Here is a 71,621-nt window from a genome sequence, read left to right as displayed (position 1 = left end):
TTCTGGGACAGCAGGATACCCTTAAGCAGAACATTTGTTATAATCACAGAGTCTTGAAGAGATAAGAGTGAAATGAGGCCCCATAGAGTGAAAAGTACAGATGAAATCTGAAAAGCTCAGTGAAGGGAAAACAGCATTCATTTGTTCATTCTATGACTTTCTGGATACCTTTTTAATCTCTGACCACTATCACACCCAAGTAAATAATGCTAACTCAGGCAATTTCAGTGCTAATGATGGTAAGAGTTCATATATGAACAGATAGACAAACATCTTTAATACACATAGCTTGCACATTAGTAAAGTGGTTGGAGATGAGGGTTAGGATGAGGGCAAGGATGCTGTGCTCAGATTTTCTTAGGTGGTTATGGAGCACTTCAGCGGACCAGAGTGCCAACACAAGTGTGGACAATAAAGACTGTTCTTGAGGTTTCAGATGGGACAAGGACTCTGTTAGGAAAGGAACTGGAGACCGTTCATGTCACAGTCGGTAGACTCTCTGGCATTTTAACAATGCTGGAACTGGTAAAACTCCTGCCACTGTTGAAGTTGAACTAAACGAATTTTGAAATTACCAGATGCCCATGAATCTTTGGTGGTCAGTGGAGGGATGTAATGGTTTGAACTGGAATGTCTTCAACAGGCTTATCTTTTACATGCTCAGAACCAGCTGTAGTGCTATGTTGAGGCCACGGAGCCTACATGGGGGGCACAGGAACTGGAAAGATGGCACAATGGTTAAGAGCACTGATCTTACAAGGGAAATGGATTTGGTTCCCAGCACCTTCATCAAGCAGCTCACTGTTACCTATAGCTGCAGTTCTAGGGGATGGCATGTATCATACTCCAGAGGGTGCTACACCCTTTTCTGGCTCCCATGGGCACATGTAAGCACTTGATGCACATAAACTTGTGTAGGTGCACACACACACAAACACACACATCACAAAATAAAGATAAACCAATCAAATAAAAAGAAGGAGGTGAGAGCCGGGTGGTGGTGGTGCACGCCTTTAATCCCAGCACTTGGGAGGCAGAGTTTGAGGCTAGCCTGATCTCCAGAGCGAGTGCCAAGATAGGCTCCAAAAGCTACACAGAGAAACCCTGTCTCAAAAAACAAAAACAAAAACAAAAACAAAAAACAAAATAAAACAAAACAAAAAAACAAACAAAAAAACAAAAAAGGAGGAGGTGAGGCCTCACTGGCAAAGGTAGGCCACTAGAGAGAGCCCTTGAGGGTTGTGTATTACTGACTGGTTCTGGCTTTCTTCCTTGGGAGACACAGTGGAGAAACCCCACACATGCCACCACTGCCCCTGGACTGCTCCAGCAGGTCTTCCCTGCCATGATGGGCTGAAATCATAGGGCAAAATGAATCTTTGCACTTTTATGTTGCTTTTGTTAAGCATTTGGTCATAGTAACAGGAAGTGCGTGCATGTGTGTGTGTGTGTGTGTGTGTGTGTGTGTGTGTGTGTGTGTGTGTGTGTGTGTGCTGGAGTGGAAGAGGCAATGAAGACAGAAAGAAGGCATTGCATTGCATTTGGGTCCCTACCCCTTAGTGACCCACAGACAACTGTGCCTGCATGGAAGAATAGGATGCAGATTGTGTCCCCAAGGGCAAAACCAAGAGCAGAGGGTTGGAGAGATAGTTCAGTGATTAAAAGCACTTACTGCTTTATGCGAGGACTGGAGTTCAGATCCCAGCACCCATGGCAGGTGTTTCAAACATGCCTGTGACTCCAGCTCCAAAAGATACAATGTTCCCTCATGGTCTCTGTGAACACCTGTGTGTATGCGGTACAAGCTCCAAAAGATACAATGTTCCCTCATGGTCTCTGAACACCTGTGTGTATACCCTCGTACAAGCTCCAAAAGATACAATGTTACCTCATGGTCTCTGAACACCTGAGTGTATGTACTCATACAAGCTCCAAAAGATACAATGTTCCCTCATGGTCTCTGTGAACACCTGTGTGTATGGGCTTGTGTACACACACACACACACACACACACACACACACACACACACACACACAGAAATAAAATAACAAAATTTTTGAAAATGAAGAAGACAACTAGATGGCTCCACGGTTAAAAGCACTCTCTCCTCTTGTAGAGAACCCAGGTGCAATTCCCAGCACTCATGTGATAGCTCACAACTGTTGTAATTTAAGAAAAGCAGCATGCCAGAGAAAGATGCCATGAGACAGGGTTCAAGAAGATTTTTTTTGGGGGGAGCGATCATAAAAAGGGGAAAGGGGATGGGGAGACAGGCCTCCAGGGGCAGGAAAAGCAGGAGAGCGAGAAAAGAGAGAGAGAGAAAGAGAGAGAGAGAGAGAGAGAGAGAGAGAGAGAGAGAGAGGAATAGACAGAGGGAGAGAAAGGAAGAGAGAGAGAGAGGAGCGGTGGGCAGGGCCCTTTTAAAAGGGAATATAGTGACTATACACAGGGGGTGCAGCTGCAGGCGTATCCTGTCAGTACCCCAGGGGCAGGCCAGTGCAGATGCCTGAATACTAACAACCACCATCTGTAACTCCAGTCCCAGGCCATCTGACGCCCTCTTCTGAGTCTGCAAGCACTACATGCATACATTCAGGTGCACAGACATACATTCAGGTAATACATATAAAATCAAAATAAGTAAAATCTAAAAAAAAAAAAAAAAAAAAACCAACAAAACACGGGGAAAAGCCACTTGCCAAGGGAGAACCAGTACAGAGTGAGGCTTAGAGAGATCATGAGCTTTAGAGGAGGATCCATGACTTGGAGAGAATACACATAGAAGGAGAAGTCTGGGCAGATGACCAATCCCAGAGGCTTAAGATATGTCAGAAAGAAGTAAGGACAGTAGTACTGCAGTGTGTTCCCCTGACACAGAAGAAAAGCATACAAGAACCAAGCAAAAATCCCAAGGAGGTCCAGGCTGCCATCAGAAAAAGGAACCAGAGAGGACACCATCACAGGGAGGTGGGGGCACACACCTCGGGGTAGCCGTGAATCTTCTCCTTGGGGTCTTCTGTTCAGACTTTCCTTGAAGCACAGCTGCAAACCCACATGGCAGGTCAAAGGATGTTCCCAGAACTCTCATTTGTTCAACCTACTCATTGAGAGACAATATATCGAGGAACGGGAAAATAAGACAGATTGTATCCTAAAAGTCCCCACAGGCCCACAGCTGCCAGGGTGGGCGTATCCATGGCTTGGAAGACTCAGAAGCTGAATGTAGTCATCAAATCTTTGTATTCATTGATTCTCATGAACTTTTCTGAGGTCCATCAAAGTCTAGGAATGCATGTTTCTCTGAGACTTGAGCCAGCATGGGTCTAGTCCATCTGAGATACTTGAGAGTCTCTTGGTATTGGTGACTTCAGGGCTGGGCCTACACTGGGGAGTAGCAGCCCAATGTTCTCTGAAACATTTTCATGGATCCATCAGATAAAAACCGTTTGAACACTCAGAGCCCAACCTTTATCCATGGCACATGGCTTCATGGTACTTTCCCTATGACTGATCCCTTTCACAGCCTTAGACAAGATCTGTGAAACCCTCAAAGCTAAGACGCCAGTGAACTGGTTAACTCATTTTTTTAAGCTTTGAGGATATGTCCATTTTATTTACTTATTTGTAGATTTATTGATTAATGCTTATTAAAATTTAGGAAATGAAATTTGAAAAGTCAGACATTCACTTGGGGGAAAAAACAATTTGGGGCTCATAAAACAGATAGTGTTCATCACTTTCCAAGTTCCAGTCACTGGGCCCTATGCTTGGAATGGTTCATCAGACAGACTTACTCTTTTAGACAAATTGATAAACCAGTATCATCTAGATTTTAAAAATATAGACATGGAGCCTCTGAAATAGTCAGACACCAGAGCTTGAAAGTGACACTGGGCTCAGTTTCAATCCATGCCATTAGATTCATGTCATTATGGAGATGGAAGTGTCTAATGTTACTTTGTTTTGTTTGACCACACTGCCCGGCTTTCTGTTGCTGTGACAAGCACCCATGAAAATGAACTCAAAATAAAGAAGGACTTTTTTCTTTTTTTTGCTCACAGGTTCTGGGGAGTTTGGTTCCTGATGGGTTCTCTGTTGCTTTTGACCTGTGATGGCACACCATGGAAGAACATGTAACAGAGTAAAACCTCACTTCACGGCTGGGGAGCCAAAGTAGGCTAGGGCTCCACAGCCTCCCTCAGGAACCAGCCCCCTGAGATCTAATCCCTCCTCCTGGGCCCCATCACCTCTCCATAGTTCTACTGCTGTGGTTGAATATGAAGTGACCTCTACACACTTGTATATTCGAACACTTGGTCCTCAGAGGCTGGTGCATTAATATATTACTGCTCCCCAAGTTTCCTGGTAGTTATATTTAGTATAATATAGGTGCCTTAGGGTTTCTATTGCTGTGAAGAGACACCTTGACCATGGCAAGTCTTATAAAGGAAAACATTTACTTGAGGTGGCAACCTACAGCTTCAGAAGTTCAGTTCATTATCATCATGGTGGGCCATGGTGTTGTGAAGGCAGACCTGGTGCTGGAGAGGTACAGCTGGAGAGTTCGACATCTTGCAGGCAACAGGAAGTAGACTAAGACACTGGGTGGTATCTTGAGCATATATGAGACCTCAAAGCCTGACTCCATGGTGATGCACTTCCTCCAACAAGACCATACCTACTTCATAGAAGGGCAGGAGGGTCAGAAGAACAAGGTCATCCTTGGCTCCTTGATGAGTTCAAGGGCAGCCTGGGATACATGTGAGACCGTGTCTCAACTAACTAGCCGATCAATTAAAATATCCCTTACCAAATAAAAATATATGTTTGGCTTTATAATCCACAGATTTCAGCTACTTTTGTGTTAGTTGTGTAGCACAATGATAGGACACTTGTTTATTGTGTACAAGGCTTGAGTTTGATGCCCAGCCCTGACAAGAAGGGGGTGGGTGGGAAGAATATAGGTTAGGCTTCTGTGGCCCTATATAAAGGCTTAAGCTAGGCTAACTACCAGAGAGTCTGACTCAATTTTGAATCTATTAGTATTTCTGCATATTTTGGAACTTTTCTCAGATCTCTCTTATAGGGAGGGCATGACCTAGTTTGAGATTTGCTTTCGCTTGTATACTAAAATCATCTTCAAGTCTTCCAATTCAATATATATATATATATATATATATGTATATATGAGTTAAATATATATTATACATAGTATTAACTCATCTTACAATGGTTCTTCTTTCTAAGAACCCAAAGATGAAAAGTACAAATATTGCTGTGTGGGTTTTGCTTGTTTGTTTTTATTTTTCAAGACAGCGTTTCTCTGTGTGTAGCCCTGGATGTCCTGGAACTCACTCTATAGACCAGGCTGGCTTTGAACTCAGAGATCTGCCTGCCTCTGCCTCCCAGTTTCTGTGTACTAATTACTCAAGTACTCTGATTAAGAGGAACATTACTGACAGTGCCTTCAAATTCATGTCATGATCCTCCAAGAGTGTTCACCTCTGAGTAGAGGCAGGGCAGCACAGGAGTCCACATGGGTAAAACTCAATAAAGCATCACAGCCAAATGCCACCAAGTGTTAGGATGAATTACCAGAGATGAGCAAGGAACACGTTAGAAATGTGGGAAAGGGGGCTCTTGCAACTCAGGATGTCTACAATACACCCCACGGGAGAATCAGAACTCAATGTGGCCTGAAGGCAGGGCTGTGACCTGGCTGAGAGAGAGGGTTGGGGAGATAGTTCACCCTAGGCAGGTGATCTTAGCAAAAGGCTCTAGAGGACCATGCACAGGACACACACACCATAGGAGTGACACAGGGTGCAGAGGTTTGTCCTCCAGAGGAATAGAAGGTAACTGTAATAAAACATGCTGTCTAAATTGTGTGGCCCCTAAGTGCCACAGTAAGGTATCTGGATTCTAAACTAAATGATGTTCAGGGTTGGTGAGGTGGATCAGCATGGAAGGATTTTGCCACCACCCTGTCTATCTGAGTTCCACCCTGACTATCTGAGTTCCATCCCTGGATCCACATGGTAGAAGGAAAGAATCAACATCCTTAAGTTGTCATCTGACCTCCACACCCTCACTGGGTGGCATGTGTACACACACACACACACACACACACACACACACACACACACACACACACACAAATAACTGTAAAATAATGGATTCTCAAAATAAAAGAGGGTAGAAAAAATTATTGAGAGGATATTGAGAAGCAAGAGACGTGAGAAACGTTAGTAAGGAAATGCTTGCTGACTTCGGACATAGAAGCCATCAGACCTCAATGTGACCTTCAGCCTCATCTGGTCCAAAAGCCTTATTTCACAGATGAGGCCAAATTTGGGCTAAAACAAAATCAAAAGCTGCCTGTGCTCCCTGGGCTAGCGAATGGCAAAGCCAGGGCTGGAAACCAGTGTGGCGCTCTTTTCACCCCCCTTAATAAATTCAAATCTCCAGACTTAGACAAATCACGTCCCAGGTTGTTCAAAGAACTCTCAGAACCATTGTCAATAACCTTTGAAAAAGCATGGAGAATGGGAGGCCTGTTAACAGACAAGAGAAGGACAAAGTTGTCCCCATTTTCAAAAGGGGGGAAGGGGCATATTATAAAAACTATAAGCCAGTCAGCCTGACAATTACCCCTGGCAGAATTCTAGAGCAGAATTTTAAAAAGCTATTTACTCCACAAACATTATTATAATAATAGAAACGAAGGGGAAATAACCCACAATTTCACCACTTTTAACCCATCAACTGAACAGATTATTAAGTAGACTCTTTGTACGTCTTTAGAAAAGCAGAGATCACTCCGAGCCAACCTCAAATCTCTGAAACAAAACATGCCTTCATTTATTCCTTTTTTGATAGGGATATTAGATTGGTGGAGAGAAGAGACATCAAAACTATCCTTGCTTTCAGCCTGGCCTTTGACAAGATCCGTCATAATTGCAGCGTGATAAGACAGGAACTGGCTGGCCGCCATGAGGACAGGCGAGGCTGGGCTGGGAATTCCACCTGCAGAGTGCTGATTAGTGTGTGGAGCAGCCTGAGGGAAACTGGTGGGGGCCGTGAGCTCCCTTCTCTGCTTTCAGGAGAATATTTTTTGTGTGTTAGAAAGGACAGTCATCAGGTGTTCTTATGTCACAATGGAGGGCTGAGCAGATAACTAGTAACAGTAGCAAATGCTTTGGTCACTCACCAGGGGCTATGAATTGTGGGAAATAGAGTTTTTCTAAGTAATTATCACATATAACTTGTAACCAACCAATGAAGAAGGTAGCAATATAGTCTCTCTCTCTCTCTCTCTCTCTCTCTCTCTCTCTCTCTCTCTCTCTCTCTCTCATTTAGAGATAAAGAAATTGGTGCTTGAAGAAATTAAGTCTTTTGTCCCAGATCACAAACAGACAGGCTTGTGAATGCAGGAGCATGCCGTTTGGATCCCAGCACGGTAGCAAACCTGGTACTAAACAGTTCTCAGTAATTCCCACAACTTAGAACCGGATGACAACACAGCACGTGGGCTGTGAAATAGCTTAGTGGGAAAAGGCTTGCTGTGCAAGCATGGGGCTGAATGTGTATCCCCAGCACATCAAAGTCGGTGGTGGTGGCACAGGTCCCGACCCCAGCACTCAGAGGGCGAAGAGGCAAATCTCTGGAACTCACTGGTCAGCATGCTAGCTGAATCTGTGAGCTCTGGGTTTAATAAGAAACCCTGTCTCAAAGAACAAACTAGAGAGTGAGAGAGGAATACACCCAGTGCTGACCTCCAGCCTCCTCACACATGCACACTCATGAGTTCCTACATGCAACGCACACACACACACACACACACACACACACTGGATTTCATACCCAGTAATGGGAACGGTTCTTGCTAGGACATAACCATACGAATGACATAGTTGACCAATAGTTCCAAAGAAAACTCAGTGTGGCATACATGAAAGTTAACCACATTTTGGCCCCAATCATAAAAACGTAGCATTTGACATGGCATTGTTAGTAATATGTCCACAACATTTTTTTTTTTTTATGGCAAATCAGCCATACTTTGGCTCTAAGGAAGAACATGCTAGCTGTTGGAACCATCTAGACACTCAATGGGCTGCTTGCTTCTCTGAGTGGACAGTTTTGGTATTACTGCAAGAATTTAAACGGATGGGGTGGGTGGGGGTGGGGCTGTAAGGTGGAGGGAGACTTAGGCCAGGCAAACTTCTTTCTGATCCCAGCTTTGTCCTCAGATGTTAATGCATAAGAACTTGGTGGTTACAGTTCAAATAGGGAACTGATATCAAACAGCTCATCTAAGAACCATTGTTCATTAAGACAATCTCAGTAACCTGAATGCACCCTGGCACTAAGTGGCTAAAACACTTTCCGTATCAGAGTGCAAGACTCATCACCTTTGATCACAGTTACTCAAGAAATCCTCCTGACCACCTACCTGCCTCTGATTTTGACAGATTGTTTCGGACCCTCTACCTCTGTTTTTAAGGGATTTCCAGTTTTAGTTAAATATCTTTACTCTTAGGTACACATTAGGATTAACATCTCTGCCATCAAGGAAAAGTCGTTGCCTGTGTGCCAGCGCCATCTTGTGTTGGAAATAAACAAAATTTCCAGCCACAGAGCAAAAGAGGCTATTCCTTTCTGTACCGAGAACATGCAGATTGGGGGAAACCCCAGGTCAAATACTAAATGGCCCCAAGTTGTCTAGGATAGACTTATACAAGGTCCTTTCCAAGCCTGGATAGTTTTAGTCCTCAGTCTGAGTGTAAGACCTGGGAACACCCTTAGGATCACACACAACCAACTTTCCTTCCTCATTCCTTTTAGTTTCGATTTCTTAGAACCCCTGGCATGTTCAGACAGGCAAACACATGTGACTAGAGGCCTTCGGGAAAGCTTAGCCATGGCCCTGGAGGGCAAGACAGGAGTTGATGCAACTGCAAGACCATAATGCTCCACAATAGAAGATAAGGGTCTTTTCTTTCTTTCTTTCCTTCTTCTTCTTCTTCTTCTTCTTCTTCTTCTTCTTCTTCTTCTTCTTCTTCTTCTTCTTCTTCTTCTTTTCCTTCTTCTTCTCTCAGTACAATGCCTTTTGAGGAATGGTTGCCAGGTAGATCTTGTTCGATGTCATGCCAAACCATTCCAAATCATATTTGCTTCATTGAGCTTTGAGGAGTAGACTGTTATATGCATTCTTATTGTGGCTTCAGATTTATTCAGGATCTGGAACCATGTCAAGAACTGTCTATCAGGCAGAAATAATACATTAGAAAAGGGGCTATGCCAAATCTTACATGTAGGTGGGAAGTGGAGCAACTGCTAAGACCCTTTCTTTGTGACTTGGGGCCATCCATGAAGTATGTTATGGTGACCTGGTCCAAAGAGCCCAGCAGTTGGTAGGGTAAGGGTCTCCATGCCACATTATTTGCACCAGTGTAAGTTGATCCGGACCAGAGATCTGGCCATTTATTCCTGCAGCTTCTTGTCTTCTGTCTTGTTTGGGTGGCTTGTCCTTTTGTAAACTATGTGTGTGGTAAAGTTTGAGTCTCCTTCAGTCTGAGGAAGTTGCTCAAGACAGGGATAGAATCTTTTGCATACCCGTTGGAGCCTTGGTAAGGATGCACTTGAGTCTTGCATCTGATTGTATATTACAGTAGCAGACTGTAGACTTCCAGAGACATCAGCAACTGCGATGACCTCCAAGACCAAATCATTCATTTTAGACAAAGGTGCAGGCTCCCAAGTAGAATTTGATTGGTTCAATATCATGCAGTAGGGCAGGCTGGAAGTGCTGGGGGCTCTTGCTCCTTGTTGTTCACCAACAGAGCATCCCAATTTCTCTCCTCCCTTCCACTGAAGCAGCTAGTCTCGTGCAAGAAAGGGCTTCAAAGTAGGAGATGAATGTGGCCTTCTGGGTCACAATAGACAGGTTTATTTAAACATGAAAGGGTTTTGGGTTTTTTTTTTTTCTAACAAAGAAAGTGGGAACTGAAAGTCTAATGAAATACCCCCACCCCAGCATAATGCTACAAACTCTGGAGTTCATACAGAGCTCTAACTGTGGGCAGAACACCTGAGATCCGGGAATAGTAGGCAACTTCCAGAGTGGGGCTCTGTGTACCTGGAAGCTCTGGGAAGAAAGATGGGGATCAGAGGGAGGACAAATGAGAGGAGAAAAAACAAGATACTAGCTTTTAAAAAGTAATTATATAGATTTATTGATGTATAATTCACTCACTATACAACATACCTGTTCACAATGTTCGGTCACCGGCTTCTAGCATGAAGGTACCCAGCCTTGAGAGAAAAGGTTAAAGGGCACTGAAGACTGGAGCTGGGTTGGGGGTGGGACTACAAACACCTCATTCTCCCCAACACCCCCCCAACTTCGCCCCCCCCCCAGCACACACACCTGTGGTATCTTTTATAGTGGAGGGAACAGGAAAATACATTTTTAAATTCAGGTCATGTTTTCTTGCCTCTGACCTGTTGGCACTATTAACTGAAGAGGCACCCCACCACCCCCACAGACTGGGCCAAAGCTCCTCCCATAGACGTGTGCTTGACTTGGCAAGCAGAAGCCTTGGCCACCAAGGACTAGCTAGCAGAAAATAGTGTCTCTAGAGCTGAGAGTTAGGAAGAGGAACAAAGGGTAGCCAAGGGTCATAGGCAATGCAACAGCGAGCAACACAGCTTTCTTTTAAGAAAAGCATATTTTTATCTTGGGAGGATACCTGGATCCATTTGGAGTTGAGGAGTTAGTAGTGGGTGACTTAAAACCACACTGAGAAATTGGGGGTTGGGGCTCTGGAGTCAAGTGCCAAGGTTAAGCTCCTTGCCCTTAGCGAGCTAACTTCTCTGTGCCTCAGTTTCCTTGCAAGAACAGATGTAAGAAAGTCGCTCTTTCATGAGATTGTTGGGCAAGTATGTTTGCTTACATGCATATATACCTATAAATGCATGGATACATATATGGTCACAGATATGCACACACATGTCAGGTGAATGCTTAGTTCCATGTAAGCACTGGCTGACTATTACAACAGGCTCTGTTCAAGTTGCAACTCTCATACAACACTCTATTCTCAAAGTGCCCCCCAGCCCCCATGCAACCATGCATTGTTGCTGTTTAGGAGTTTTGCTCTGACTGTCTCCTCTGCTTGGAACACTGTGTTAGGATGTCTGTTAACCGTACACTCCTATCTCCTCTGAGTTGCTCCCAAATGTTACCTTTCCCCAGACCTATCCTGGGTACTCACAATGCCCTGACCCCTTTAATACACTTATCAACTGCATTGTTGTTGGCTTCCACTCAGCTGCATCTCAAGGTCTTCTGACCTTGAGTAGCACAAAGGCTGGGTTTTGTTGTTGTTTTGTTTTTTAACAGTTTACTGATCTATTCAAGAGAGGGAGAGAGAGAGAGAGGAGAGAGAGAGAGAGAGAGAGAGAGAGAGAGAGAGAGAGAGAGAGAGAGCCGGGAAAACTGAAGGCACCTCATAAATATTTGGAGGATGAAGAATTGAGGAGTAATTCAAATTAGACAATTGGCAGCAATTTTTCAATGTCCCTGGGTTTGTTCTTAAGGATCAAGCTGGACCCACAGATCTGGAGTGACCTAAGTGTGGGCAGTCCACCCTCCACCTGCTCTTTTCGCTACTCCAAAGCTTTCTTTCCCTCACCTCCTTCTCATATGCTCTCCTAGATCACTTCTCAGGCCAGCGTTTGTGACAGGGAGCTTTCTGTTTTCCATATCAAAGCTCTTAGCACCCTTCCCTAAGTCCTGTGTGCTGTCTCTGCTCCGGTCATTCCTTTAAAGTCCTTTAAAACACAAAAACAAAAAACAACGTGGTGATGACCGAAACCTGAATGTGGCATTCCTGGAAGGAAAGCCCCAGCCAGGAATGTGGCGGCTCCAGGGTCTTTTCAGAATGCTGCATCCTCTAATTAGGATGGCCGCACATCTCAGCTGCTGCTTTTGCCTGCTGCTGTGAGCTGAATGCTGATGTCCATCTTTGTGCTTGGATAATTTCCCCCAGCAGCTAAAGCTAATAATCACTGGTATTTTCAATAGAGTCCTTCCAGTGAGTGTGGGCGAGTTACTTAGCACTTCATTTTTTTTAAAGGTCGAATTTAATTCCTTGTCATGTTTCCTAATTAAAATTTGTGGGGATTTCATTTTGATGTTTTTCAAAGAGAATTCCTTCCCAGGAATGCTTCTCTCAGCTTCTGCAAATGTTTCACCTGCTTCTTTCACCTCTTAATTCCTGTTGGGGTTGTTAACTGTCAGACTTCAACAGCAGGGCAGACTCTGGGGCCCGGCCCCATTGTTGGCTCTTTCTCAGACAGAGCTGGGTCCTTACATTCAATGGGTGTAAATGCGCTTTCCCCAGCACCCGCTCTCTCGCTCTCTTTTGGCCCCTCCTCTCTCCCTTTGAGCCTTCTTCCAGGCCCCTCTCCTCCTTTCTGTCTCCTTTCTGATACAGAACCCTGTCCTTCATATTCTTTCCCTGTGCTCCTCAAATTCTGGCTGTGAATATGGTCTTTAGAAAAGCCACCAGGAGGAGGGGGTGAGACGAGGGGAATAGACAGGAATGTGATCAAAGTATGTTACAGTCATGTGGGAAATCATTACAATAGAAGCCAGCTAATGTGTGGTATTGAAACTATAGTGTTAATACCGGAGAAACTAAACAGTTACATGGAAGTCCTGTGTAGCAGTCTCAGTAATTTTTTCTCTTTAATTCTATGAAATTTAAAGTATCTTGAAATTCAACAGTAGGAATGCTCACTCAGGTGGAAGACAAAAGTCTGCAGTCTGTGACTCCAAATACCTAGATTTCAAAAAATAGAAAACGAAGGAATGAAGGAAGATAATGAAAGGACTGGAATTACGGCAATGATATTTAAATAATAGGTAACACTGCATCCTATATCTTACCACTTGCCTGGTTCCCTCTCTCTCTCAGATCTATTTATTTATTATGTACACAGCACATAGTGTTCTGCCTGCATACGTGTCTATCTGCCAGAAGAGGGCACCAGATCTCATTATGGATGGTTGTCAGCCACCACCATGTGGTTGCTGAGAATTAAACTCAGGTCCTCTGGAAGAGCAGCCAGTGTTCTTAACCTCTGAGCCATCTCTCCGGCCCTTGCTTGGTTCTCTTTTCTCCTTGTTGGCTTAAGAGAAACTCGTAAATCTCCCGCCCTCATGAATTCAGTTTGACCCTGTCTTCATTCGTTAGTGCATCCGACTATCTTCAGGTTCCCTAGTGGGAACTATCTTCAGGTTCCCTAGTGGGCCTCCTCTCTGAACGCCTTGCCTCTTATCTCTCCTTTCCCATTCTGTACTTCTTCCTACCACCCCCCCACTCCCACCCCAGCATTCAAAGACCTAAAAATCTTCCAGTCACCTAGGAACCCCCTGGCTGGGTTTAGCTTAGCTTATGACATCTCTACCAAGAACAAACACAAGAATATGAGAGATAAAAACAAACACATGTCTTACTTAGCACACAGGTGCCTGTGCTCAGCACACATGGTTGCCAGGTCTGTGGCTCAGGACCCTTGGCACAATGAAACAGAGGTGTTCCCCTGCGGGGTGCAGTGCAACTCAGAAGAAGGGAACTGCAGACATTACACATGGAAGGTGGTTCCTGGGAAGGCTGAGAGCTTGAGCCTCAGTGATTAGCACCCCCCACACACACCCACACCTGAAGAAACTGTGGGAGGCAATAATGAAGTTGCTCTCCACTGGAATATTTTATAAAGTCTAAGATTCATTTCATTTCAGCAAAGTAGGAGTTAAATCTGTCGGCAGATGTTTCTGTCCCGCCTTCCAGTTCCCAAATAACAAGACACTGAGACCTAACATTACTTATAAATGCTCGGCCAATAGCTCAGGCTTGTTACTAGCTAACTCTTACATTTAAAATAATCTATTTTTCTTATCTATGTTTTGCCATGTGGCTTGGTACCTTTTCTCAGTATAGCATGCCCATCTTGCTTCTTCCTTTATCTGGCTAGTGGCTCCTGACTCTGCCCTTCTTCCTCCCAGCATTCTCCTAGTCTGGCTCTCCTGGCTAACCTTATTCTGTTCAGCGATTAGTCAGCTTGTTTATTAAACCAATTCCAGAGACAAATCTTCACAGTTTACAAAGGGATTATTCCACAACATAAATCATCACATCTTACCACCCCAAATACCCCAAAGGGGGTAGAGAGTCCCATTCCAAGTCTAAAGGAGTCAGTATGGCTGAAGCCAGTGGTAGGCAAGTGGGAATCTTTGGCAAAGGGAAACTAGAAGTATGCACAGTTTCCTGTAAAATTTTCCATTTCTAAAATCATATTTTATTATATAATTAATATTACCTATTCTGTTGAAACCTACCAGATGCTAACTTGTGATTCAAGGATAAGACACTCATTTGTTCACAATTCTTTGCATACTTACTCCTTATATTTTTGGTTGTGAGCCTAGCCTTTAATGGCTCAGCTATCTCTCCAGCCTGCATACTTACTCCCTAACTTCTTAAATCAACAATAAGAAAAAGTATCTTTGAAATTTATATAGCTATTTTTGGTTTTCTTCGTTTTACTTGGGGATGTGACAGAATGTTTTAGAGTGTATTTATCTAACATTCAGCAACAGGAGTCAAGCTCCCTCCCATTCCCACTCCTCTATCAGTAGCTCTGGTAACACTAAGGCTTCAAGGAAGTAAAGTATAACTCCCAAACCACAAAAGACTGAGTTAGGACCCTGTCCTAACTTCCCTGCTTAAGTTGCTTTGTAAAGACTCACTACGGCTTTTTTGAAGGAGGGGGAGTGGGAGTTTCCAGACAGAGGTTCCCTGTGTAGCCTTAGCTGCCCTGGAACTCCATCTGTAGTCTAGGCTGGCCTCGAACTCAGAGATCCACCTGTTTCTGCCTCCTGAGAGCTGGGATTATATGTATGTATGTATGTATGTATGTATATATATATATATATATATTATAATGTCATGATATAACATAGGAATAAGTAGATGGCTAGCAGACAGATAAGAATACTCAGAAATATATGTATATTTGCATATGCATGCAAATTTACTTTCCAAGCAGTGAGTAAAGAATATATGCAATCAATATTTGGACAACTGGTTAACCACTTGGCAACATTTAATTTCTTATTGAACAGCTTCATTTCTAAGAATCAATTCAAAGGGATTTAATGGATAAATGCCTGAACAAAAATAATGATCATAGTAACTTTGGGAAACATGAAAACCTTGTGTCTGTCACAGTAGATTATTTCAGATATGTTTGTAACATCTAAACTATGGAACACCATGAGTCTAATTTAATGAAACAGATTCATGCATATGGGGATGGAAGGATACCATATTTAAATGTAAAGAATCAAGTTCCAAATCTGTGGATATGCTTTGACCTATTTTTGAAAATGTGTGAAGAGAAATTTTTTTCTCCTACTACTTCTTTGCCTTTAGGAGTATTTTCAGCTGTCCTTGAACACATTGGGATAGAATACAACTTCTTGAATAGAACACCAGTAGAACTCCAATTGGGATTGACAATTAATGAATGGGACCTACTGAAAATAAAAAGTTTCTGTAAGGCAAAGGGCACAGTCAATAAGACAAAATGGCAGCCCACAGAATGAGAAAAGATCTTCACCAACCCCACATCTGACAGAGGGCTAATCTCCAAAATATATAAAGAACTTAAGAAAATAGACACCCAAACCCCAAACAATTCAGTTAAAAAATGGGGTACAGATCTCAACAGAGAATTCTCAACAGAAGAATCTCACATGGCCAAGAAACACTTAAAGAATTGTTCATCATCCTTAGCCATTAGGGAAATGCAAATCAAAATGACTCTGAGATTCCATCTTACACCAGTCAGAATGGCTAAGATCAAAAACACTAATGACAGCTTGTGCTAGAGAGGGTATGGAGTAAGAACACTTCTCCACTGCTAGCAAACTTGTAGGCCATTTTTGAAACCAGTATGGTGGTTTCTCAGAAAATTGGGAATCAATCTACCTCAAGACCCAGCAATACCAATTTTTGCCATATACCCAAAGGAAGCTCAATCACACCACAAGGACACTTGCTCAACTATATTCATAGCAGCGTTAATGGCCAGAACTTGGAAACAACCTAGATGCCCTTCAACCAAAGAATGGATAAAGAAAATGTGGAATATTTATACAATGGAGTATTACTCAGCTATTAAAAACAATAACACCAGGAAATCTGAAGGCAAATGGATGGAACTAGAAAAAAAAAATCATCCTGAGTGAGGTGACCCAGACCCAGAAAGACAAACGTGGTATGTACTCACTCATAAGTGAATATTAGGTGTAAAGTAAAGGTTAACCAGGCTACAATTCACAGCCCCAAAGAGATTAGGTAACAAGGAGGGCCCAAAGAAGGGATACATGGATCTCCCTGGAAAGGGGAAATAGAAGAGATCTTCTGGGTAGACCAGGGGCAGGTGGGGATGGGAACATGAGGGATTGGGTTGAGGGGTGCATGGAGGGGGAATTAAAGACATGACTCGATGTGCAGCATTTCAGGGTCAGGTAGAAACCTGATGTAAGGGAAACTCCCATGAATCTACTAAGACTCCTATCCAAGCAATAGTGGATATGTAGACTGAACTGGCCATCTCCTGTAATCAGATTGGTAACTACCCCAATTGTCATCGTCCAGTAACTGATGGAAACAGATGCAGAGATGTTCAGCTAAGCACTGGGCCAACCCCGGGGGACTCCTGTTGAGGAGAAAGGAGGAAGGATTGTAGAAGCCAGGGAGTCAGGGTCATCACAAGGGAACCCACAGAAGCAACTGGCCTGCTCATGGGAACTTAGACACTATGGCCCAGCGGCTAGGAGACCTGCATGGGACAGGCCTAGGCCCTCTGCCTATGTGTGGCTTGGTCTACATGTGGAACTCCTGGCTGTTGGAGCAGGGTCTGTCCCTAATGCTTTGGGGAACTTGTTCCTAATGCTGGGTTGCCTTGCCCAGCCTTAATACAAGGAGAGGAGCTTAGTCCTACCTCAACTTGACAGGCCATGTTTTTTTGGCACTCATGGGAGGCCTGCGGCTTTCTGAACAGAGGTGGAGGAGGGATGGATTGGGGAGGGGCAGCAGAGGGGGTATGGGGGAGGGCATTGGAGGAGGGGGAAAGGGGGAGCTGCAGTAGGGATGTAAAATAAATGAAAAAAAAAACTAGTAAGCTATTAACTCCCCCCCCCACCCAGTTCCTCTGTCTTAGCTCTTTTTACCCAGGTGACTTCAGTGCAAGTTCCTACTTGTGGCCTAAGCTTTCAAGACACTCTGGGTCAATAAATGTGCTCAGAGACCCGGGTACTTGCCATGCTGTCTATAATTTCGTGTCATATCGGCTTGCATTTCCGAATTACTTTGTTTCCTTTTCTCATTTCTAAAATCCATGAGGGCAGGGGCAACATACAGGTCAGTGTTCACTTCCAAGCCCGGCGACACCCGGCCAAGTGACTCACGCTTTCTTCCTATATGGCAAACAAGCACGCTTGTACATGGTGTCTATAAGCTCTCATGGTGTCTGCACCCTCGGGGAACACCACCGTCACGTCCACTCGGAGGGAGAGGGAGACAAAGAGCTTTGAAGCTTGACCCAAAAGCCATTGGTGGAGCTGAGCTGCTCGGGCCTGGCCCTGGGCCACTAGACTCAGTGTGAGGTGATGTTAACACACATCGGCTCCCCGGGGAGGAAACAGGGCCTGCCACGCTTGAGGCTCGCACGGGGGGACAGCACGGCTGGACTTGAGCTCGTCCGCAGCCCAGGTGAAAGCCCCGCCCGCGACCACAAGCGGGGAATTTCCCAAGGGCGCCTCGGGGGCGGGGCGATCTTTTTGCGGTGGGCGGGACCATTACTGATTGGCTAGATCCAGGCGGAAGTCGGGAGGTTCGATGTTCCGAAGACGCCAGCTTGTGACGGGGAGGGGGAGGAGGAAGGCTTCCGTAAAAAGGTGCCTTTCGGTCCCTCCGCTCCCGGGGACCCTCGGAAAAAGCCCACCGTACCGACCCCGCGGCTAACCCCTCCCTCAGGCTCTCTCCGCTCGATTTCGCACCGTTATGTGGGAAGCGAATCCGGTGAGTAGCCGGCGGGACGGGGCGGGCCCAGTGGGCGGGGTCGCCTGCGAAGGGCGGGAGGCGTTCCCGGCAACTCGCCCCCGCCGTGCCTCCGGCTCCGGGTTTGCGTTCCGGGGTCGTGGATGTCCTGGGTCTCGGGCCTCCTGCAGGCCGCGGTCCCCGTGCCTTTGAGCCCTGGCAAGGTTCGGAGGCCGCTTCCAAGCGTTTGCTTTACCTCTCTCGATTGTTGATTTTACTTCCGGGGGCTTCTCCGTCTACGCTATTGCCTTAGTATAATTTTGTATGTTGCTTTCATAGAATTACTGGCTTTCGAATCTGCTAATTTCTTTCGGCCCCGCACCCTCATTGCTCCTCCACCCCCCCCTTTTTTTTTTCCTTTGGAGCTACAGAGGTTTTAAGATGAGTTTCAGAGGATGACGTTCTAGGATGTTTTCTTTCCGTGGTTAGAACAATGATCTGGAATCCTCCTTTGTTTGCCTTCGGTAGTTCCTATGTCTGCAGGCATTTTTTGTTACTTTGCCTCCATCCATCCATCCATCCATCCATCCATCCATCCATCCATCCATCCATCCATCCGCCAAGAATATTCAGTTCTTGTTACGGGAATATGGTAGAAAAAAAATGCACACCGAAGTTAGAACTTCGTTGACCGGCAGAATCGCATTTCAAGAAATTTGTGGACTACCCCGGAGGCTGACTAGCCATTAAGTTTACTTAACTCCCACTGTCTATAATTGAAATAAGTCCTTTGCTGCTCTTCCTGCTTCTGGAATGTATTTCGGGTTAAGTCTGTCAGAAAACTCCGCGATGCTTTAAAGTTCGAACCCGGTAGAAATGAGCCCGTTGATTGGAATTCGGGTGCACATGTGGTTCCATTTCATTCCATCATGACAGTTATCAGATGGTTTTGATTCATACATTATAATATTGTAATCAGTTCGGGTCAGAGGAAGGTACTTGTTTGGATATGATTTTAGCAAAACATTTAGCATTGAGATAAAACTTGCTTATAGATGATCATACATTCATTCACTATTATCTTCATTTTATATCTGTATTCATCTCGATACCTGTATATATGGATATGGAGTCGGTTTTTATTAGTAGCCCCTTTCTTTTGATTTTCCACAAACACCCATTAGCAGGGTATATGTTGTGTTCAAGGTCACATACTATAAATCCTCTGAATTGTCTCTGTGAATGTGATATGTTTATTGTTGTATATTCACTAGAGGACAGATCCTGTTGCATAACAAATACTTGTCGCTTTTTTATTTGTTTATTTTTTTCGTTTTTTCAAGACAGGGTTTCTCTGTGTAGCTTTGGAGCCTGTACTGGAACTTGATCTGTAGACCAGGCTGCCCTTGAACTCACAGAAATTCTGCCTCTGCTGGGATTAAAGGGCATGCCCCACTATCGCCCAGCTACTTGTTGAATTCTTGACAGTGACTGGCTAGTAATGCACAAAGAGGTCTCTACTCAGCCTGTTCATTTTCCCTTCAGGATCATGCTTATATTTGTACTGTTGGGCCAGTTACACTTTGGTTAGAATTAGAAAGGATCTAGTGAATAACTCATGTATTTGGTTTGTTATGTCACTGTTTCTTTGTAAAAAAGGGCCCAGTTTTCTGTGAAATCATATGTAAGACTTTTCTTAAGTTTTGCTAAGCAAGCTGACTTTTGCTAATTATAATGGACATACAGCCTTGGGCTCTTTTTTGGGCCCGTGTGCCATCCTCACATGGCTGAGTGCTATTGTGAGCACCTGAATGTTGTCAACAAGACAGCTTATTTTTAAAAATATTTTATTATATGTGTATGGGTGTTTTCACCTCATGTATATTTGTGCACCACATTTATGCAGTGCTTCCAGGGGAGGGTATTGGATCCCCTGGAACTGGAGTTAACTGCCATGGGGGTGCTGGGAATCAAACCAGCCTCTGGAAGAACAGCCAGTGTCTTAACCGGGGAGCCATCTCTCCAGCCCCCATAGCTTAGTTTTTATTTTATTTCATTTTTATTTTAAGTAAGCTTTGCATTTAAGTGTTTCACTAGTAACCTATGAGTGTCTTTTGACAGAAGGGGTATCTGCAAAGCATGTCTAGCTTTGCCGGGGAATAAAATTGTCACCCTAAGCCATACACATGTGGGAAGATTTGAAATTGAAGTATAAAAGTAAAGCAAGTCCCCAGCCACAGTGTACTTTTAATATCAGTTCAGATAACATTTGCATTCCTGACCAAATGCTTTTTGTAATGAGGGAAGGTTTTTGTTAAATGATGGTGAACTGATTTTGCCTAACTTTCCCTTGTAGTTTTGATAGTCTCCATGGCTTTAAGGCCTTAACCTGAAAATAATACCTCCTCTTACTCCTATGATAAAATAGCTACTTTGTGAAAACTGTTTCATGAATGTTTTGAGGGCATCGTACACTGACCCTGGTGTGGATCCACTCAGAAGCAGTCTCCAGGAAGTGGTTAGAACATGGAAAATTACTGCTGCAGATTTTGTAATATTTCCTAAAACCCAGGGGTGACAACCCAAAAGGAGGGATAAAGAATTATCCCATTTTACTATTTTACTTTTGAATACAAGCATAATGTCTGTATTGTTTTGTTTAGTCTTCTGCCCAGTCCAGTCAGGTTGACAGGGGCAGCAGGCAGTTCTGTGGGTTCTTGGCATCTCTCCATCTATTGGGGAGAGACCCTGGGACATTTCTCACTTATGAAAATGGCAGCCTGTAGGAAAAGTTAGAGGGTTACTTATTGTTCCTGCCTTGACTCTGAATCCTGATTTTATCTTTCCTTTCTTGGCTGTTTGACTGTGTCTCCTCTCTTTGCTGGGAATGGAGTGTTTCCCTGGAATTGTAAGGCAGGAACAGGCTTTGGGTTTTCTCTGTCACATAAATGAAGAGGACTGAAAGGTAACAGACATTTGTTTAAAAGTTGTCTTAGATAGGGTTCTATTGCTGTGAAGAGACACCATGACCATTGCAACCCTGTAAAGGAAAGCATATAATTGGGTCTGGCTTAACAGGTTTACTCCATTCAGTCCATGGTGGGAAACGTGGTAGTGCAGTCAGACATGGTACTGGAGAAGGAGAGTTCTACATCTGGATCAGCAGGCAGCAGGAAAAGACACACACTGGGTCTGGCTTGAGCATCTGAAACCTCAAAGCCTAACCCCAGTGACACACTTCCTCCAACAAGGTCACACCTCCTAATAGTGCTACTCTCTATGAGCATATGGGGGCCATTTTCATTCAAGCCATCACAAGAGTACACACTGTTTATTACACTGACAATGTCTTTATAGAAATTGTTAGTCTCCCAAAAGTCATTTCTATGTATTGATTCAAGTTGTTAGAATAATCTGAGTTGGCTAAGGGAGAGAAAAATGGTTTTCCCAAGATGACACACCACACTTGTCTTCATGGCCTAGCTCTCTTTGTGTTCCATTTTGATCCTCGGTGCAATGATGACTTCCAGGTGTTAGTCCCTGCTTTGTCCTCAGAACCACCTTTTTTCACTGTTATATTCACAACTGCTTCTCACTTCCTTGGAGCTTTGATTTTTGTCTCTCTCATTCGGTCAGACTGCTTGAAATTCATAGCCACAGTCCACTCCTGCAGGCTGGCTTCTGCCAACACTACTTTCCAGGAAGTCCTCAAGAATCTTGAATCACCACATACAGTGGTTGACTTAGGTACCTTTGGCTGGTTCTGTTTTGGATGCCAATTACAGATTGCCCCTCAAACCTTCCCTTTCATTGTTCCTGGAACTGTGTACTCACTGAGTTTCCTCTAATTTCCCTTTTTATTTCATTTTATTTGTTTATTTATTGTGTGTGCATGTACACACATACCATGTTACAATAAAATGTCAGAGGACAACTTGTGGTAATCATTTCTCTCCCTCCACCATGTATTTGACTTCTGGGGATGAACACTGATTGTCAGGTTGTTAGCTAGCGCCTTTCCTGGCTGAGCCATCCTGCCTTTTTCTGAGATTTGTTTTCAGGTATAGTTCTGGGCTAAGCTCGTGGCCTCCTGAAACATCCCACCTTTGATTCCCCCCCCCCCTTTCAGCACATCCTTTCTAGGTCAGCTCCACGCTAACCTGTGGACATGCCTGCTAAGGGTTAGCTTTAGTCTTGACTCCTCTCACTGCTTGTCCCTTTGATGAAACTAAACTATTGGTCATTAGTTCATTTCACCCAGCAAGTCATCAGGAAATGTTTCCTACATACTAAATAAGCATGATTCTGATACTTGAAGAGAGGAGTGCAAACATGGACTGAATCAGAGCCTGGCGGCCCCATGAGGTCACTCACTGTATGCAGTGTGTGTTGTGGGAAGAAAGTGGTATCTGATGGTGTCTGGGATGCCGGGAAGACTGTTGAAATAAGTTACATTTGAGTAAATCCTTATAGATGGAATCATATGGGAAGACCAAAGCAAGTAAAATGACTCAAACCCATGAAATGGAAAGTGGATGCCAAGTACAGAGAAATGGAGAAAGTGCTTCCTCGACTAAAGATGGAGGGTTGTCCTAGTCACTATTCTATTGGTGTGAAGAGGCAAAGTTAACAAGGCAACTCTTACAAAAGAAAGCAATTAATTGGGAGCTTGCTTACAGTTTCAGAGGTTAAGGCCATTAGTTCCACACCCTGTCTGCAGTTCTCCTTGGTAGGTATCTCACAACTTAGGCATCTCTGACAGCTTGGTGTCTCGGAGAAATCCAAGTTTCATCTTCACAGCTTCACTCAGTGGCCTCTCTGGGCCTCCATGCAGGGACACCACTGACACACACCAGGCCTCAGCAGCTTTCCTTAGCTGAGGAGGGAGATTCCACAACCCATTTGTATTATTGACTCTAAAGCCAGAACCACATGGCTGAAGTTGCCAGGTTCTGTGGCTTAATGGGGTTGGAACTTGACCTCCTCCTTCAGGAACATCTGTGCCAGTTTTCTGTGAGTGATGGTGTTTTTCATTGCTTAACCCTCTTTAGTTCCTTTTCACAAGCTGCAATCTTAGCTGGGTGGGGTCTTACCCTGAGGTCACAACTCCCTTTTTTTCTATTCTATTTTTTTAAATCTACTTGAACACTGGACTTGGCTCCAACAAAACTTGCTCCTTTTCTCAAACTGTACATTTTGTATTTTACTCTGCCTATCTTGCTCTTTTTAAAAATAGACCTGCATAAGAGTGATTACTAATAGTCACACAACATAGTCATTACTAGGCTGTCTTGAAATCTCTGCTGCCAAAACCATTAATCCAAAACTCCTCAGTTTAGCCTCAGACAGATTTTTAAGATGAGGGCAGAAAGCAGCCACCTTCTTTTGTCAAAATGTCACAAGAATGGCCTCTAGGCCACTTATTGATATTCTTCCCTTTGAAACCTTTTGAGCTGGGCCACATTGCTTTCAGCACTACTGTCCTCAATGCATCTACTAGGAAGGCTCATTAAGCCTCTATTAAAGTATTCCACTGCTTTCCTAATCCAAACCCCCAAATCCACATTCCACTAATAGACAGCATGTCCAGGCCTTTCACAATTGTGCCCCAGCTCCAGTACCAGCTTCTGTCTTAGGCACTGTTCTGTTGCTGTGAAGAGACATCATGACCAAGGAAAATTATAAAAGGAGGCATTTAATTGGGGGCTTGTTGACAGTTTCAAAAGTTTATTTCATTATCATGGCAGGGAACATGGCTGCATTCAGGCAGGCACTGGAGCAGTAGCTGAAAGTTTTACATCCTCATCAGTAGGCAGAGAGAGAAAGGGAGAGGGAGAGGGAGAAAGGGAGGGGGAGGTAAAGGAAGGGAGGGAGGGAGGGAGGGAAGGAAAGAGGAGAGAAGAGACAGACACCTGGCATGGGATTTAGAAACCTCAAAGTTCCTCTAACAAGGCCACACCTACTCCAGCAAGGCCACACCTCCTAGTCTGTCTGATCCTTTGAAACAGTTCCACTTGCCGGTGATTTAGCAGTCAAATATATGGGCCTCTATGGAGGCCATTCTTATTCAAACCACCAGAGGGATGTGTAGGCGTTGGCAACCGACGTGGGCTATTTCCTCTGAGTCAGAAAGTACATTTTACACATATACTCACAGGTTGGGATGAAGATGGATGTCCTGAAGGTGTAACTTGGTCTCCTAGGATTCTAGGAATAACTCAGCTGTCTCTGTATTCTTGGTGTTCTTTATTAAGTGTTCTCATGGTGTTTAGTTAAGCTTAGAGGTTAACCTGAATTCATTTGAGACTCAGAACAAACTAGTTGTTCCAGAAACAGAGGCCCTGGATCAGGAACATCAGAACAACAGCAGAAGAGCCATACACAGGGCATTGAGTGACTGGTGCCTTGCTAACTAGGGTTGTGCTTGGATTATCTAATACTTTGGTTTTGTGAGAATTACTAAGTAATTACCCTGATCTGTGTGTGTCATTATACTACGGTTCAAAACTCAGTAAATGTTCTGAATAAGTACATACCCATGCTTGAAATCTAGAATGATCTTGTTCCAGAACACTGACTGGTTCTAGAATGTAGGATACTCAATGAGTGGAAAAGTCCCTGGGAGTCAGAGGTCAAGGAAGAATTCCCTAATTGCAAACATCCCTGGACTTACATGTGGGTGGCACTAACACCATGTTTCTAGAACGTGTTTCTAGTGACCTGTCACATGATCATGACTCGGGGAGTAGTGTCTGTCCTTAGGATTGGTGGTGTGGCAGATTCAGCCCAGCGCTGAAGAGATGAGTCTAACAGTTCTCACTGTAGGAAGGGTGGCAGATTTGGGTTGCAGGCAGAAGACTCAGATTTATGATAGAGATTTGCAGTGATAAGTGGCCCACTCGTTGAGTCTGACCCACTGGGCCTAAAATGCTAATGCTGAAATCTTTGGTCTATGCAGTCACACTCCACAAACAAAATCTGCTGTTAAAATAACCTATGTTGGCACTTATCTTTTGATCCAGCAACCAGTTGGTGAGTGTGACGGTTTTGGGTTTGTTCCTTATAAGTTTTTGGTGTGATGAAAAAAGACAGACCTAGCGTAGCTAACTGCAATTATGGAAAAACTTTGAAGGAGAAAGAATGACAATGTGGAAAGAACTTGGGGGTAGGCTGAGAAGTCAGGGAGGTACCTGTATGATGTGGTAACTTTTAGAGATACTGAGGACTGATCAAGAGCTAGCCTGAAGGTTGTCTAGGAGGTAGAGCAATGGGGATAGCACCAGCAAAGCCCTCAAGGCTGATTGGAACAGGACCGTTAAGAACCAGGCAAGTCCGTGAGCCTGGAACACAGAAGCAAGAAGCAGGCCCAGAAAGAGGAAGCCAGGCCATGCATGGCTCTATGGAACATGATTGGAATTTTAACTTACTGTTGAAAGAAAATTAAGTCAGTTTTCCTCAAGATAGTATCATAACTAATCTTGGTCGTCAGTTCGACATACCTGGGAAGAGGGAACCTCTGTTGAAGCACTTCCTCCACCAGATTGGTCTGTGGGACATTTTCTCGATTGCTAACTGATGAGGAGGACCCAGCCCACTGTGGATGGTGCTGTCCCTAGGCAGGTGGGCCTGGGCTGTATAAAAAAGGTAATTGAATGTAAGCCTGGGAACACACCAGTAAAACAGTGTTCTTCCATAATTTCTGCATTGCCTTGCAAATTCTTGTTTTGCCTTTTCTCAATGATGGACTGTCAGCTGTAAGGTAAAATAAACCCTTTCTTCCCCAAATTGCTTTTGATCAGGGTGTTTATTGAAGCAACAGAAACCAAAGTAGAATAGGGAGATTTAGCTCGTATGTTCCAGGTGTAGCCTGATGTAATCACAAGGGGCCTTCCAAGTTACAGATGGGAACAGAGAAGCACTGTGACACGGAGCAGAACAACGCCGAGGAGGTGCAGTGCCTGGCTTTGGTGGTGAGGGAGGGGCTTCAAGCCAAGGCGGTTGGCTTGGCTTCTAAAGTTGGAGAAGTCTTGTTTTAAGCCACTAAGGTTGTAGTAAGCAGCAGAACATGGACAGAGAGGAGCCAGGAGGCTGTGAAGAGACAGGTTGAGAAGCTCCACCCCAGAGCAGAGTGCAGGAGAAAATGTTTGTTAGGTGTGTGGTGTGGGAGAGAGAAAGGGAAATGGAGAGACTCAAGCTACACTTAGTGTGATGGATGCCAGATGCTGGGAATTGAACCCAAGGCTCACCATGCTAGGCCAGGGCTCTGCCACTGAGCTGTGTCCTCAGCCCAGGAGTTTTCTTTTGGATCCACCAAGTTTACTGTGTTAATATGGTTTGGATGAGGTCATCCCCACGGTGATGCTGTTACTTTCTAGGGATTGATGGGTTCATTTTCTCTGCCAGTTAAAGAATTAAAAAGCAAGAAAAATCTCAAGCTCAACAGGCAGCAGAGTGGAAATCTGACAGAGCAGAGAAGAGCAGAGGCGATCCATGGTAAAGGCTTTATTCATGCAGCAAGCTCACAGGGAGGAAGGTCCCCTGCAAAGCAGAGAGGGTTCTTAGGAAGCCAAAGTCTGTCTTTAGGGCTGGGGTATTTTAAAGTCCTTAAAGGTTCTTTCTTCTCTAATTTAGGCTTTGAAGAAAGACATGATTGGCCAACAGAACTTGTTGAACCAGCCCATCATCATGGGCCTCTCTGGGTGGGAGAAAAAGCCCATAAGACCTTTGTTTTAGGCTGCCTGGCTTTTGCCTCAGGTCAGAAGAATGAGGAAGAAGCCACCATCTTGGAAGTTCTCCATCTTTATTCCGTAGTCATGGCCCCTATATGGCTGCCCATCAGAAAATCTGCCTCCCAGTCCCTCAGTGCTGTTGGTATGTCATGAATCTTTAAGAGGTAGAGCTTAGTAGGAGGCTCTTAGGTCACGGGGGCATGGGGAAGTTCCCGTGAGGCCCTGGAGGTCTTACAAGAAAGACCAAGCCTGCTCCCACTTGTCCCCTCTGCTGCTCCTTTGGGATGCTTGCTTGCTCTCATAGGTTCTCCTGCCACCACCATGAGTCACAAGACTGATGTAGGTTCTATGCCTGTGACCCTTCTAAACCCTGCAGGAGCTTATAACGAGAGTCAGGTTCTATGTGCCTATGAACCATCAAATACTAAAGTCAGGAAGGGAACTGGAAATTGAAATATGAGTATTAGCCCTTAAAACTACAAGAGTAGGCAAGATCCTGAGAAAAGTGTTCTGCAAACTTTTTGCACTCCTGTAAAATAACAGCATTATGTATGCATGAGTTGTTATTATTAAATGCCATTTGCTTTTGTTTTGAGGAAGGATCTCTGTAGCCCAGGCTGGTCTCAGACTTATGGCTGTTGTCTTGTTTCAGCCTCCCAAGTACTGTGTTTACACATGTGTGCAATCCTGTTTGGTTTAGATTACCATTTTTACATTATAAATAATAAAAGAAGAATAGTTTTTCAGATTAGTGTTTTTATTATTGAAGATGCCTCTTGTAAGGTGCCTATGTCTAACTTGACTCTGGTTAGCACAAGATGTAGTTTAGACCCAAATGGTTCAGTTTTTTTTTTTTTTCCCAGTGAAGTTTTACTAAATTAGGAAGCCCTGTGTCGTAAGTGCAGATTGTACTTGCTTGTCCCATGAGGTGTTTTGGACTGGAGATCAAACACATCTTGAGGTGCCAGGGTAGAGTCCTCCCTGAAGACTCTCTGTAGTGTTCTGTCTGTTGTCACTTTAAATGACTTTACATTATTACATAGTTCTGGGTGTGGTTCAAGCATAGGAACAAATAGGTTCTTCAGTCATTTCTTGACTCCAGGGTAGGGAAAGGGTAACACTGGGGTAGCGTTGGAAAGCCTGATCTCAGCATTCAACATTAGAGTATTTGGGGGCTGGGAAGCTCACTGTGAGATTGTGTCCCTGGCATGCACAAGGTCCTGGGTTTTCAAAACTACATAACTTGGGCATGATGATACAGACCTGAAATCTGTGGGCTGGTAAGATGCAGGCAGGAGGAACACAAGTTCAAGGTTGTCCTTGTCAATATAGTGAGTTTGAAGCTAGTCTGAACTGAATGAGATCCTATTTCAAAAAAAAGAGTATTTGGACTTTGAAGTTTTGGTTTGGGGTTATTTAAAACTCAATAGGCAACATAGGATAGAAGGGAATTCAAAGACTGGAGAGATGGCTCAACAGGTAAGAGCACTGGCTGCCCTTCCAGAGGTCCTGAGTTCAATTCCCAGAACCCACATGATGGCTCACAGCCATCTATAGTGAGATCAGGTGCCCTCTTCTGACATAAAGTTGTACATGCAGGTAGAGCACCCATACACACAAAATAAATAAATAAATCTTAAAGAAAAAAAGAAGGTAACTTGCTGTGTTCAATAAGGCGATTACAAGCATGTTTCCATCATAGCCTGGAATTTCAGGGAGTGAGTTTTGCAAATGTCTGCGCTGAGAGAAGCACGGGTGCACACCTGAGGCCCTGAGCCTCGTTACAGCAGTTTGTGCAGATACTTGTCTGTAGTGGTTCAGGGAATGTCTGTTTTCCCTCAGGAGGTCAGTCACGTGGGTAGTGTGTGTCGATGCCAGTGAATCTCAGTAGATATCCTGCCCCCTTGGCTCAATGCCCTCTCGTGGCTGCCGTGTCTACTGAGAACCAGCTGTGTGCTGTGCTCTGGGAAGGGACACCATGACACTTGCACATGATCTCCTCCTGTGCACTCATCTCCTGTGCTTTTTGTCCCCCCCCTTTGCTGAGCGTGTTCTCTATCATTGCTCTATAATGCACATCTACATCTTCAACAACTTATGCGCCCCAGAGCATCATTCACCCTGAAGCAGGGATGCCTCAGAGGCACAGGGGACATCTGAAAATGAGATCTGGCTGTGTAGCCCAGGCTAGCTCCAAGCTCATCTTCCTGCTTGTGGTATCCTTGGTGCTGAAATTAGACGTGGGTGCTACCTATCATGTGGGGCTCCTGATGTGCACTTCAGTGAGCCTCAGCATTTCTCCCCAAGGTCAGAGCAAGGCAAAGGCGCCCATTCCTTGTTGGGAATTGCATTCCAAGTTCTAAGAAAAGAAAACAGCACAAGAAAGGGAAGAGCGACAGATGCTAGGAGAAGCAAGAAAAGGCCACAAGGGCGCATCTCAGATGGGGTTCCTGTCTTGAGGCATCACATGGCTGTTCACCCGTCACAGAATACCTGCCCATCTGTCTGCAGCATGGTTGACTGCTTCCCTGGTGGCTTTACTCTAATTCTGAGTCTAGTAAATTCTCCATTTTGGCTATTAAGACTTTTCAAATCCAGCATTTCCAGTTGTTTTCATCCATTGCTGTTGGCTGTGTGCCACTCCAAAGCTAATACTGAGGGGATGAGCTGTTGGGAAAAGAATCAGTTTTATTCAAGGTCAGAACCCTAGGAAAGGGGGAAGAAACTTCAGGCCCAGGAACAGGCGTTTATAGGGAGGGAAGGGGGCTTAAGGGGCAGGGCGTAGAAGCCTCTCAGTATCTGCTAGGCTCTTCTTCATCCCCGTGACATCTCTGCTTACTCTTCTTTGCTCAGGTCATCATCGTCAGCATTGACTGTCTGGACCAGTTCCTGTAATTCCTTAGACAAACACTGTTTTTCTCCAAGTTAAAACTCGTGGCAGTTTACATGCTTTGTATCAGTCCCTGCCCAGAACTAAAGAAATAAGGAGGGGCATGGTGTTACCTGCACACCACTAGATGTTGTGGGCTCTGTAACTCCAAAGAAAGAGTTAATGTTTTAGTCATTTAGGTGTGACTTTTCTTTAGAATTTAGAATGCTGGTCAAGGGAGAGAACATGACTCTGCAAAGGGCAATTCCCAGAGGAATGACCACTGTCACACTGTCTCTCTTCTTTTATTTTAATCAACTAGTTGACAAAGCCTCTTTTTGTAGTCCAGGCTAACCTGGAGCTTGCTTCATAGCTCAGTTGGCCTTGAACTTGGAAACTGTGTGCCTCAGGCTCAAGGACGAAAGCCATGCACAACCATGTGTAGTCACCATCTCCTTAGGGGTAGTCTCTGTTTGATTAGACATTTTCATTGTTAACTGCCCTGGTTTGGGTTGTATGTATGTATGTGTGTGGAAACCTGGGTATTCAATTCAAGTAGTTAATTTGCTTGAGACAGAACCTCCTCACACAACCTGGGCTAGCTTTGAACTCTGATCCTCCTGCTTTCCACCACCTAAGTGATGGGATCATGGGCAAATAACACCATGAGTGTCTCTGAAAACTGGTTATTTTATTGTATTAATTGCGACCTCTTCTGGTGGCTGCTGTGGTTTGGGTATTTGCTGAACTTAATGTATGAAGCCTCCTTCACTGTTTTCATCTCTTGTCCTAACTGCTCAGGCAGCACTTCTAGGTTGACAAGTTACCAGTTGAAAGTTGTGCTGAGTCCCCTAGGTAGTCAGATTTTAACAGCTGCTGTTGTGGTTGAGTGAAGTTTTGGGGTTTTTTGGGTGAGGGCTGTGCGATATTAATACTTACCCAGAAATAGATTTGGTTTTTTTTCTGTTTGTTTGGTTTTTTTTTTTTTTTTCCCTTGCTTTTTTCAAGACAGGGTTTCTTTGTGGAACAGCTCTGGCTGCCCTAGAACTTACTTTGTAAACTAGGCTGGCCTCAAACTCACAAAGATCCACCTGCCTCTGCCTCCCAAGTGCTGGGATTACAGATGTGTGCCACTGCCGCCAGGCAGAGAGAGGTTTTCCTTTTGGATCACTCCTGAGAGGGCCTAATTATGAGTTTATTGTCTTCCACACTGCTGAGGGTGACCAAGCTGTATATTTAATGATAGACATGGCATAATAAAACTCATTCTTTGTAAACTAATTTATAAAATCAGTTCTTGGGGTCCATGAGATAGCCCAGTGGGTAAAGACCCTTGCTGCCAAACTTGACAACCTAAGTTTGACCCTTGGGGTCCACATGGTGGAAGGAGAGAAGTGACTCTCGAAAGTTGTCCTCTGATTCATGAGCACAGGAGCGATGGCACACATGTGCAGGGCACACAAATGCATGTATATGCACACACTAAATACATAAATAAATAATTTAGAAATGAAATCCACCCCTGCTTGATGGCTTTTGCCCATGAATCAGAGTAGCTTCCCTTGTTTCTCAGCAGTGATGTTGAAGCCCTTTGCCTACCTCATGTTTCTTCCCTGTGTTGACAGGCATATCTTCCCCATAGGAACATTGCCAGGCCTGCCCAGTGTCTTGCTCTGTTTGCTCATGTATGGGCACAAGTCTAGAGCTGTTACCAGCCCTTGCATCTGCAGCAGTGACTGACCCAAGAGGGCTCTTCCCTGCTGCTGCATTCCACTTTGGTCCACACCTCGCTTTCCTTGCTTTTCATGAAGCTGCCCGCTGTTGCTCAGAATTCCCTTAGTCTCAGGGTCCTCTGCTCTCCTTTCCTTATAGAGCTGCCCCCTCAGGCAGAGCTGTGGACTTCACTCCTCATGTCTGCTCTTGGGCAGAGTCCTTGTGTCACTGTACCTGCAGATCAGAGTGGAAGCCCTCTTTTCCCAAAGTGACATTCTACTCCTTTAGAGGACACTGGGTGAGGGGGTTAGCAGCCCTTCACCTTTCTGCCTCTGTCTTCTTGGCATGACACTTCTCCCCGGGAGCAGTTTGGACTGGTGGTGATCAGCACCCAGTGTCTCAGGCTGCCTGGTTTAAATAGGAGTCTCTGTGTAGGGAAGGGAGTTTGTCTTGTTGCTTCTCTGGAATAGAGCTTCTGCCTCATGGGCTGAGGTGGATGATGAGTACCAGCAGCCTGCCCTTCCTCAGCCTGGGGTTGCAGGGCCCCGTCTTTGGCTGTGCACAGAAGAGCCGGCAGGAGGGATGATGGTCAGTTTCTTGTATGTATTCCATCATTTGTGGAACCCCCTGAGCACTCTCCAGAGTTAAATGATTTTGAAAATAGCTTTGCTAGTTGAAAAGCCAGTCTTCTGGGAAGAGGGTCCACTCCCAGAGTTCCTTATTCCCCTCGTCAGGAGGATCCACCCCTTCCCAGCTGTTAGTCACAGGTTTTTGAAACACATGCATGTACACACTCTCTCTCTCTCTCTCTCTCTCTCTCTCTCTCTCTCTCTCTCTCTCTCTCTCTCTCCCTCCCTCCCTCCCTCCCTCCCTCCCTTGGTGACATGAGTTCCATCCCCGGGACTCACGCGGTGAAACCAGAGAACTGATTTCTGTAAGTTGTCTAATGAACCCCACTCATGTGCCATGACATCTGTGTGCATGCTCACACACATGTAATAAACAAAATGATACTTTGTGTATGTGCATACACATGTATACATTTTGACACAGTGTCTCCTAACATACCCATGCTTGCCTTGAACTTGCCTTTTCCTGACTCAGCCCCACAAGTGCTGGGAATTCAGGTGTGCCAGGAGACTCAGTTCTGAATCTTCTTTGTAGAGAGGCAAAGATGTATTCATCTCCAAATATGACTTCCTCAAGTATGCTAATGTCTATGCTAATAAAGTAACTTACACTTTGTAGTAATGCTCACTAGAAATGGTAAGTCTGGAATGCAGCACTGTGTTCCGGGATATGGACCAGGATTTGACTTTGAAGTCTGGCTTCCCTGCTACTTTTTATTTGCCTTGTTCAGATGGAATTTGCCCAGGTGCTATGACTTCAGGCCCTCATTAGTATAGATGGCCTTGGAGACAGGCTCTGCCAGTGTGCCCATTTGAAAACTAGAAGGATGCTTTGCCAATTGTTGCTGGCTGTTTCTCCTTATAGCCTCCTCACAAAAAGCATCATTTCCTCCCAGTTAGAAGAAATCAGGCCCAATATGGCACTGTAGCTGAGCTGGCCCACTCATCTACCATGCATTAAGTGCCTTCTCTGTGTTGGATAACTTGCACGTGTTCTTTGGATTACCTGTAGACGTGTCCTAACTAGAGCCATCATTACTATACTGACAGTACCCTAAATTACTTCATTTAAGCCAGTTTTCTCTTTGAGCCAAATTATACCAAATAGCCATTCCTTTTGAGAAGAAACACTCTATAGAAGATGCTATGGGTCCTGTGGTATGAAAGGAATTATTTGAAAGAAAGCCAGTGCATCTGAGAAGCTTGGTGGTAAAGGAGATGAGGACTGGCTGTCAGTGGAAATGAGGCCAAAGAGTGGACACCTGGAGGAAGACAGGACCCCAAAAGGCCTCAAGGACCTCTTTAATCTTCTCTGTACTGTACACTGTGGTTCTAGACAAAATAATCATACCATTTTTTGCTTTGTATTTTCTCTGACTTTAATTGGAAAGTAATGACTTTTCTCTCCTGTACACAAGGCTATGGAGGAAAAAATAATGTAAATTGTGACCAAGAATTAGCCCAGCTAGTCAAAGCTATTCATGGCAGGGAGTTTCCCCCTTCCTCCCTCTCTTCCTCCCTCCCTTTCTCCCTCCCTCTCCCCCTCCTTCCCTGCCCTTCTTCTCCCCCTCCTTCCCTCCCCCATTTTTAATCCTCTCTCCTTCCCTTCCTCCCTTCCTTCCTCCCTTCCTTCCTCCCTTCCTCCCTCAGGTCTCATTGTGTTTCTCAGGTTAGCCTTGAAATCCTGGACTCATGATGGTCCAGCCTCAGCCTCAGTAGCTGGGACATGAGCTGCAATGTCTGGCTTGTAAACTGGCCTGCAGTGACAGCTCGGGCACAGAGTCAAAGGGCAGAGCACACACTGTGCTCTAGTCATAGGTGGGAACCTTTCTGTTGCCCTGTCCTAGTGAAAATACAGAGCCCATAGCCCAGTATTATCTTAGGTATTTGCTTCAGACTTGTCTTTCCAGTTTTTCCAGGTATTTCCCAAACAAAAACTAAGACCCCCAGCTTTCTTTCTTGCTGTCTCACAGTGAAATGGCCAAACGGTGTGAAGAGTGCTGGAAGAGGGAATCGGATGTGTGGAATAGCTAACAACACACTTGATACTGCATTTTAAGTCATCATCTTTATTATCCAGTTAAGACACACAAGGTAAATAGTGCATTCTAACCTGGAGCCCTGATCCCAGGCTTCTGTTTTGTTTTGTTTTCTTAGCAGCTAATCAACTTGTAAAACATGAAGGAGTAAAAACAAGGACATAATCAGAAAAGTATTCATTGGAAAGTCGCTGGGCATGACTAAAATAATAAAATGAACTGGCCCTTTCACAGAGCTCAGGTACTCATCCTAATCCCCCAGCCAGGCATGAACTGTAGTTCCAGCTCTGTGGTGGTGCGGGGGAATGTGGCCATCCTGGGTTACACAGCTTCCACATTTCATACGGTGGCATAAAAATATTTTTCAGCTTATTGGGAAATACAAATTCATTGTTAAAAAATAATCAGAGGTATAGGGGATCATATTTTTGGCATGTTACCAGTGTAGATGTGTATATACAAGATTCTCCACAATACATACACACACACACACACATCCTGAGAGATACATTGTAAAGTGATGGCATTGGTTAACTCTGGAAAAGGAAGATAAGAGAGGGCCAAGGATGAAAGTATGATGGGCAGACAAGCCTTCAGCATGAATAATATGACTTTTTTTTGCAAGTCATATGCTACTTGTACAAATTTATTTATTTATTTTTGAGACGGGGTCTCTTTATAGCCATGGTTTGTCCTGGAACTTACTGTGTAGACCAGGCTGGCCTTGAATTCACAGAGAGCCACCTGCCTCTGCCTCCAGAGTATGAGGACTAAAGGCGTGCACTTCTGTGCTCAGAAAGTGCTTTGTTTTGTTTTTTTCTACATCCCTTTGTAAGAAGCGGATGTAGCCAATCCAAGTACTGACTGGGTCTGACCCTTCTCAGCTTTGAAGATAGGCATGTTCAGGACGATATGGCCATAGACTAGACTAGTTGTACAAATTTAAATCAATAATTTAAAAAACCTTTAGAGAATGATAATAGGAAGTCAAATTTAAAATGAAGTTAAATCATTTTGATCAGCCACTTGGTACCTTTTGTGGTGACTTCTCACAATTTCCACCCAATAATGTCAATTTTTTTCCCCAAAGATTAGGTACACATGAGTTAATGCTCTGGTCAGCATTATAAAACCCATTGATCATGAAGCATAAAACAGTATGACATGTGCCTACATGTACAGTCCCTGTGCAGTCTGCCTGAACTTAGCTTCCCCATTGTGTGACCTCTCTGCTTCAGTTTCCTAATGTATATCAGGAGTACCTGTCTCATATAGGTTGTTGTTAAGCTTAAACACGTTGTTTCTACAGTGTTTAGACCAGTACTTGACACATAGTAAGAGCTTTATAAGGTTAGAGATTGTTGTCACTGCTGTCATTACACCCCCAGCATCTTGGTGCTTAGAGGACACTATGACAGGTCATCATATCTATTTAAACTTTGTTGTATTCATGGGTGCATGTGTATACTCCTGCATATATCCATGGGTTTATGAAAGCAAGTACTGACACGTTTTAACTAAAGCTTTATTATATTAGTCTTTACTTTTATAGCCTTTTTTATGCCCCAGCTCATATTTTAGAAATGTCTCATGATGCCATTAAATAAGATGACTATTTGAAATAGAAAAACAGATGTATCTGGTCTTAAGTATTTGGAATGCAGGGGACACCTGACATATTCAGAAGCGAATGATGAATTGCTTCTTGGGGCTGCATGGGCTTTGACACCCGAGGAGGATTGTCAGCCTGATGTGATAACCTGTGCTAACAATTTAGGTTGCTTCTCTCCAGAGCCAGTTTGCAGATAGCCGTCAGATGTCACTGTGGGAAAGATGGGTTCTGGTTCTTGGTAGCAAAGTAGGATGTTCCATAGAAAGCACACTGGTCATTAATGGGTATTTCCTCCTCCACCTCTCACCGACTTTCCAGATGTTTCACAAGACAGAGGAGTTCTTTCCCAAGAAGACTGAGAGTGATGTGGATGACATGGACACATCAGACACGCAGTGGGGCTGGTTCTACCTGGCAGAGTGTGGAAAGTGGCACATGTTTCAGGTACCCTGCCCTGAGCTTCACAGGCAAAGGCTCACTGGTGCATAGAGTCATGCACATGGAGCACTGGAAAGATCCAGCCCTGATGGAAACCAGAGTAGCTAGAAGTCTGTTTCCTCCCCGACAATAACCTCTTAGAAGCAGTGGTGAGCTTAGACACGGGCCTGGGTGACGGACTCTGGCGCAGACAAGCATGTCCAGGCTTGATCTGGTGGACGCGGGTGGGAAGAGCTCTGGGTGTCATGTTTGGTGCTTTATGGGTACTGTGTGTCCTTACAACAGCTCTGAAGCAGATGGCACTGCTCCGTCTTCTGTCAAAGGTCGGGGAACTCAGGAAAGTTCACTTGCTTGGTTCAAGCTACAGAGAGAGTTTAGCTGAGGTTTGAACCCCGACACAAGGACTTGTAGTTTGGGGATTTTCTTTTTCTCCCGTTGTATGTTTACCAGGCTGGTAAAAGGTTTACTGTGAGCCACTTAGTGTAATCATTCGATAATTTGTGAAACTTGTGATAATATGTAGACGGCTGCGACAGAGACCATCAGTAACAGTAGCTGTTTTCCCCCTGGACGCCATTAAATCCTTTTCCACGTGCAGGCTTGGTTGTGCTCCCTGTGTGTGGGGGAGGTAGAGCAGGAGGCAGTAGGCATCCTTCAGTCCTCTGTTCTCTGTCACTGTGACCTCAGCTCCACTTCTGTGGCCAACCGATTACTGTGAACAGCTGGTAAATGCAACTTTCTGGTTTGTCTTAAAGCCGGATACCAACATTCAATGTTCAGTTAGCAGTGAAGATATCGAAAAAAGCTTCAAAACAAACCCTTGTGGCTCCATTTCCTTTACTACTTCCAAATTCAGCTACAAGATAGACTTTGCAGGTATGTTTCCCCTCCTAGTTGTGTGTTTCTAGAATATTCCTAGACTATCGGCGCAGTGCAGTCTGCAGCTCAGGATTAGCCACCATGTCTTGAAGCATGAAGTAAATCCTCCTGTTCTATGACAGGTCACTCTGTAAAACTGAACTGTTAGACTCTAGAGCAGCACTGCCGTGTATAAAGCATGTTTCTGTGTTCATGTGTGTTAACATGCGTGGTGTTGGCCGTGTGTTTCGAGTTCATGTAAAGCTCTTTATAGCTCTTGTTTTCGTGTTTTGATTTTTGAAATGAGGTCTCCTTGTATTACTGGGCTGGTCTTGAACGCACAATTCTCCTGCCTTGGCCTCCAGAGCAGCTGGGATTGCAGGCCTGTACTGCTGTGCCTAACTTAACAGTGCTTATTTTCCTCAGCACCCCATCCCCAGACACTGCTTGGAATTGGGAACCTTTTTATCTTAAACATCAATCTGATATTAAATGAGAAAGTCACTGGTAGCTGGTGGTTGTTTCAAGACCAAAGTGAAGCCAGATTGTCCTTCCTGTTGGTCGTGTGCTTGGATGGTTGCCTTGTCAATGATTGCTGCTTCTGAGACTTCTTCATTTCACTGGCTCTTTCATAGATGAGCCCAGCTCATGCGCAGATCAGCTTCAGTTTAGACCCCTGCCTCTTTGGATTTCACCCACCGTGTGGGTAGGTAGGGTCATGCTATCAGGTGTGTCTTTTGTGAAGCAAAAGTCCGTAAATTTTGTGAAGTCGGTAAATTTCAGGCTGCCTTCACCTACCGTCTTATGACTTTGAGGCAAAGGAGATTTGAAGGGGGCAGCTTCTTAGTAACCACTCATTTCGTCACTCTGTACTTTGGTCTCTAGCTGCTCTCCAGTTGCTGAGTAGTGTCTTTCTGACCGTGGTGGTGCTGGTGTGCTGAGGAGGAGTGTAAGTCTGAAATGCTTTCCCAGGAGTGGTAGGGTTTGTCAAGGATGGTATGGACATCGCTAAGAAATACCATCCTACCAAACTTGGTTTTCTTGCAATTGCTGATTATCAAGAAGGATTCAAAGAATAGATGAATAAGTTAAATGTGAAAAGAATCTTATTCTTACTTCCAATTAATCCCGACTTTAAAAAATAACATTAGGCAAGCAGACTTCCATAAGGGGAGCTGACCTTGATGTTCTGTTCCAGCAGAAGGTGTTTGGCAGATGTTACTGGTGTTCTGTGCTTGTGTTGTATGCAGTCAGTTTGGAGGCAGAACACATGCAGGCTTGAGGCTTTGTAAAAGGGATGCTATTTGTTGAAGTGTGTGGTAGGTAATTCAGCAGGTCACTTCTGACTAAGAATATTCACAAGGGAACTGTACTCTCTGGAAGATTCCTGTGAGGAAAAAAAGATTAATCCAAAATGTTTTTGTAGATGCTCAGAGCGTAGTTCTCTTGGTAGAGTGCTTGCCTAGTATACCTGAAACCCCAGCACAGCATAAACCAGGTGTGGTGGTGCATGCCTGTAATCCCAACACCCAGGATGTGGAGATAGGAGGATCACAAATTCAAGGCCAGTCTCAGCTACATAATGTGTTCAGGCCATTCTTGCCTACATGAGACCCTGTATCAAAAAAAAAAAAAAAAAAAAAAAAAAAAAAAAAAAAAAAAAAAAAAAAAGAAAGAAAGAAAGAAAGAGAAAAAGAAAAAGCTCTTTACTGAAGTGTGACTGGGGTGGGTGGGTGGCCATAAAAGAATAAACGGTGCTGTTTTAGGTGCATTGATAGCATTTCCATTCCATGCACTGTTTCGAAGCTCTTTAACCCCATCATGCTGCCACTGCCCAGCTTCTCCCTGTCAGAGATGTGGAAAGTAAGCTCCAAAAGGACACTGCTGCGAAGATGACTCCAGGTTTTGTGCTGTGTCCTGAGATGATGTTGCTTTTCCCTGAATGGTGGCAATGCCCTGGTGTGCTTCATCTAGGAGAACACAGGAGTGGCAGGGCACACATTTCACAAATGCTCTGGCACTCTTAAGAGTGACTGCTTGACTGGAGGATAAATGGGACCTGGTAAATACTGCCAAGGCCTCTAACCAGACAGTGACCTCCTGCCACTGGAACCTTTGTATGTGTTGTCTCTAGCCAGGTTTTCTTTAGTTTAGGGGTACAGCTTAAAGAGGAGTAAAGAAACATGCATTTTTGAAATTGTGTGAGTTGTGTAAATGTTACATGAAAATGTAACCCTTTCTAATTTCCAAATTCTTAGGGAAACCAGGGTGCATTTCTCCATGTAACAAATGCAATGGAAGATTTAGTATGATGTTGTTCTGTGCTCTTAACTTTCCTGCCTTTAGAATTCTTGTATTGTAGTATCAGTTTAACTGAGGTGTGATGCACAGGCGTCCACACCCTGCATACAGAGTAGGGTGTGAGATGAGCATCTTGGTGTGGGCCTTTGATCAAGCACTGAAGCAGGGGGTGGGGCTGACCTGGCACCTTCAGAATATGATAAATAGATGGATGGTGAAAGATCTAACTACTCAGCTGCCCGCCCCTCCCAAAGCCACATGATTGCCATGTATTGTAGCTACTAATTTGCATGACACTTGGAACACTGTGTGTTTCTGTGGCTCATCTGATGTGTCTGTCTTTGTGTTCAGAGATGAAGCAGATGAACCTCGTCACTGGAAAACAGCGCCTGATAAAAAGGGCTCCTTTCTCCATCAGTGCCTTCAGGTATTGTCAATGGGGAGCACGAAGGACGGGCCTTCCCGCCCCTGCTCGTCCTTATTCTTTGGCAGAAGACCAGGTAGACTCACATTCATCTCACGTCTCATGGACTAAGAGTGATTTTTGCAATATTAAACCTCTCATTTGCTGATAAAATAATCATTGTCCCCTGCCATTGTTTCCTTTCATTCTCTTCTCTTGCCACATGTATGTATTTTTTTCATTTCTTAGACCAGTGTGCATGATAACTACAAGAAGCCAGGTGGTTTTTGTTTAAAACCCTCTTAATGGCCTATTGAGCTTAAGTTTGAATTTGAACTGGACATACTCTCACAAAATTTTCCAGATATTTGACCATAAATCCTAGAGAACTGCTCGATTTGTCTACCCCTGCACTGATGTTGACCCCCACCGGGCAACTCATATATATATATATATATATATATATATATATATATAGTCAGTCCACATTGACTGGAGGCCTGGGGATGATGCTCTGCCATGGGCAGCAGTGTTTCTCCCCTGGACCCAGGAAGATGCTCTGCCATGGGCAGCAGTGTGTCTCCCCTGGACCCAAGAAGATGCTCTGCCATGGGCAGCAGTGTGTCTCCCCTGGACCCAGGAAGATGCTCTGCCATGGGCAGCAGTGCATCTTCTTTTTGGTTCCCTTTGCCATATATAGACTTAAAAAAAAATGTTAAGCGCCAGAGGCAAATATTTGTTGCACATGGGAATAGAAAACAAGTGAAAAATTTTAAGACTGTATTTCCTACTTTCTAGAATGATTCCTCAAGTGAATGTTGCATTCTCTCTGTTCAGAGAACTTAAGATACAGGTGGGAAACAAAACAGTAGTGTGTGAATTGTAAGGAATGCCCTCATGCTCTTTCCAAGGAGCTCTTGAGAAAGTAGAGCAAAGAAAGGAATTGAAGGGACTAGCAAGGAAAGAAATATTTTCAGTTTTCTGTTTCAAAATGTTTTGCTTCTATTTTAACATCACGATTTAAAAGATAATGAAGGCTTTCCGGTGTCTTTGGGACACAGAGAGTATGTTCTTACCTGCCACATCATGTATGTGTTCCTCGGTACCAGCAATAGAATACAGGCGTTCCTTATCTTTTAAGAGTGTGAATCTTGGGGAGTGAGACACAGTAACAGGAAGTGTTTCACAGTTGTGTGTTCGTATAGCTGGTATCCCTTTGAAGTGAGGTGAGAATTCCATGCTGGGATTGAACATATTCTTCTGTCCCAGACAGATGGGGCAGGTGGAGTAGGCAGCAGAGGACAGCAAGTCAGGCAGTAATGAAAGGGGAGGAGTTTAGTGTGAGAGCTAGGGGTGAAGGGCAGGAAGTGCTGATGCAGAAAGGTTAGCTGTCAAGGCCTTGGGTCCATGCAAGATATTTAAAACTTTCCCCCATAGCTGAAAGATACATTGGACAATATGTGGGGGGTAGAAAGCTTTCAAAAACCAACAACTTAGTATTGAGGTTAATTTAAATAATAATTCCTATAGTGTTTGAAGTTCTTCTAGAACTTTCTTAAGACAATGTGAATGTTCCTACAATCACACTCATGATGAAGAAAAATACAAATTTATGCCAGACTCCTTTGTTAGCAGACTGACAAAAATTCAAAAGTGGAAGAACATGCCTTTCTGGAGAGGTTGCTGGCAGATCAGCACCCCCACATTTCTGGTGGGAAGGTTAATAAGTGCAATGTCTCAAGTCTCCATGTGGACATTAGCCACCATAGCCATCAATAAATCATCCTTTGGCTCTGAAATCCCTCTTCAGAGATGTCATTCTATAACACATTCCCGGGCACATGAGACAACAAATAGACAGATTTGTTCTTTGCAGCATCTGAAATTGAAGCAAAATCTCGTCAGAAGCAAGCGGTTAAGTAAGTTATGGTTCTGTCTCCAAGCTCTCCTGTAATTTGGACCCCAAATCCTAGGGAACCATCCACTTGTTCCTGCACCAGCGCAAACCCCACAGGGCAATCCCTAGTGACACATCAAACCCCTAGTGACAAAGGAGACCTTCTAAGGAAGATGTTCCACAGTGGGAGCACTTCAGCTCCCCATTCCCTGTGCCTGGCCCGCATGCTAGTTTTTTGCTTCCCCTGGCCATGCACAGAGATGAATGGTGTGTGTGTGTGTGTGTGTGTGTGTGTGTGTGTGTGTGTGTGTGTGTGTGTGCGCGCGCGCTCTCGTGTAAAGGAAGTATTTATTTATTGTTAACTGAGTGTCTGACATGTGTTGGGATTCCCTTGGCCCTGGGAATGAGGAGATCGAACACGTATTGATAAAGATCATGGTAAGAATTGATTAAATGAGCAAAACAACCTAAGGACAAATGTGTGCTTTGTGTTGCCATTTGTATTGAATAAAACTTGGCTTTCTGAACCTAAAGGAAGCTCTAAAGGACATCTGGGTCTGGAAATGACTGGTGGAGAAGGAGTGAACCCTGAGTAGAGCAGGAGAAAAGGTTCCCACTCTGTACTCGTTGTTACACTGAAGACTTTTCTGAGAGGTTTCTAGACCCATACAGGCAGCCCACAACTGACTGTGACCCCAGCCCCGGGGGATTGGATGCCCTCTGATGGCTTCTGCAGCCGCCTGTATGTGTGTAGCACACTTGTACACAGATGCACACACACACAAGTAAAAATCTTAAAATGTGTATTTTTAAAAAGATTTTATTAATTTGACAAAAGTGAGCTAAGGATGGATTTAAAGTCTGTTAATTTCATCCACAATCTTAATTCCCAAAGGTTAGTGTGTCTGTTTTAACATTTTGCTCTTGAACCTCCATTGCTGTTGTCTCTGTGTTTGTATCCCATGACTGGACCATATTATAAGGCTTTTAAAGATTTGCTACTGAGTGACTGCACTGAGCAAGTCAGGGTGCACTGTCTAAGGAAAGAGTAGGCAGAGAAGGGGGGGCTGAGTCAGGCCATAGAGGACAGAGAAAGGGGGGGCTGAGTCATCTTGGAAGACTGCAATGGCTGGTAGAGTTTTCAATTTCATTCAATACAAATATCAATAAATGCTTTGGGTTTTTAAAAATCAGCCTTATTTTTCTTAGGAATTCCTTTTCACATTTTATAGAAATTGGAGCAAAAAGAAATTGAATTAGCTAGTTTTGAAGTGTTGAAGCTATGTAGATTTGTATATTCCCATCGAAGTTAAAATTGAGCATTGAAAAATTAGGAAAGCAGACATCGGTAAATATTTCTAAGTGAAGCGAAGGGTTGAACTCTATTGTGTTTGTCATAAATACCTTGCAAACAGAAAGCTCAACTGTGGAGAGAAGGCTAAATCACTGACACTAATTATAATCTACTTCTGATACTCTGCTCTGTCTTTTGCTGTTTGAAGTTACATCTGTGAAAATGAGGCCATCCCCATGCCCACACACTGGGAGAACGTGAATACCGAAGTTCCCTACCAGGTAAGAGCAGCTGCAATTAGGACAGGCTGTCCCTGGGCAGTAGGTGGGAAAGCCACTGCTGAACTCTGTGACCTTCTTCTCCCAGCTAGTCTCCCTGCAGAACCAAACGCATGAGTATAATGAAGTTGCCAGTCTCTTTGGGAAAACAATGGATCGGAACCGAATTAAAAGGATTCAAAGGATTCAAAACTTAGACTTGTGGGAGTTCTTTTGCAGGTAAGTGAATTTCCTGTCACTCTTCTGAATTACAGGAATGGCCACACACAGAGGTTAGCTTGTTCATTTTCAGTCAAAGACAAGCTGGACTTCTCTTACCATGCCTTCTTTTTTTTTAACATTTATTTTATTTTATGTGTATTACTGTTTTGTCTGTGTGTACATCTGGGCGCCATGTGCCTTCATGGTGCCAGTGGAGGTCAGAGAGGGCATTCTGTCCCCTGGTACTGGGGTTACAGGCAGTTGTGAACCATGTTGATCCTGCAAGAGCATTAAGTGCTCTTAACTACTGAGCCATCTCTCCAGAACCTTGCTGGCCTCGCAGGCCTCGTCTCCAGCCTCAGAGAGTAGACAAGGTCTTCTCTAGAATACATTCAGTCAGCACAGTGAGAGAGACTTCATCTTCACTAGAGCCAAACCTGCAGCTTGGTTGAAATGCAGCTCTTTAGCTTTGCTATGGCTGCTTGCTTTAGCCCTTTAGATTGTGTTAGAAATCTCTGGAAATATGACTTAAAAAACAAACAGTTAACATTATCCTTCTTGTAGCCTTTTGCTTGTTTTGTTTGAAAGAACACTTTACAATTTACCTTTACATTTCTTGCGTCACTTGGAGTTCATGCTGTGGATTTAAAAATCTCTATTCATTACTAAATCTAAGTTAGAAATGACTGTTAGATTTCTCAGTGTGCCTTTAACCTAAAAATAAAGCTTATTATCTAAAACTTAATTTGTTACCCAAATTAACCTGTTATGTTGTATTTTTGTAATAAATACTGAATAAGTGGTTCTCTGAAATATTTTAAATAAACATTTGTAGATGAGATTTGATTTCTGGTATTTTTATTATAAGCTTTTAATGATTTATTCAGAAGAATTTCAAATCAACACAGAAGTAGAATTCAACCATAATAAGCCCAGTGATCCTGTCCAACATCTGTCAAGGTTTGCTACACAAGCCAGTTGAGGAGGCATACAGCCGCTAGCCCAGCACACAGAAGGCTAAGGCAGGAGGACTGTGAGCTCAAGGGCTTCAGAGCAAGTTTGAGTCCAGCTTGCACTACTATATGGTGAGACCCTGTTTCAAAAAACAATCAAATAAACATTTGCCGAAAACAGACTAAGATTAACCACACATAATAGGTCGCTTTGTTATTGGGAAGTATTTAAAGCAATTCCCAGCCTGTCTCTTATTTTGTTTGCATGTATTTGAAAATTAGGCTGACTTTCCTTTGGTAATTGTTACAGTCTTATTTTCTGTTGCTATGGTAAAATATCCTAATGGAAACAACTTAAGGGATGGGGTCAGGGAGATAACTCAGCACTTAAGAGTACTGGCTGTTTTTCCAGAGCACCCAGGTTCAATCCCCAGCACCCATATGACAGCTCACAACTGTCGGTGACTCCAGTTCCAGGGGATCTGACACCCTCATACAGATATTCATGCAGGCAAAAACACCATGCACATGAAATAAAAATAAATAAAATTAAAAAATAACTTAAGAGTTGATTTGGATTAAAGAATATGCTCAGCTTGCTTTCTCCACTTAGCCAAATTCACCTACCTAGGGAATGGTGCCATCCACAGTGGGCCATTCCAATGAACCTAATGAAGAAAATCCCTCAAGGGCATGCCCATAGATCAGCCTAATCTAAACTGTTCCTCAATGAGCTCCATCCCCAGGTGACTGTACATTGTGGAGAGTCCACGGTCAAAGCTAACCATCACAGTAACGGTATATGGAATGCTTCCATGGTCCCAACTCTCTAGGCCTCAGTTTGTTCCAGATATCCTTGTAAGAAATTATAGTAACAGTGGGCTTTCAGCTTTTGCTTTTTATAGTCTTGAGTATTTGACCAAAAACCTTATATTTCTGACAGTCACCGGGTTTACCTGAAGATTTTCATTCAGTTTGTTTGGGGGGAAGATAGAAGCCTTTGCTCCCTATGATTTTATTCTTTCAGTGATTGAGTTCGTTTTTTCTAAAATGAGTTGGTGGCATTTATTCTTTAAAAAATTCAATTTATTTAATTTATGGGTATGAGTTTTTGCCCCATGTTTATATGTGTACCACATGTGTGCCTTGTACCTGTAGATGTCAGAAGAGGGAGTTAGGTCCCCTGCAACTGGGATTATAGGGGGCTGTGAGCTACCATGCAGGTTCTGGATCCTGAAGCAGGTTCTCTGTAAGAACAAGTGCTCTTAACTGCTGAGCCATCTTTATAGCCCCTGTTGTTATTCTTAATTATGCCTCTGAACTGGAGCTCATATTGGTCTCCTTTACACTTGAGAGCTCTCAGTAGAAGCATAAAAATATAGTGCTGAGTCCTGTATCTTCCTTTTGGAGAGGGGAGCTTGGTGTTCTCTTTGTAGTTTTGGAGCCTGTCCTGGCCCTAGCTCTGTAAACCAGGCTGGCCTTGAACTCACAGAAATCTGCCTGCCTCTGCCTCCTGAGCGCTGGGATCAAAGGCATGTGCTACCACCGCTCAGTGTCTTATACATTTTTTACTAAGAATTTACTAGAAATTTTCCTTGGTTTACACTCTTTGTGATCTTCTGTAATGTCAACCCACAGACACCTGTCATGATAGTGCAAAATACTGAGGCTGTGGTATAAGCAGCCTGTCACTCTGAACTCCCTGCAGAACTAAAATAGCCACACTGGTCTCATTGACATGTAAGCTGTGACTCATCATCTGGATAGCCAGAACTTGAATGAGTCCACTCTGCTACATATTATACGTTCCGTTCTGACTTCCCTCCTTCCTCTTCCCAGTAAGTAGTCTTAGTCCCCGCTTTGTGATAGGCAGTATTCTAGTTACTTGGGATTTGATGGTGTATAGGTCTGTAGGTCAAAGAACCATGCTACTGCAAACCCAAGATACACGGGTGAACACAAGCTATCATGGGAACACAAAGTAAGAGCTCAATTCACCCTTGCCCTAAAGCAGGGTGTATGTAGTGACATGGGGGTACTGGGGAGAACTTCCTAAAGCTGGTGTTATTTACACTAGACATGGGCTGGGGAGAGGAGGACATCTTAGACATGGGGGCATTATGAGCCAAAATTTATCTAAAAATTGGAACACAGAAAATTCAGAGACTTTCAAATAAAAGGACATAGGTGAGTAGCACTAGAAACCTAGCCAAGAAGTGAGTATGTAGGAATAGTGCCTCTGGCTGACTGTGCACCTTCTCTCATAGCTCTGAGTCAAATTGTCCAGACATAAATTAAAATTAGCAGGCGCCTTCCATGCAGCACTTTATAAGCCAAACTGGTTGTGTTTTTATTGTTGTTTGTTTTTTTCTGAAACAGTGAACAGAGGAAGTTGGGGTGGGGAAAGCGGGGAGGGAGGAAGGGAGGAGGAGGAGAGAAAGAGAATTTAGCAGAGAGAGAGAGAGAGAGAGAGAGAGAGAGAGAGAGAGAGAGAGAGAATTTAGTATGATAATTCACTAGGCAATACTGTAGGAAAAACTTTAAAGATTTTTCCTACCAGGGACATTTGGTGATGAGGAGACATTTTTGATTGTCCTGTGGTGGGGTGTAGGGACTATTGTCATCTAGTGGATAGATGTCAGGGATGCTGACAATCCTACAAAATGCAGGTTAGCCTCTGCAACAGCAATCTCTCCCTCCCCAAATAGCATTCTACTAAGGTTGAGAAGCCCTCATGTAAAGGAATCACAGCTTGGAGCAGTTTAGGAAATGGTTTCTGTAATTAAACCGAGACACTTCAGGGAGCCTTTCAACCAAAGAAGTGCTTGCTACAGTTTGGAGGTATTGATGATGTAAGGTATAGGCCTTGATATATGATTCTCTGTGTATACTAGGTGAGAGAGGGAAACAGGCAGGGCCACTCCCAAATCCTGGTTTCTTTGTCTTACTCAACTAAAGGAATATGGATAGACATGAGACTTGGTCTTTGTAGAGACCATGGGAGGGAGTAACAGCCGATACTCTATGGTTGTATTAGGAGGTTGATCTAGACTGTTGATGGATGCTAGAAGGTAATGAGGTGCTAACAACCAGGAATGATAAAGTGAGCAGAGTATGTGTATATAAATTAAGAAAAGAGGACCAGACTCGAGAGGATGAGCAGAGTAAAGGAAACCAGTAGAATGTGGAGTTGTAAAAGCTAATGAACTAGAGGAATAATCTAAAGGGTCACATCCTGAAGAAGTACCAGAGAAGATGCTCACTGGGCATGTCCTTGGGGTTTGCAATAAACCTTGACGAAAGGGAAAGCAATGTGGGATGTTGTAGCATGTGTAAAGTTTGACAACTCCTTTAGGAAGTTTGGCACTGGGAGGTGGAGAGGAAATAGGGAAGCGAGTAGGGAGAAGAATATTTTTGTTTTGTTATGGTTTATTATTTTTTAATGGTTAACATTATAATTGGAAGAAACAGAAAAGGAGAGGTGAGAAGACAGGACAAGGGGGGAGCAGCTGATTGATGAAATTCTGAAAGAGGTATGATAGGATGAGCTTCAGTGACCATGTGCCAGGAGAAGAGGTATGCATGTCCAGTTAGATTTCTGTAGAGGTGAGAGCCTGGCTAGCCTACAGTCTCATTAATGCTTTCGGATTGTGTGGTGCATTAAGTCAGTGCAGCACTGTGGAGAGACGTACATATGAGGGATAGAAAAAGGAGAGATTTAAGTGGCCGCTGTGGGAAGTGGGGCAGAAGAGCCAGGAGCCTTAGGATTTTCCACACAGGGTTAAGCCGAAGGTAAAAGAGGAGCATGTGAGGGAGGAATCCAAGAAGAGTTGCGTGTGACTTACTTGAGAGACAGCAAGGTGGAGGGAGAGCAGCAAGGTGGAGATGGCTGGGGCAGTCAGAGCAGCCACAGCATTAGAGCAGTGAGAGCCCCTGTCTTGATAAGGATGTGGGCTTTGATCAAGAAGAGATGGCTGGCCTGGCTGTGTATCAGAGCCCTCTCTGAAGCTCCCTAACATGTAGAGAGATCAGTCACCCAGATCCGCTGACACAGAACCCCTGGCTCTGTGGTATTTATGATGTTCATCTGGAGTGGAAGCCTAAACCCAGGTGAATGTCCTCAGTCCAGAGCTTGGGGACACTGCTGCTCTGAGACAGTGTGTGGGCCAGAGACTGGGATTTCTGGAACCTTGATCCTTAGAGAATGGGGTTATTAAGACGTCTGTGAGAGCTGGGTGCCACAGTACTTTGTGTAGATGGAGAAGTGAATGTGTTCTGATCCAGTGGGTGGATTTGGGAAGCATTTACTGTAGTCTTAGGTCTTTCTTTGCAAATGTAACTCAAGAATTAGGTTTCTGGAAAACCAAAGGCATGGTCTGTGAGCCCACATTTCCTGGGTGTGTTAGTAGAGCTGTAAACCTTAACTGTGCTTTGCCTCTGCCTGGTGTATGTGCTCTCTCCATTCCATTAGCCATGCAGTGTTTCATGGCCTGCCGATGCTCAGTGCCAGACTGTAGGTGGAGTTTTTCTGTGTCCCAGCAATCACTCCCAGATAACCACAAAACATAATATAAATGTTAAATGCTTGGCCAATAGCTCAGGCTTATTACTAACTGGTTCTTATAACTTAAATTAACCCATTTCTATCAATCTATATATTGCCATGTAGTAGCTTTACCTGTCCTCCAGCACGTCTTGCTCCTCTGTGTCTCTTTGGTGGCTCCTCTGACTCTGCCCCTCTTCTTCCCAGCATTCTGTGGCTCTCCCCCTAACCTTATCCTTTTCAGCTCCTGGCCAGTCAGCTTCTTTATTAAGCCAATCACAGAGACATATTCACACGTGGTAAAGGAATATTCCACAGCAGACTCTACCCATGATTTATGATACCTATGAGATTGCACACTCCAAACCATGATTCACATTAACCTGTGTCTGGGACATAATGTCAAGTGAGCATCTTCTTCAAATGTCTGTGTCTGCATGAATGTATGTACATCACAAGTGTAAGAAGCCCTTAGAGGCCAGAGGACATTAGAGCACTTGGACCTGGAGTTACAAGTGATTAAGAATCACCTGGTAGAGTGCTAGGACCAGAACCTGAGCCCTCTGCAAGAGCAGGAAGTGCTTTCATGTCTGAGCCATCTCTAGCCCCAAATATATTGGTTTTTAGAATGGAATCTAGTCATTACAGCTTGTAAAACACTGTTTCCACCAGTGTTTGTAAACTAAGAGCTGCCCAGCAAATTCTGGTTAAGTAAAGATGTTTTGTTGTAGAGAAGGGGCTCGAGATTTTATAAAGCATGAGGAATAGCTGGGGAGATAAATGTATTTCCTAGAGAACAAAGCTGGGGGAATTGTTCATAGCTTTTTTTAGGGGCAGTTATCTGTGGAGTTATCTTATAAAAGAGAAGAAACTGTTGTGTGTCTAGAGGAATGTCACAGGTCAGTCAGTAGATGTGGAGTTGGATTCTAGTTCATTGTTGGGATGGATGCACTTTGTAGCAGTTCGTGTTGATCACAGAGTGATCTAACAAGTCCTCCACACTGGATTGAAACAACTCCTGGATTTTCCAGAAAGCCGATTTCCTCTCTATTTGTGGTTCATATTACAGAAGAGTTCTGTGCCTCTGCCTTCCTACTGAACCTTGCTCTTTAATTATAAATGCCACTTACTGGTTCTGAGTGTGCTTTTGTATTTACATATGTTACGGTTTTAAGGAAAGGCTCTGACACAGTTGAGGTGAGATAGCAGAGATGGAAGGGGGTGTGCTACTTTAAATATCCTTTTGGGAAAACATTTCAAAACCCAAAATGCAGCAAATAGCTTCCGAATGCCACACTCCCATCATTAGGTTTGACATTCCCACGCTTGGCTCATTGTCTTTATCTCTCATCTCTGATAAAGGCAAAGGCCTTATTCCAACCCATCCCATTCTTGTTTCTTCCCAAAAGGAGATGTTTTCTTGCCTATAGTGTTGTGTTCTTACTTCATGGGTATGTATATCTGTATAATATACAGTGTTCGAGAAGTACATTGATTTTTACAACATTCTATTTAGGCTTATTATCTTTTATATTTACAGTGCACCTAGACCTAGTTTGTTACATTTAACTTTTATTTTTGTGAGACAGGGTCTCACTCTGTAGCCCTGGCTTGCCTGGAACTCACTGTGTAGACCAGGTTGGCCTCAAACTCACAAAGATCTTGGTGCTTCTGCCTCCCAAGTGCTGGAATTAAAAACAACTTCTACTATACCTGGCTCCTACTTTTAATTTTCATATGTAAATAGCTAAGTAGCCATTTTTCTATGACAGCTTTTTAGGCTTTTCATTTTGTCTTTTCTGTTATTAATATGGACAGTCTGCCATCGCTGATGCACTGAGGATTTGTTCACTGAGAAGATGTTAAACTGGGGCTTCATGCTCAGTAAACTTCAAATTTCAGTCAGCTGATACAGAATAAAATGTGGTCCCAGCTCAAAGACAGAATTCTTTGTCTAACTATGGAAGAACTTTATATTACTTGTTTATAGTCTCATTTGCAGCCATCTGTGACGCTTAGCAGCTTTAGAGAATCATTTGTACCCCCACCACACCCCCCTTTCCTCTCTTCTCTTTGTTCCACAGTCCTGGGGATGGGACCCAGGCTTTCCCACCTGCTAGACAAGCACTCTACCACTGAGCTATATGCCCAGTCTTTTTTCAGCCTTCAATGTTGATGCTAGCTATTCTTTTTGTTTTGTTCATTTTTTTGAAACCGTTTCATGCAACCTAGGCTAACCTTTTTTTTTTTTTTAAGCCTAGTATAGCCTTGTCTCTGATTCTTGTACCTTGGGAATACAGGCATTAAGTACCACACCTAGCTGGTAGCTGTTATATTTGATGAGATGATTTTTATGTATTCAAGAGCATTTGAAACAATTTCTTTGCTAGAATTGCTCTATCTATTCATTTATATTATATGATTCATATTATTGTTTCACCCTTTCTATTGAACTTTGCCCTTTAGCATTTTAAATTAATAGATATCACTCACTGGTATATTTTTCTGTGGTTTATATCTGGATGTTTTGTGATTTTAGGAAAAAGGCTCAGCTCAAGAAGAAGAGAGGTGTCCCTCAGATCAATGAGCAAATGCTGTTTCATGGCACCAGCAGTGAATTTGTGGAAGCAATTTGCATTCACAACTTTGATTGGAGAATCAATGGTGTACATGGCGCTGTGTTTGGCAAAGGTAATATCTGAATCTCAGGTCCAGGTTCAGTCACAGGGGAGAGTTCCCTCTCTTTCGGGAAAATTGGTTGCTTTATGATTCAGAGTTGGAGTAATGAAGCTAAAAGTTACCAGAGTCTGAGTTGCAGACAGGGTGGAAGTGAGACTTGCACATCTGCCATATTCAGTAGCTTCCTGGGTTCTGGTCATCCTGATGTGGCAGCCTGTGTTAAAGCCTTGCCTATCTGTAGTGTCTGAGTCAGCTCTTCCTGTGGATAAGCCTACACAGTGAACTGCTCCATAGCTAATGCACAGAGTAGTAGACATGTCAGTTGTACTCAAGTACAGTGACTAGTGGTTTTGGTGTTTTGTTTGATTGGTTTTGCTTGTTAGAAAATGATAGATAAGAATGTCAACATGCACTGAAGGGAATAATGGGCAAAACTCCACCTTATTTCTGAGGCTGTGCAAGTCCCAGGTCTCCACTCCATGGCATGGCTCAAGCAGATAGGGAGAGAGCCAAGGAGAGTAAGGGGTAGTAGCCATTTGCTGAGGAGGGTAAGGGGCGGACATTTGTTCTCACAGTTAGTCCTGTTGAGGATTAGGAGGTGCTAATTTCAAAGCAGTGAATTAATTTAAGGATAAGTATTCAAAAGGCTGCTCACTTCAGCTGTAAGAGGTCAGAAAAGTCTGACACCAGTTCTATCAAGATTGGTGGTTATGAGACTTTGCAATTCATGTCCCCTTTTTTTTTTTTTTTTTTTTTTAGAATTAGTTACTTGATTGATTGTGTCAGTCATTTCTAGAGAGTTGGCTGCTTTATTGAGTGTTTATGATAATAACTGACAGTGTTCTGGAATGTTCAGGCAGGAATAGATGTGCTCATTAGCTTCCTCTTACTATAACAAAACACCCAAGATGGCTTCAAAAGAGGAAAGATTCTTGACTCACAGTTTCAGAAATTTCTGTCTGTGCTCCCTGGGCACTGTGGAGCTTGCTTTGAGGCTGACCATCACAGCAGAGTATGTCATATAAAATGAACTGGCAGCCGGAGCGAGAAAACTGTGAGGAAGAAGGTCTGTGGTCCATAATCCCCTTTAAGGGCGTATCCTCTCTAAAGTCCCTGCACCTCTCATTGGCACCAAGCTCCCGGAAGACTAAGCCTGTGACACACGGGCCCCAGGGAGACTGAAGAGCCAAGGCACAGCAGTAGCTTTGTACAGCCTCAGAATCTCATTGCTGAGTGTGAGTCCTGGTTCTAGAGTTACTTCTGGATTGCCCCATGTCATAATCAGCAGCTTCTTGGGTGTGAGCTCCTCGGGCAGAGCCGTACTCTGCAGAGCTTGTCTGGATGCTGGGTGCTGGGGGAGGGCTGCGGGGAGGAGGCCAAGAAAGGACACAACTGGGGGGTGATAGTCTCAGTGACACCCAGACCTGCCACATGTCTCACCGCAGAATGGTTTGTGTTTCCTTTACTGGATTTCCTTGCAAGCTCTCTTTTGGAAACCCAGGTTTGGCACTTACTTTGTCCAGGGCACAGGAGGGCTCTGGTGAGGCCTGGTACACCCACAGCTGCCTCCCTAGGGAATCGTGTCCTGTTGTTTAGGTGTGCAGAGGAGGAGGTCCCACATCTGTCCCTGGGGTATGACTCCTGTCTGTCCTGCTGTCCCTGCAGTTAGAATGTTGTCCCCTGCACTTCGTCTTTTCTCCAACGTAACTTTGACCCTTTCTGTTGAAGGAACCTATTTCGCTAGAGATGCTGCGTACTCCAGTCGTTTCTGCAAAGATGACATCAAGCATGGTAACACCTTCCAGATTCATGGGGTCAGCGTGCAGCAGCGACACCTGTTCAGAACCTATAAATCCATGTTTCTTGCTCGAGTGCTAATTGGGGATTACATAAATGGAGACTCCAAATACATGAGACCTCCTTCCAAAGACGGGAGCTATGTGAATTTGTATGACAGCTGTGTGGATGACACCTGGAACCCAAAGATCTTTGTGGTGTTTGATGCCAACCAGATCTACCCCGAGTACTTGATAGACTTTCACTGACCCCACCTCCCAGGCTCAGTGGTCAAAGCTTTGCTCTCTCGTTGCAGGAGGATTTGGCCCCCTGTCTTCTATCCGCTAAGTATAAATATTGGGTACTTTTGAAACAGATGCGGGAAAGAAGGCCGCTCCATAGATAAAGAAGTACTGGCTGTCAGGTTGGTTATATGTTGTTGTTTCTGTCAGTTACAGTTTTGTTAAAGATCTCTACTGTTGCCATTTTGACATATAGCAATGAGAGATGCCACTTAAAACCGAATGGGTTGAGTCTCATTACCAAGGCCAGGTGGTCTTTAAAGTTCACATTTGTGATGAGGTCAAACGATTTTATTTTGTGTTCCCCATTAGGAGAACTGGCCCTTTATAAATTGAGTTTTGGCAGTGTTGTCTGTCACTGAGCATGTCCCTTTGCTGGTCTTCTGAAGGGGGCTTTAAAACCCTAAGACAGCCCCTGATACTCCAAGAGGAAAGAAACAGACAGCTCTGCCACGTTGGCAGACCAGCTAGCAGAAGAGAGAGGCCATGACAGAGCCTGCTGCCACTGCTGCAGGAAGGCGGGCTGCAGCCCCAGAGCAGGCCACACCATTCTCACCTACCTCCCACAGTTGAGCTGACCATGGCTGCCAGTGGTCACTAGCTCACAGTTTAGACCCCATTGCTCTGTGGTCCCAGCCCCAAGATGTTTATTTTCTCTGTTTTCCAGGCCCTGCAGTGATCATTTCTAAGAGGCTTTATCTCTGTCCACGCCCCCACACACATGTAGCTGTTCCATGGTGACCCCTCAGATCCACATGTCTGAGTAGCTGGGTACCTCGTGTTAAATGGCTATGGAGAGCATGGGATGCTGGGAAGATGTCTGGTTTCTTTAGAGTAGTGACTGACAGCTCCCAGCTCCTGAGCAGCTGTATCACGCAGAGTTGTGTTCATGGCTTTGTGTGCCTCTCTGCCTGCTTGCTGTGCTGTCCTGAAGATGACGTGCACCAGCCTCCTGCCCGTCGGTGTTCTAGCAGAGGTTAGACAACGCCCGGGAACAGTGCTGTCTAGGTGTTGATTGTCCTCCCAGCATTGCTTTTCCTGTGACTCCTCATGGGAAAGATCACTCCCCAAGCAGTACCCAGAACCTTTCCTAACTCTTAATACTGCATCTTGTCTCTGTTATCCCCATCCGGCTTTGGCTGAGAGAACATGAGCACAATTTAGCTTCTGGTGCCCAGGCCTGTATTATTCTCTTCAATCATTTCAATCAGGAAGCATCTACAAATAATACATATGTAGGACAGGATGAGGGACGGCGAACCTTTCAGTTTCACCCATCACCAGATTTTCCTTATACCCTTATATAATTGTACAGTGGGTTGTACATAAACAGGAAACTGTATGCACAATACTTTGGGGGCACTGTGGCAATAATGACTTCCTGGCTCCGATGTATAGGTCCACCACTGGTTTAAGAAAGGATAGAGAATACACATTTTAAAATCAACAGTGGTTACTGCAAAAGTGCCTGGAAGCAAATTGGCTACACTGCCTACCTGCTCACCAAAACAAAACACCAGTGTTAGAGTCATTAAGTGTTGAGGATCGAGCAGTCTGCTCCAGCTGTGTTCATGCAAAGTATTGAAGTCCTTCTTTCCAGCCTGTCTCCCCCAGTTTTCCACGCACACTCTCTCAGTACTTGAATGGAATGGCTGTTGTAGTTGGGGTTATTTTCTTATAGACTTGTATATCCGTGTCAAGGTGACTGAGAAGGCAGGCAGTCTGTACAGTCTATCTCCTTCATTGGCTTGCATGAGGAAGGCAGGGCACGTCACAGAGCTGCCCTAAGGAAGCCTGGTGTTGTTGTTGTTGGACTGCCAGCCCCCTTTACAAAAAAGATGTGATTTTGATACATGTTTTAAACTATAATAACATAGAATTCACTCACGTTAAACTTTTACTTGTTCTGTCTGGTAAGTGTATAGTAGAGCATCGTTTCCTCTGCTCATCAATCCAGAGGGAGGGGAGAGTAAGGGAAGCCATTTCATAGTGATGAGCTGTGCTACAAAGCTGGCTGGATAACTTCCCTTGAGTACAAACTTGTCTTTTTTCTGTGTGGAGTCTAGATGGGGTAAAAGAAATATGTTTTTGGAAAACATTTTCCTAAATCTCTTTTATCTCCCACCAGGAATGGTTCAGATTAATGGATCATTTTATTTCTAGACTGGTGGTGGTGGCGGTGATGATGGAGAATTCTGATATTTAATGTCTGTGTGTATTGTTGCCACAATTGTTGATTAAAGTTTTCTGTATCAGGCCTTGACTGCTTGTGTGTACTGTGTGTGCGCTTCTAATTTCTGGGTCTCAGTTCCAACTGGAGTTTTCCTCTATCTTCATAGATTCACTGGGAGTTTGCTGCCCATATCTCCTGTGGATCTCACTCCAGGGCCGTCTCTTGATCCTAGTTTAGGTTGTTTTGAGCAATGACTGATCAAATAACCTGAGGATGAATTCATGTCCTCTGCTCTGTTAGCAATTGTGAACAGATCAAGGATGGTGGCTACATCATCCTTCCCTTAAGAATCCTTACCCAGAGGGTTAGTTCTGGGCGTGTGCCAGTTACTTCTACTCGCTAGCACTCCCAGCTGTCACAAAGGGCAGCACGATGGACCCCTACCTGTGGCTATGGCCGGGTTTTCAACCCCCTAAGACTGTGTCTCTTCCTGTCTAAATGCTCAACTGATAGTAAGCATCATTGTGATAAAAATCCGGTTGAGGTTTGGTTGATGGTAAGCATACCATCGTCATAGGTGCTTTTCCTGGCTCCCCTGGAATGTTTGGAGAGATCATTACACCTAAGAAGTAATCACCCATTGTCCCTGCAGTGTGCATCTTCCCATTCCCTTCTCTCCTTGGAGAAACGGGATCTTGTTTAATCATTTCATCTTCATTTTGTTTGTTTATTTATTTTGAGATAATGTCTTACTGCATAGTCCATGTGACCTCAGACTTTGTACGTAGCCCAGGCAAGAGAGCTCCAGGGGGTCTAGGCAGTCTCCGTTTTGTACTCCATCCCTTCCCTTAGTGACATTGGCTTGCCCCATCTCAGGTAGGAAGGAAGTGTGCCTATGGGGTTCCAACACCAGACAGCAGGTTCTGCCAGCGACTGATCTAAGTTTCCTGTCCTTTATCTCCTCTCCGCTTTAATTGCCTGGCTCCCGCTCTTCAGCGCTGCAGGCTATAGGGACATGGCTTTCAGTTAACTCTCACTGTGCAGCCATGTAACTTGGAATTTAGCATTGGTCTTGCTCATTTTCAAGTGGCTTCTGATGAGAGCAGAACATGCGTTTTATGCCAAAGACATTAGTATTTCCTGTAGCTTCCGAGCTTTGCTGTGCCCTGTACCGAGCCATCAGACAGCAGGCTGCTTGCTTCTTCCTTGGCATTCACCGACTCTGAAGCTTAACAGAGTCCCAATGCAGAATTGAATTCAAATCGCTTTGCTGTGTTAATTATAAATCCAGATGGCTTGCCTTGTATTTTTCCATCCCTTTTTAAAAATACCTTTTCCTGTGGGTCTTATTATGTTGCATTGTCTCTTAAATACTGAGGCTTTATAACCCTACATTTTATTAAGACTCTCAGAGAGTCAGCAGTAAACCTGCTCCCTCCACCTAGATCAGGTACCAATTTGGGAGCCAGCTAATCTGAATTTTATTTCTGGCTTTACTGTGTGACTTAGTGTGACCTTGGGTAACTCACCAGAGGGCAGAGGTGAAAGTGATGAAAAACCAAGCAGAAAAAGGCAAAGGCTCTGAGCCCACAGCTGGATTTTGCTAGGTGTTGTCTGCTTGACAGGAGCATTTGCCAGTTTGGGGAAGAAAATAGAGCTGGAGGCATCATGAGGCATGCAGAGAAGGATGCTTGGTTTTAAATATTGCTGTTTGAGTTACTGACTTGAGTTCATTAAAAAATCATTAAATGCATTTTGATTTGGATTGGGACAGGATTTCAGACAAGGACTTGGAGTAGGAAGAAGGCAGCTTGCCCTGGGTCTCATTCAGACCCTGCCACTCAGCAGTCCTCCCATGCCCTTCAGGTTCAGAGCTCGGTGTCAGGCAGAGAACCAGTTGAATCTGGTCTGTACCCTTATGTTAGCAGGGTGGGCATGCAGCCGGAGCATCACCTTTGCCAAAGGTGACAGTTGCTGGCAATCTGGAGAACCTGGCACAAAGGTGGTGGTTAACCTATCCCAGAAAGATCCTAAAAAAGTGTGTGTGTGTGTGTGTGTGTGTGTGTGTGTGTGTGTGTGTGTGTGTGTGTGTGTGTATGATCACACAGGTGTACAGGTTGCCCAAGGAGACCAGAAGAGGGTGCCGGTATCAGATCCACTGGAGCTGGAATTACAGGCAGTTTCAGTCAGGCCTGGGTGCTGGGAACTGAACTCCAGTCCTCTGCACATGCTTCTAAAGCAAAGCCAACTCTCCAGCCCCAGGGAGGACTTTTAAAACTGTTGTCTGCTCACCACTCTTTCTTATCCAAGAAAATGTTAGGCAACCCCAGGTATATAGTCATATTAAATAGGCATATAAAACAAATGTGTAATGACAATCATGAAGAAATTTATTTTAAAATTCTTTGTGGTACATATAATTTTACCATTTACTAAAGACAAAAGCAAATGTATATACTAACAAATGGATGTGTTTATTTTTCCATAGGGAACTTAATCTGGGCTAAGTCCTCAGTACTGCAGGATGTGAAGCATCTGTAGCAATATTCAGTTGATCAATATTTTGATTTTATAAGCATCAGTGCTGAGAATTCCACTCTGCATAGATGGAGAGCACAGAATGGCAGAAATCTGTTTAGAGCCATTTCAGAAATTGCTGGAAATTGTGTCTGAATGCAAAAAAGTATTTAATGATTTTTTTTTTATGAACTCAAGTCAGTAACTCAAACATTTAAAATTAAGCATTCTAAGCATTCTAACACAGTCCTATCCAAAGACATACCACTCTAAGGCCTATGTGCTGAACAGTGTTGGTAGGAAAATAGTGAAAGTGTTAGTTGTCTATAAATTAAGCCATCATGCTTCTGTTAAGTTCAGGAAACTTTGTGTAACACTATGGGGTGTATGAGAGAGGAGAAGGGGTCCTGTGAGGGGGCTGGAGAGATAGCTCAGTGGTTAAGAACACAGGGTGCTCTTCCAGAGGGCTCAGGTTTGATTCCCAGCACCCATATGGCAGCTCACAACCTTCTCTGACTCCAGTCAGCACCAGCAGGCACATGGTACATATACATATGCATAGGCATAGTACCCATACATACAAAGTCATTTTTAAAAAGAGCATTGTAATGTACAACATCTCAAATGTCAGCTGAGGTGTGACAAGCAGTGCTTGCTGGCATTCATGGTGAATCAGCTTTACACCTTGTGAAGTGTGATGCTGGGTGTAGAACAGGAGCTGTGGTGATGATATATGATGTCCAGAGAACCTCAGGTTCCTCACACATGTGATTTTGAACGAATTTGTGGTCATTGCATGTTGCAGACATCTTACCAAATTTTCCACAACCATCACATTCATTTATATGACCCCCGACACTCACATTCAATTGTGAGGCCCCATATAGAGTCACAGCCACCATTTTTAAGACATCCTGGGGAATGAGAGAAGGTTCCCCCAGGAGTGACATTGGAATGTAGAGATAGGGAGGTGAAGGATGTCACCCTGGCTACACCCACCTTATCCACACCATTGATGACAAGCTGGAGGTAAAGGCAGTCTGGAATGTGTTTTTTGCTGAACTGAAGGTAGCAGAATGGATGAAAACCATCAAAATGTCTTGCCTCCAAAGCCCTGCACCTGGCTTCGGGACTCATTTTCCAGGTAACCTTGATGAACATTGAGGTCCATGGGGAGAGCAGAAGGGATCCTATAGATTTTTGGGTGCTTACTATCAAGATGTTAATCTCAGCCATGACTTTCTGGTTTGGACATACATTTCCTTTCTTCTGTCTTGCAAACTGTGTTTATCAAAGTGGTGGTTTTAGAGTCATGCATGGGTGGACTCCTGGCCATACCGCTTACTGCCTGGCCTTGGGAAGGTGACTAAGCCTCTCTGAGCTTTTGTTTCTTTGTGGTATGGCAGTGGTGCCATCAGTGCTAGGAGAGGGTGACTAGGAAATGAGACAGTTTTCTACCTAGAAGGGCTTAGGACATGAGTGGATAATGATATCAAAGACCCTCTTCTTTGGGAAGAATGCTGTACCCAACAGAGCCAGGGCTCCTATGGGAGCCATACTGTGATTGGAGCCAGGGACAGACTTTCTCCTCCCCACCCCCACCCCCACCCCCACCCCACCCCCGTTCACATTTTCTTAGTGTCTTTCAGCCAAACCAGAAGCAACCCTGTGCTTTAAGCCAACCAGATTGGCCTTAATGCTCACCAGAGCAAAGGGGACACACACCAGGAACACTGTTGGTATTCCAGGGGGAGAATAAGAAAGCTTTTGGGAGGTGCCTTGTGGTTTGTGGGTGGTCTGGGTAGCTGGGATTTCACATTAGATTGGATACTATCAGCCGAATTTGGCATGTCTAAATGTCTCAGAAGTCTGGCTCCAGATGAGCTGTCATTGCTAAGAGTGGACATTTAATATTTGCCCTCGGTGGTGGGTGCCACAGTGACCTTACTTGTGTCCGCCTTGCCCCGCTTCTTCACAGGCTCAGTGACCTTGTCTGACTGGAGTGGTTTCCAGTTTGGGTGTGTCAGGTGGCTTGGCTGTCAGTGCTAGGCCATTTCCTAGTGTCAGGTCTCTTTTGTTGTTGCCCTTGCTTTTCTTTCTCTACTTACCTTTTATTTCAGCTCTTTTTCTTCCTAGGTGGATGTAAACGAATATGTTCATTCCACAGAGCACTTTGTCCTCCACATATTACTATGGTGCAAAATACACAAGCCCCTCCTGGAAGGAATTGCAAGTGTAGAGTAGGAAAAAAAATCAGAGGGTGATGGGGAATGTACTGTGTATGTTTATCTTATTCATTGTTAAATAAAATACTGTTTGGCCAATGAGACAGGAAGTTAGACAGACTAGGAGTCAAAGAGGATTCTGGGAAATGTAGTAGAGAAGTGGTGATCCAGGCAGAAAGTGACATAGCAAGGAGACTCATATTTAAGTGAAGGAGAAACAGGAAGGGCCCTCTTTTTTCCCCTTCCTCCTCCAGCGGCAGGATATGAGCCACCGACAAGGAGGGACGCCAATAAGGCTTCCGATAAGATAAGTCTTATAAAATATATAGATTTATGATAATTAAGACTGAGCTAACAGATGAGAATCCTAGTCATTGGCCAAGCAGCTTTGAACCTAATACAAGTTTCTGTGTATTCATTTGGGCCCTGACTTGAGAAGGCGGCTGGCGTAAAGCGCACACGTGGCGGTGGGGCTCAGGCAGCTTATGGTGGAAAGATTTATCGTAACAAGAGGGTATGTAGCCATCCAGCTGTTCTAGTTTCTGTGCCTTGGCTGGCTTTCCACAAAGGCTCTCTGTGTCCAGATTTTCAGGTAGGAAGCGCCTGCCTGCTGAGGTCCACACTGGATAGTTAAAGTAGCTTCATTCCTGGATCTGTAATGTCTCTCCTTGTGCATTCCAACACTGGGACCCAAATCTACCCTCAGGAGAGTTCCGAGCGTTTGCTGTGATACCTCTTTGAGGCTGGTCCATGGGTGATGTCCCAGTTTGATTCCTGTTGCTGTGATGAAACACTGCTCAAAAGAAACTCAGGGAAGAAAGTGTCTATTCCATCTTACAACTCACTCTCTGGTCACACTCCATCTCTGAGGGAAGTCAGGCCAGGAACTCTAGGCAGGAACCTGGAGGCAGGAACTGAAGCAGAGGCTGTGATGGAGGCGTGCTGCTTACTGGCTTGGTCCAAGGTCATCTTTTTATATCCACCAGGACCACCTGTCTAGGGGTGGCATCACCCATGGCTCCTCCCATGCCAATCATTAATCAGGAACATGTCCCAACAGTGTGCCTACAGCCAAACTGATGGAAGCATTCTTCAAATGGCATTTCTTCTTCCCAGGTGACTCTAGCTTCTGTCAAGATGATGAAAGAGCAACAAACAGAAAATCCTAACCAGCACAGCTGATACAAGCCAACTGTCCTGCCTACTCTTATTACAATCCTCAAAGGAACAGTTTCGCTTTCAAGAAAGAAACTTTTCAATTAATTAAAATTTTTTCTCTCTCTCTCTCTCTCTCTGTGTGTGTGTGTGTGTGTGTGTGTGTGTGTGTGTGTGTGTGTGTGTGTGTGTGTCTGGTGTACGCCACATGTATCCAGGTGCTCCAGAAGAGACACACAGAGAGAGAAAGAGAGAGAGAGAGAGAGAGAGAGAGAGAGAGAGAGAGAGAGAGAGAGAGAGAGAGATGTGCCATGTGTATATCCAGGTGTTCCAGGAGACCAGAAGAGGCCATCTGCTCACCTGGAGGTGGATTTACAGGTGGTTGTGAGCCACCAGTGTGACAGGTCCTTTGAAGAGTAGCACCACTCTTAACTGAGCCATATCTCCAACCCCAAAAGGACATTTTGATTAGACGCACAATTTGACATTGGTTGCATTTTCTGACTGGTTTTACGGTTTGGGTTTGTTTTGCCCAGATAAAATGTTAAAGAAGGCATCCTGGGAGGCTTTCAGACAGCTAAGTGTCTGGCAGGTCAGTGCTGTGAGAGCAGCATCCACTAGGTGGCAGCATCTAACTTGTGAACTGGGTCGGCAAAAACCTCCGCTTTCATACCTTAATTTTAACGGACTCTCCAGAAACCATCTACTCAGGCTCCTGCCGTCAAGCCGCAGAGCCTTGTTTGTTTTGGCTGAGTTGTGTATTTATCCCATTTATAGCAATTACTGGGGAAACAGCTCTAACAATAACCCAGCCTCATAGTTGTCAATCTGGCCAGTTGAGTTTTCTTAAACCATGGCACATACTAAATAACACCCGAGTTCACTTGTGAGATGTGATTGAATCCATAAAAGCATTTCTCTGACACTTTCTGAGCCAGTGAACACTGTGGTTGTTTTCTGTGAGTTGCTCTCCCTTCAACAAACCCTGCTCCCTCCCCTCATCCCTAATCCATTAGTCTTCCTGCAGCTGCTTAAGGGGCTGCCCTTGTCTTTACTTAAAGGGCCTGCAAGCTTTACCTTCCCCCTAGTGCAGATAAGAGAACCAAGCTCTCTGTTTCCCACTCAGCAGCTCAGAGCACCTGGGCACCCAGGTTGCCTGGTCCATCCTCTCCAGGAAATGTGCATCTGAAAAGATTAGCCTAAAGGTAGAGCCTGTCGTGTCAGCCTCCCTCACTGAGGCATTGAACCTGGGCAAGCTAAAATGTTTAAAGCTGTGATGTGTATATTGTTCCTACAAAGTGGAGGCAAGATCAGGTCTTTTGCCACGGTGAAGTACTGAGTGTCTGCTGTTGCGATGTCAGAGCCAGGCAGAAGACCCGACTCTCCCCTTCCTGTACCTTTATTACTCTTGCTATGAGCTTACTTGCATTGTGCCTTTGTTGCTCTGTATCCATAGTGCCTACACTTCATAACAGTTTGTGTTGAAAAGCCAGGTACTCTAACCAGCCTCTGGCGTCTCTGTCAGAGCGCCCTACTTACGGACCCTGATTTACATCTTACCAGCCACGTAGAAGTTGACCTGACTTTTGGAACTGCTGCTTCCTCACCCTTTAGTGCTGTTGGGGGAGATCCTGGAGGCTGAGGGCATGAAGACCTTGGCACAAGGTCGGACATTTGCTAGTTGCTCAGTGCTTAGCTGGACTATTCTAAGAACAGAGCCTCTGTAGAGCAAACGGTTAAAAACCCAGAAGATCAGGAGAAGCTTTAGTGTCATCTTCCATCCATCTGTCCCCTCAAGACAGTATAGATGTTGAGATGCAAGAGAGAAATACTAGGGGCTGGAGAGATGGCTCAGAGGTTAAGAGCACTCACTGCTCTCCCAGGGGTCCTGAGTTCAATTCCCAGCAACCACATGGTGGCTCACAACCATCTGTAATGAGATCTTGTGCCCTCTTCTGGCCTGCAAACGACCTCTAAAAAATAATGTAATCTAATTATAAAATAAATAAATAAATAAATAAATAAATAAATAAAAATAAAAAAGAGAGAAACACTAAGCTAGAGAAAGGCCAGGTAATAGAAACTAGACCAGAAGTGTACTTAGGGGTTCTTACTGTCCACATTCCTGGCATCCAGTTATATATGTGTCTCTTATCCAGTCCAGAGAGTGGACAGCAGGCAAGTGTGGTCATGGGTTTGAAGAGTGTGGACAAGCCTTGTGTCTAAACTACCAACAGTGACCAGAAACCACCTCTCTTGCAGCATCTAGACGCTTGTACCTTCAATGTCTTGATGTCATTGTTCTGGCAAGTCCTCCTGGGCTGTGTCTCTGTGGCAGCTACCCAAGGCCTCAGATAGCCACATTTACAGAGATGGTTTTACAAAACGTAGAGCAACTTGGAATCCAATCCTGGCTCTTCTATCAGGCTGCCAGCTCACACCCTTTCCCTGAGCCCTGATTCCACATCTGTGCGACGAGGGCTGGGCTCCATGGTCCCTCTCAGATATTATTTGCTGTGACACACAGCTTCTGTCCCCTCTATTCCTGAGTGATTCGTGGTGGGAACAAGAATATGAATCCTGCAAACAGGCTGGGGTTCATAGTCATTCTGATTTAGGATCAGACTTGGGCCATGAAACTGCAGAGTAGACAAAACACAAGTGTCTAAAATACACAACACTAAAGGGTTCTGTAATGGAGGGTGCTCACAGAGCAGCCTCCTGGATGGTTTTAGAGAACAGTGGTTCTCCCTCTTGCCAGAATGGAGAAGTCTACTCCATTTTAATCAAGGATGATGCCTGGGGGGCCAACGCCCGTGGTGTCACTTAGGATTGCTCTCACTGTGTCCATGTGAGCCTTAGCCATTGACAGCTGAGCCATCTCTCCCTCAGATTAGGTGATCACAGGCAGAAAATAGCCGCAGAGGTATTTGGATTCTGAGAAAATGTTCCCCAATGTGTTGTAAACACAGCCAAAGTTGTAATTGATATTGCTTGATGGGAAAAAAAGACACTGCAGTGGGAATAGTGTAGTAGGCACATAGGAGGAGAACACCATGCCTCCATCATCCGTGTGGAATCAAATGAGGGAGGCAGAGCCAAGGACAATCTTTATGAAGTGGTGGTGTACACAAGGCTGCCTTCAGCCATTGAAACCAGCAGAGAAGCCCATCTGGGAGGTGGAAAGTCTCCACTGTGGCCTTCTGCTTCCTGCTGGTTCTCAGTATCCTAAGGCTAGGTTTAACCCTTGCCATGGTCTGGTTATTATGAACCAGTACGTTCCTCTTTCTAGGATGAGTTCTGTGCTACAAGCCTGTAATCCCAGCTCTCAAGAGGCTGAGAAAAGAGCTTCATGAGTTCGAGGCTAAACTAGGCTACATAGTTCCAGGGTGCCTTGAGTTTCTAATGAGACACCTTTGCCCAAGCTAGTTGGTTTGGGCTTCTGACACATTCAACCAAGAGTCCTGACTTGTAAGGACAGGAAGACAGCTCTGGTTTTGATTTATTACATTTCAAAAAGATCCTCCCCCCAATAATAGGACACAACAGAAAACTCAGAAAGGACAATAGTGTGCTTTCTTTCATTTCTGATTTCTAGATTTTATACAGATAATGTAATGTCATGTATGTATGACATAAAAGTAGAAACAAAATTGTGTAGAGCAGTAGTCCTCAAACTTCCTAACGCTGTGACCCTTCAGTGCAGTTCCTTATATTGTAGTGTCCTCCAACCATAAAATTATTTCCATTGCTACTGTCATTTTGCTACTGTTATGAACCATAATGTAAATATCTGTGTTTTCCAATGGTTAAGAAACTCCCATGAAGGGGTCATTTGACCTCCAAGGGGGCCGCCACCCACATGTTAAGAACCACTGTTACTTCAAAGGAGGCTAGAAAGACAACGGAGGGTTGAAAAAAAAGGGGGGGGGGGTTGAACATGTTCAGCATTCAATATCCATGTATGAAAACTTAAAAAATAAATAAAATTTTAAAATGGCAAAGATAACCATGCATGCATGCATGTGTGTTTGTGTGTATATGAGAGAGAGAGAGAGAGACAGAGAGAGAGAGAGAGAGAGAGAGAGAGAGATCATCTTCAAGGAAGTGATTGCTTTTTAAGGCATGGAAATGGCTGAGTTCCCCTGAGATTAAGAGGGAAGTGGTGGGCTGGAGAGATGACTCAGAGGTTAAGAACACTGGCTGCTGTTCCAGAGGTCCTGAGTTCAATCCCAGCAACCACATGGTGACTTACAGCAATCTATGATGAGATCTGGTGCCCTCTTCTGGCCTGCAGGCATACATGCAGGCAAAACATTGTATACATAATAGATAAATCTTAAAAAAAAAAAAAAGGAAGGAAGGAAAGGAAGGAAGAAAGCAAGCAAGCAAGAAAGAAAGAAAGAAAGAAAGAAAGAAAGAAAGAAAGAAAGAAAGAAAGAAAGAGAGGGAAGTAGTGAGAGGCCAAGGACCAGATGAAGAACTCCAGCTCCCAGGAAGGAGCAGTTGGTGGCCACTCCAGCCCTCCCAGCCTCATGCTTCACTGCCTGAAGCAGATAGTACATCGAAGACCATTGGCTCATTGCTAGTACCGGTGTTTCTTAACTGCTGCAGGTCACATCTTCTATGATCTGCCTCATAAAGCTTTCAGAAACAGGTCGACATCCTATCTTTATTGCTCAGCCACCAGCCATTTCTCACAGCTTTGTGTCATCCAGAAGTCCAGAACCTAAAATTTCATGCCCTCAGGTCTAAATCTCTTCTTAGGGGCTAAATCTCACCGTTTCCAGCATCCATCATCTGATAAATACCTGGCTTTTGGGGGTTGGAAACTCTTTAAGGTCTGCCTGCAGGTGCTATGGAGGGTGCAGCAGGGCAGACCCTGTGCTGCAGATCTGACACAGACCGGCCTGGGAAGACCCAGCGCGCCACACTGGCTTGCCTGCCGGCGCCACTGCACTTACAAACTACAGCAGCACAATCCTATTTTTTCTTTTTTACTTCAAAAGTTGGGGGGGGGGGATGGAGCGGGGTCAAACCAAATATACAAACTTACAACAGTAATTATGCAGTTACATTTCTTAGTGGTGTGTGTGTGTGTGTGTGTGTGTGTGTGTGTGTGTGTGTGTGTGTGCATGTACCCCTACGGAGGCTGGCTAGGAAAAGATAGCAAGTACCCCGGAGCTGGAGTTGCAGGTAGCTGAGAGCCACCTGACAAGTGTCCTAGGATCCAAGCTCAGGTCCTCTAGAAGACTAGCAAGGGCTCTTAACTTCTGAACCATCTCTCCAGATCCTAAGGTTGCATTTTAAAGCCTAAACCAAGACCTTTATATTGACTCGGATTTATTTATTTTTACATAAAAGAATGATTATTGTAGCACAGCACATGCGTAAGTAACCGGAAACATACCAGTCCTCCAATAGGGGCGTGTTAAATTTCCTCCAGTCCATCTCTGACACAGTCTCGAGTCTTTGTGAAAATGGTCTTTCTGAGGAATATTTGATGTCATGGCAGTATGCTTGTGATATACCGTTAGGAAAAGTTCAGGCTTCAAACTGCATGTAATAATAACAGGTCCAAATTTCTTCCATGGGGGAAGGAAGGGAGGGTTCCTGTCAAATTTTATCTGATTTGGATTAACTGGTGATTCCATCTTCAAAAGGTACCTTTTCACCTTAATTGGTTTTTGGGGGGAGGCTCAACTACCAGCCATCTTTCATGCCTTTGTGTCATCCAAAAATTGGTCCACTAAATAGGACACCAAAATGCTTACACCATTGGGAAAATAGAGAGGAGACATTGGGGAATGTCCTGCATTTGGGGTCAAAGTAACCCAGAACTACCTGAAAGTGCTATCGAATGATTATTTTACTCTATTACAGTATATTACTTGGAAAGACAGCCAGCTGAAAGTCTCTCATCAGAGGCTTGGAGCTCGGAGCTCAGTGGCAGTGTTTGCTTAGCATGTGCAAAAGCAGAGTCCCATCCCCCAAACCACAAAGATTCATCCATCTCCCCAGTACTTGCCAGACTCTATGCTTCAGTTTGGTCCTTCATCTGAGAGTGCTCTGTGCTGCATCTCAAACAATAGAAATCCACTCCTTTGGTTCCAGAGGCTGAGAAATGCAAGATCAAGGTGCTGGAAAGTGCAGTGTCTGGTAAGGGTCTGCACCCAGGTTCTCCATGGTGCTAAAAAGGACAGACAAGCCTCTGTCTCCTATAAGGGCAATAATGTCATTCGTGAATACTCTTCATGACCTCATCACCTTCCCAAACTATCTACATCATGGGGCCTTCAACATAGAAAATCAGGGAGGAGACTGACAGTCAGGCCAGAATGAGCATTTTTGCCTTGGTTCCGACCGCTTGCCTAACAGTTCAAAGTCTGAATCCCCCGGTGCACCATAGTATGATTTCAACAGAGACCTGTAACTGAGGCTGATGTCCCCCCTCTACAAAATGGGATTTCCTTCTGTGGAGGTCTTCATGTCTGTCTAGTCTCTGGAGACAAGTGTGGAACAAACAAGGCACCCTTGCATTCCGCTGCTAGAGAAGACAAGTGGATTAGAGTAAAGCTCTTTCATCTTTTGAGCTGAGTACCTGGGAAGAGCCTCAGATGGCAATTAAGTCTCGGACAGCACGGTGTGGAAAATTAGAAAGACAAGCAAAAGAGGAAGATGGGAGCTCTGACAAATGGAGACGGAAGGCATCTGCAGACTGCTCTGTTTTGATGACAGCGAAAGAGTGACCATTTTACATGCCATTGAAAGATTCTTTGTCCTTAACCAACCCTTTGTTTTCATGGAGTTCTTGAAGACAGAGAGATCCACATGTCTACATAACATCAATCAGGGAACAGCTAAGTCAGTGAGTGACCTTCTGGATACTGCTTGAAGGCTGGTGTCTATAAAACATGGGCTTCCAAGAGGGGGTGTATTAAAATGCAAGGATGCTTAATGGTCAATATTTTTAAAGCATGGCGTTTCTTTTTCCTTCTTTTTTTCTTTCTTTTATTTTCTTTTCCCTCAGAGTTTCTCTTTGTAGCACTGGCTGTCCTGGAATTCACTGTGTAGACCAAGCTGGCCTTGAACTCAGAGATCCTCCTGCCTTTGTCTCCCCAGTGCTGGGATTAAAGGTATGACCCATTTTGCCTGACAGCAAAGCATTTCTTACTTTGAAGTTACTACCCCAGAAACTGGCATTCTTGTCCAACAATATTCCATATTACAGATCAAAATGAAGATCACCCAAGATATTTTAGTCAAGTGATTTAAGAGATGGCAAATCACTGCAAGATTTTGCTCAGTGCTACAATTTGATTGTTTCCTTTAAAGTCCACATGTCAAAAGCTTTATCTACAGTGGAACCATGATGGGACGTCACCTAAGGAGAGACCTTAGGTCACCGGGTTGAAAGTATGTGTCACTATAAAAGGCTTTTGAGAATGTGTTCAGTCCTCTGCTTTCTGTCATGTGAGGACTCAGCAAGAAAGACCTTCCCAGGATCTGCTCTCATTTAGCTTGGACTTTGTAGTCTTTGGAATTGTGAAAAACAAAGATCTTTAAGATTTATAACATATATGCTCCTCAGTCTCTGGCACTGTGTTATAGCAGCACACAGAGACCATAGTGCTCATGGTCAGGTTTAATAAGCGTATCAGACCCAGAGAGGCCGAGGTCATTGAAAGAAGTTTCAGTAGTCAAAATGAGTCAGGAGTATTGTAATTTTAAAACGTGGTACACAAGAGAAAGATGCCATGAGACAGAGCTTGGGTGGAGGGGATTTTATTGGGGGAAAGTGAATGGGAAGAGAGTGGAAGGGAGAGGGGAGACCAGCCCCTGGGGATAGAATCAGCAGAAAGAGAGAGAGAGAGAGAGAGAGAGAGAGAGAGAGAGAGAGAGGAGGAGGGAGGGAGGAGGGAGGGAGGGAGGGAGGGAGGTGGGCAGGGCCCTTTTAAAAGGTAACAGTGGATATACACAGGGAGTGCTCTTAGTGGCTGCAGCTGAGGGCATATCCTGTCAGAACCCCAAGGACAGGCCAGTGCAGATGCCTGAATACTAACGAGGAGAACTTGTGGTCTTTACTGTAGTTTTCTGGAAGCAGAAGGGATGACGAAGGTGAGAAGGACAAGTTTAGCACTTTGAGCAAGTGGGAGATTGAGCAGTTTGAATTTTATCAGGTTCTGGGGTAGGAAAGTGGTCTCTGGTGTTTGGGGAGGGATAGTAGTGTCTGACTTCGTGGCAGTTACAGGAGGTCACCTATACGGGGCCTTGACATTGGTCGGTTTGCACATGAGAGGCAAGCTCAGGAAAGCCTTTGCTTCTCCAGGAATCAGCGTTGGGAAAGGCAGTCTCCTTGGCCAGCAAGGTTCCAAGGATGTCAGAGCACCATTGAACAGAGAAAACAAAACGATGATCTTTGAGTGTGAGGTCAAATTAGCACTAAACTGAAACAGAATCTGGATTTCTCTCCTGTATTTTTTCACCGGTTCTCCCCAAGAAGGTGGTTTGTTGTGGAATACTAATTTAAGATATGTTACATTTGTTTGTGCTGTGGAACATTTGTTTAATGATGCCAAGATGTGTCGCATTCTTTTTATGTTGCATTTGTTTAACTCTGTGAAGCTGTGTTACTTTGTCTAAAACACCTGATTCCTCTAATAAAGAGCTGAGCAACCAATAACAAGGCAGGAGAAAGGATAGAAGGGGCCATCAAACAGAGAGAATAAATAGAAGGAGAAAAAGATGGATTGTGAAGCAAGAGAGATCAAGAAGCAAGAACAAGGATAGGAAGACGCTAGGGGCCAGCCACCCATCCACACAACCAGCCACAGAGTAAGAGTGAAAGTAAGATAAATAGAAGCAAGGAAAGGAAAATGCCCAGAGGCAAAAAGTAGATGGGATAATTTAAGTTAAGAAAAGCTGGCTAGAAATAAGCCAAGCTAAGATCTGGCTTTTATAAGAAAGAATAAGTGTATTTATTTGGAAGCTGGGTGGCAGGCCACCAAAAGAGTCAAAGAATGAAAAACAACCAACAACAGTGGTTGGCCAAATATGAAGGGGATGAAGGACTTCTCCCCTTTTGGCACCAATTCTGTGAGTTTTAATAGAGGTGGACTACTTAAGGGGGTGAATTATAGCATGGCCTAATTTATTGTTCTTGGGAGATTATCACTGGCCACCTGGTAGCTGCTACCCTGATGTCACATGTGTGCCCCAAAGCAATGCTTTTTGTCCTTGCAGATACCACATTTCCCATAGGAGCTCATCAGCTACAAAAATGAAGGCTGCATTCAGTTTTCTTGGCAGTCAAGATGGGCCAGGCTTCTAGAGCTCTAGAGGAACAGAATGGCCTCTAGGGGTAGAGGGTTTGTGTGAGGTAACTCCTCCAGAGAACACATGGACTCTTAAAGCCAATAGACAGTCTTTATTCACCAGCCAGCGGGCTACACAGGGAACTTGCCCAAATTGTGTTCTTGGCTTACTGTTCTTGGCTTTTTATGCATAAAAACCATATTCTGGAAGACACACTTCATTTAGCAAGAACAGTTAGCAATGAGCAGAGAGAGCTACAGAAGCCAAAAGGCAAGGTTAGAACATTTAGGAACTTTCCCAGAACTATAGACTATGATGGGTTAGATCTTTGTTCTCATTTTAGCAGATTTGGGGGGGTCTATGTGCTGGGCTCTTAGATAAGAATTATGCCTTGGTGCCTCTAACATAGCGTTAGTTGTCCTATGTTCTAGGGGTCTGTTATAGTAGGTGATTACTCAGAAGATAATGAACAGTGGTGACCATAATCAAGAGCAGCAGAGAAGCTGCAGTTATCCATAGGTCCCGTCATCCTCAGGGTAGGTACCCTGGGACCATGGGTGGGTTCCTGAAATAGATGGAGCTAAGTTTGAGCAGCATTAGGT

The 71,621-nt window shown here is 44.3% G+C and overlaps 1 protein-coding gene across 8 annotated transcripts; it reads left to right on the top strand.

Moving 5' to 3' along the window:
* The first annotated feature begins 17,962 nt into the window (after positions 1 to 17,962).
* Positions 17,963 to 55,897, top strand: Parp11 (poly(ADP-ribose) polymerase family member 11). Of its 8 annotated transcripts, XR_003487457.2 has the most exons (10): positions 17,963 to 18,162; positions 34,218 to 34,340; positions 36,030 to 36,155; positions 36,905 to 37,025; positions 39,660 to 39,735; positions 43,111 to 43,183; positions 43,269 to 43,399; positions 51,417 to 51,568; positions 53,285 to 53,756; positions 54,302 to 55,897. XR_003487457.2 is itself a non-coding variant. In XM_027428351.2 (9 exons), exons 2-9 carry the CDS (start codon positions 34,314 to 34,316, stop codon positions 53,599 to 53,601), a joined length of 1,023 nt encoding a protein of 340 aa, XP_027284152.1. In that variant the 5' UTR covers positions 17,963 to 18,162; positions 34,221 to 34,313; the 3' UTR covers positions 53,602 to 55,897. The 8 variants fall into 8 exon arrangements, 7 of the variants coding, with proteins under 7 accessions (XP_027284152.1, XP_027284151.1, XP_027284154.1 ...); XM_027428351.2 differs by having other exon boundaries at positions 34,221 to 34,340; positions 53,285 to 55,897; XM_027428350.2 differs by having other exon boundaries at positions 53,285 to 55,897.
* Positions 55,898 to 71,621: the final 15,724 nt, after the last annotated feature.

The sequence above is a fragment of the Cricetulus griseus genome, chromosome 8 (genome assembly GCF_003668045.3).
Source record: "Cricetulus griseus strain 17A/GY chromosome 8, alternate assembly CriGri-PICRH-1.0, whole genome shotgun sequence".
In the NCBI taxonomy this organism is placed as follows: domain Eukaryota; kingdom Metazoa; phylum Chordata; class Mammalia; order Rodentia; family Cricetidae; genus Cricetulus; species Cricetulus griseus.
Note: the sequence above shows the minus strand (reverse complement) of the source record. Positions and strands in the feature narration are given on the sequence as shown.

Bases quoted from the DNA above. Each gene is read 5' to 3' on its own strand.
- Parp11 (XM_027428351.2), top strand. From the start codon at position 34,314: ATGAACTGGCCCTTTCACAGAGCTCAG. The intron at 37,026-39,659 runs GTATGTTTCCCC...CTTTGTGTTCAG, and splicing joins CTACAAGATAGACTTTGCAG to AGATGAAGCAGATGAACCTC. The intron at 39,736-43,110 runs GTATTGTCAATG...TGCTGTTTGAAG, and splicing joins TTCTCCATCAGTGCCTTCAG to TTACATCTGTGAAAATGAGG.